The sequence below is a fragment of the Phalacrocorax carbo genome, chromosome 3, assembly GCF_963921805.1.
Source record: "Phalacrocorax carbo chromosome 3, bPhaCar2.1, whole genome shotgun sequence".
NCBI lineage: Eukaryota > Metazoa > Chordata > Aves > Suliformes > Phalacrocoracidae > Phalacrocorax > Phalacrocorax carbo.
Genome location: NC_087515.1, coordinates 22,540,509 through 22,612,597, shown reverse-complemented (window position 1 = coordinate 22,612,597; position 72,089 = coordinate 22,540,509). Strand labels below are relative to the sequence as shown.

The window sequence follows — 72,089 nt, the reverse complement described above, 5'->3', positions numbered from 1 at the left end:
TTAAGGAGTTCACCCCTTCCAGACATGGATACCTGGCTTTGTTAATATTGAAATCATTCTTTTTTCTCACCTCTTTCATTTTTTCTGAAACATTATATAGGTTGTGTCTCTGCAAACACTTGGCAGTGAAACGGGGAGCAGAGAGAGGGATGATGTTCCAGTCTTCATAGTTAATAAAGTATCTGCCTGACCTGTCCTAAATTGTACCTCCATTATTATGCACTTGGAGTCCCCAGATTCTCTCACAGGAGGTAACTGTCACCTTCTGACATGGCAAAATTTGAGGCAGATAGGTCGACTAAGATATAAGGTAGGGACTATACACACACATTTTTATATAGGCATATTCTAACAAGTGCTGCAAATACATAGTGTGTTCAGGAAGAAGCTTTTTCAGAAATGATGTGGCCAGATATCCCAAACATTAATTTAATTTCTTTTCAGACATCAGCAGAAAGAAGAAGGCTGGAAGGAAAGGAACCCAGAGAGCAGACAGGGATTCTTTCAGGAGCATGCTTTTTTTCAAGCAGACATTTGAACACTACAGAAGTCCTGGCATACCCACTATTCCCTGGACATTAGCAATAATTAATGTCTTGCTATGAAAGCAGTGCCAGGTAGGACAATAGTACAAAATGTGAGTCTATCTGTCTGTGTGATTAATAGAATGAGTCCCTTCCAGAAAAATGGTGTTAAAGAGACCTTTGCAGAGCTTTGGAGTGTGCCCAGTTTAGCATTACACAGAGGAGCACAAAGACTAACAATTCATGTAGCTGTTGATGTTACCTGGGAAATATCAATAGAAGGTGCTGGGTGATAGAACGGGAGATCTGATCCATGCAGTTTTAAGCCACAGAATCCACAAAGTCTAGCCTTGTCAAATTCTTTGTAGAGAAATGAGAGGGAAAAAAATCAGTGGTGAGCTATGAGATACAGTTTTCTGTAAAAACTGTGAATCACTCACTTTCCAGTTAACTGATTTAATTACACAGAGTAAAAAGAAATAACTTGCGTGGTCATCTGTGAGGAGGCAGATGAGTATTTTTGTACTCATCATTGTCTCAAATTATATTTATAAATTAATTGCACTCTGAAGCTAGAGACCCTGCCCCACAAACCCCTTGCCTGCCATGAGCATTCAACAACAGCTTACCCTAAAAACTGTTCCCACTTACAAATATGGGAAAATTATTTATCTGTTTTAATCCAACGTTTGTTCAATGAGACTGAAATTCTTTCCCCAAAGACCTCTATGGGAATAAAGTACTTAGGTTTTTTTGGCCCCTTTCTAAAACTGTTTTGTTTTGATGATAGAGACCACCACCAAGACGAAATCAGTGAGTCACGTCCAATGACTATATTGATAGACCTCATATCTGAAGCTCTCTTTCAGAGTGTAGCCCACATACTCTGGGGGCAAAGCACACCCACCTCATTTTCCTCCAGGCTGAACCACCAGTTCTCTTGCTTTACCATTCCTTGCAGAACACAAAACATGCTATCCAAAACAGTGTCTTTCATCACCCAAATATGTGATCCTGAGCCACAGGTGAAATGCTGGATTTATTAGCATGTTTCTCTGGCACATGATGTTGAACTGCTGTTTCTATGGCTTTAAGGAGACTCTCTTAGACTATTTTAATATAGCAGATATATTTGGCTGCATTTTGGTATCATGTTGTCATCTCAGTTTCTGAATCTTCCCTAGAATGCTGTAGAGGAAGTGTGTTCTCTATGACGCTGTTAATTTGGGTACATGGTGAATGTGGCTTCCAAAATAGCGCTGCCACTTACCTGCTAGGATGCCACTAGGGCATCCCACGCTAGTGTCTAGGGCTTGGAAACTTACATCTCTCTTAAACATTTAGCTGCACTTTTCAAGTTACCGGAAAGGGAACATCTATTCATAGTTATGGCAGTATGATATTCTTCCATATTTACTACTCATAATTGCTCTCTTCAGCGTTATGCCTTTCAGTCCTGTAGGAACCAGTGAAAAGCCTCTTCTGAGAGCTACAGTTATGGGCATTTCATTATTTTCAGTGCAGGTTTTTTTGTACCTCTATCACTGTTGCTTTTGTTCTCTTTTCCACACATTATCTTCAGTTTGTGCTTGTTCTTTTTCTTCGGTTCAACCTTGAGTATCATGAACTATTCCCACAGAAAATGTTGCTGGTTACCTTTCACAAATGAGCAACAAGCATGAACACAGGACTGTTGAGTGTACTTCAGTGTCTTCTGTAGTCCTGTGAAAGGCAAGACCTGTCTCACACCGACCTCAGTGTTCTTTTCTACTCTTCTGCCTGAGACTGAAGAACATTTGCGTGACTTGAAGAAGCAGGTCTGTTGTGAGAAGGCAGAATTATTTTATTTAATTGGGGGAGGGGAAGAGTTTTGCCTTTATCATAAACTTAGAGTTGTTTTCAATTTCTTGCCTGGCTACAGATTTCCTGTTTTCTTCCTTCCAGAGACTGCAGTGTTTTCCTGCCTGAAAAGAAAAGATAATTTGTGAAAGACAGGAGTAAATTTGGAAAGCCTAACTCATCAGTGACAGCAAAAATGCTTTAAGATCAGGACAGAAGTGCTGGATACCTGTTGTTTCTGTGATAGTTCATCATGACAGTATAGGAATTTTGGTCCAGTCTTGAAGGATGCCTAGTCACTATTATGCTGTCTTTTATCAACAGAGACTGTGGTAACAAAAATATTGTATAGTCACAAAGTTTTTTTGAATGAGAGAGGAAAAAAATTGTTTCTCTAGAAATCCTGCAGAAGGCCTATGTCATTTTGATGTCTTTTAAGCTTTGGTCTGAAATCTTCTGGCCCTCTACACAGTAATTACTTCCATTGAGGAAGTGCACATATTCTGCTACTCATGTTAATTACTGATAAGGGAAAGGCAGGAGAGCTTAGTGATGAAACATGTTTCATGCACTTGTTTTTCTTTTACTTAGCCAAGCTCTGCAAAGCTTGCAGCAGTTACAAAGAATGCCTTCTATAATCATCCCCCTCACTGCAATTTGAAAATTCCATCAAAACTAACAAGGTAACGGCTCATGTCTTGTCAAAATGGGCTTCACAGACTATATGTACTGGTTGGCAGGTAGGTAGGTAGGCAAGAGGCCACACAGATGAGTGAAGAAGGGAATATTGCCTCATTTCTTCAACTTTGCTTCTCACTATGAAGACTGTGGGAGCAGATGCTGTTATAAATATGAGGAAAGGGAAGGAGCAACAGCTTGGCTGGATTACGGTCTTGGACCCTAGACACCCGGTTTGTCATCTTAATTCTGATAACTAGGATTGCCAGCTCTTCTTCAGTCATATAATACTTGGCAGTGAGACAGGGAGGGAGGGAGGGAGGGAGGGAGGGAAGGAGGGATAAATCCCAGCATATTTTCTGCTTCCTAGATGTCTCCAGCTCTTGAGATAATGTTGTAAAGTTTGTAAATGAGATCGGTTAAACCTTAAATTAGATAGGTAAAAATGGAAATCTTAAATACTTTTTGTATTTTTACAAAATACAATTTTTAAATCAGTTTTGTGATTAGGATTATTTTAAGTAGCAATATTGACTATTAAGGGTTAAACTTAAGTTTTTGCAGAAGGCAACTGGTTCCATCTGATATAACAGACATTGTACTAAACACAACAAAATATTTGTAAATGTGTCCTTTGTTTAGGAAATGTATTCTGATCCAACTTGAAATCAGTACCAATTCCCCTAACTTTACTTGGTATTAATTTAGATTTACTTTAACAAAAATTTTGACCGAGCAATGAGGCCAAAATTATATAACTTACATCTTGCTGTATGTCAAAACAACAGACCTGAAAATCTTTTAAAATCTAGGCACCTAGGCATATTTGTAGACCAGTGCCCAAATGTGAAGGGTCTTGCCTGGACTTTACAAGGTTTTAGAATTCCTTTAAAAATAAGGCTAAATAGCCTTCTGAGGAATGAAACAGTAACTTATGTCCTCTTGAGCTGCAATGCCAGAAGCAGAAAACTTTTACTGAGATTTCATTATAATTCAGCATTAACACTGGTTGTCCTTTGGCCACTTTGAGGTGATTTTAATTTAAGATTCTTGACTTTTGCTTGATAATGTTGGGTAGAAACAGCTCTCTTCTCATCTCTTATGACTTCCTTGGTATATGTATCAGGGGATGAATGGGTCAAGTTTTTCTAATTTGAAGTCTCCACTTGAAGAATGACAAAAAGAATAAGCACCTCATACAGAGACACGGCTTTACTAATCTCAGCCTTTCAGATTTTATCAGCCATACTTAAAATGAACATTAATTTGCCTGTGTCTAATTAATTATTTTTTCACCTCCAAAACTGTTACAGACAAGTTTTTAAAATCTGAAAATACAATTTGGGGTTTTAAAAAAAGCATAAGATATTGTAGGGATCTTTGCAAGATGCTTTGCTTTGAGAAGTCTAACACATGAACTTTATACAAAGAGTCATGAACAAGTATCTCTTCCATCTTAGTGAAGTATTCAAATGTTGCATATTAATAAAAAAACCTAGAGTTTTACTTTTTTGCAGGGGGGTTGTTGGGGAGGGAGGGTGCAACTATGTATTGCCTACTTCCCTTCTGAGATGTTGTACTCATAACTGGAAGCAAGACTTTATCTGCAGCCTTGTGAGTCCCCCGCAGACTGGTAGGACTTCCTTCAGGATTTTGTTTGTGCATCTCAGTACAGTCTGTTCTTTCATTTCTAATGCCCTGCTAAGGATTCATTTTCATCTTGTGATCTGCAATAACCTCCAAATGTTTTCCAGGAGAACATTCGCATAGCAAGTTGTTGCCCATGTTTTTGTGCAGTTGATTTGTTTGTGTTTATATGCATTACAGTTGTCCCCACTGAATTTTACCCTATTGTTTTTAGAACTTTCTACAAATGTATCAAGAAAGTTTTGAATTCTAAGCCTGCCCTCTAGGATACTGCAATTCTACCTAGTTTGGGATTGTATGTGTTTTAAATTCATATGCTGTCTATTGCATCATCCAGATTACTGTGGCTATACAGCATTGAATGCAGGACCATTTTGCCAGTCAATGGCTAAAAATTCTCTGCAGTATTTATTCAACTAGGTTTAAGTATTGCTTGAAGCTTAACTGAGAGTATCTTCACCTAGACAATATTTTCTTGATTTGCTTTTCTTCTATGTGAGCCAGCGTCTAGGGCCTTAGTGGGGTCAAAATATGACAGGTACTATTTCTCCTTTATTTGCCTTGTTTCTAGAATGAAATTAGATTGGCTTGACCCAATGTTGGTTGTTGTTAAGCCATTTGAGCAATTGTAGACTTATACTCTATATGTGGTTTTGTAGAAAAATTACTGGTTTGGTACACTGTTTTATGCTGGGTAGTGAGAAGACTAACAAGATATAAAAAGATTCTTTAGGAAAAACAGAGATTTCCATATACCATACATAGCATCAGTAAGACCCAAAGATCACACAAAGTGGACTCTTCCTGGTCAAACTAGAGGAAAGTCAAAGATACTTATTAAAAATAAAAAAAACCACCTGGATCATTTTCTTTTCTTCTGTTGAAATATTCTTTAGAATAGTTAATGAGATCTAACATGAATTGGAAAGAAGATACTTTCAGGAAGCTCAATGGAGGTTTTTAAAAATCATATAATATCTGGAAGTTGCAAATTTAAATTGTGGTGAAACAATCCTATATTTATTTAAGTGGACTATAGAAGTGTTTTGATACAGTACAATGTGAGAGGGGGAGAGGTCTAGACACATATGTTCTGATTCTTACACTTATATGGTTTATTAATTCTAGGAAAAAATATAGAAAGTATAGCTGAACAAATGCACAGAAAAAAGTGGGACAGCCAGTCATCCCTGGAGAAGAGAGTAATGTAATATGATGTCATAGTGCAACTGCAGTACTTTACCATGGAAGAGCTTAAGTATCAACAGGTTTTCAAAAAGACTTTGTAGTACAGCCATTTCTGTCAGATCTCAAAACAGGTGGTGTTTTTCTGAATTCCAGCAGAATTGAACTGCTTAAAGAAATCAAAGCTTTTATTAAAAGCGGAGGGTGGGAAAGTGGAAGTGGGATGTATTCTAGTCCTTGTCATTGTTGAGAAAAATTAAATGCAACCTTACTTCAGCGTAAGGCCTGAGAACTCAGGATAAAATGAAACTCTAAGAAATTGGCATGAAAACCAGGATGGTGCTTGACCTACTAGTCTTTGAGTGTATAGAGAGTTATAATGCTGATATGTACTGCTTAACCTAAACATAGCATGTTTAGGTTAGCAGCTCAAAGGACCAGACCACAGACAGCCATATAGCAAACAGATCATATGTATAGAAAGATTAAAGAGAAGGTAATGTGATATTGATCACTAAAAAGGCTGTCCAATAAATCTAACTCAATTTCTCTTAAAGACATAAATATTAAGGGGAATAAAAATCTAGTGTATAAGGGTAACAGACCAAGAAGCAATAAACAGCATGAGCTGATGATGGAGGAAAAATCATGTCAGATAAACTTGATTAGTATTTTGGAGATTGAATTACAGATGGCTGCAATAGAACAGATGTGATTTGTATGGCTGTCAGATCCTGCTCCTATTTATACAGATGAAAATCCCAACTGACTGTGTTGACATCCATTGAGTTTTTGCTGATGGAACGCAGCTAACAGGGAACACATCCCTAGCGTTCACTGAAACAACATTTTCATTGTAAATATTAATTCAAACACGGCTATGTGTATTAGTATAGTCAGGTAAATTTATACTTTATAATTTATTATAATTTTATAATTTCTATTTCTATGACAAAAGATCTGTTGTTCTGGAGGAAGTAGGGAATGAGCTGTGGATAATAATGCGGCTTGTTTTGACTTGACAACAAGATGGTTTAAAACAGAAATTCCTAGAAGATAGTATGTTTACTGAGAGGACATGGTGCACTTGAAGAGCTTGTGCCACATGTTTTATGGTCTGGGATGTGGTATGACAGTATGCCAGGAGTGATGGAGAATGCAAACTATGGTGGGGTAATGCCAGAGGATTGCAAAGGCTGGAGGGAAACAAGCCTGTAAACACATTCATCCTGCAGGAAGTGGTCCTTAGGAGTGCTCTTCCCTCGAAGCATTCCCTAATTTTGAAGGGCAGTAGCTGGAACACCCCAGAAGAGAGCTGCAGGATGAGATGGGAACAGTTCTCAGTCTCACTTCCAGCACTTGCCTGTTCAGCAACAGGGATGCATCCTGAATCACAGGGAAATCCAAGACAATTTACTGAATGAACTTGTGCCATGCTTACAGTTCCAAAATGTGAGTAGTTTCCTTTTTGCAATGGGAATTAAGATCCCCTAGACAATGTCTAAACTGCTGATAAAGTACATACTCAGATTACCAAGGATATTAAGGTGTGTGGTAGTGGTAGGATAACAATGTTGCAGAAACTGATCTGATTAAAGTAGAAATATGAGTACAAGAAGAAAATTACTTTACATAAAATTTATTTTTTAATGCTAAGAAATATTTGGATTACTTTGAAACTGGTTTAGATAATGCTGGATTTGAATTCCCTGTAGCAGGTTCCAGTGGAATGTGTGACAGAGCCATTAGTGTATAAACGCAGGTCTTGAAGTAATATTTTGGCTCACTGACTCCCATGTTACAGCCGCCAGCCATGGCATACAGTTCTCTCTATAAAATGGAAACACAAGTGCTGATAAGCTTCAAAGTTATGAAGTTAGTACAAAGGACAGAATAATTGGAATTTAATAGTGTCTACAGCATAGGGGTATTTTTAAGTATACTCATTGTGCAGTGTGCCAAATACTGAGGAAAAGACAGTAGGACAGGAGAGCACAGAGTTGTTGCTACATAGCTGGAAGAACTTATTTGATTGCTATGCTCACCCTGAGAATATGGCTAATTTGATGTTTACACTACAAGAAGTAATATCTTGGTACAAAAGCAATTAAAGTGGCAGGAATCTTTTTCTTAGTAATCTCTGTTCTGCTCTAGATGCCTTTTTCCCAGTTGGGCACCTGAATTTGCACAACATAGAGTGATTAGAGGAGTAAAGTTTTAATACAATAACTCTTTAACTCAGAGGACTATGCAGTCTTTGTTTCTCACTGCTGGATACTTGGGATAAGTATTGAGCATACAGACCTTTGGAAATGCTTCTCTGAGAAGAAACAAACATATGCTGTGGGTGAAGGAAATGGAGGGCTAATGAGGCTCTTGTCAGATGCCTTTCTCTGCTTGTTGTGTAGCTCCCTTTCTCTAGCTCACTATTTAGCCTACAAGCCTCAGGGAAACAGATTGTCTCAATCCAAGTTTTTACAGTGCCTTGCTGAGCATGGGAGCCTTACATCATAGAGTATTTGCTTTATCGATTGTCAAATATAGTGGGATTTGCCTTCTGTGCAGCTTTTCTTTTCCTTCCTGGCCTCCAGCAATAGCACAAGCCTAAGGAGAAAGAGGGTTAGCTTTCTCCCAGAGTACAGGGAATCCTAAAGAAAAACTCCTCTGAACATGCAGCAATAGCAATGTCTATCCAAGCCACATAGGACCACACTATGTCTTACCCACACACTTTGTACCTGTATGTATAGTGCAGTAGTGCTATTCTGCAATGTGAAGCTAGTAGATACTGCATTTTACATTGTACGTTGTCTATCACAATCACATATATTACAGATTACTAGCAGTAATAGGCACTGCAACAGTGCAGTTCACTGTAGTGAATGCAGTAGAAACCCTACACATAGCATGTTCAGGAACTCAGTATATTCATCCCTGGTGAAGAAAGCACTTAATGAACTCAGAGGGAACAAATAAAGACAAGGAGGATATGCCGTTCTCCAGTGTCCAGGTTGAGAAGCAGTGACATTAGCTGCAGGGCGAAGTGAGAATAAATATCCCCTCCCCACACAGCTCTGTCAGTGGCGTTGTTTCAGTGCCCAGTCCCTGGTTTCAGGACACTAGCTGATGAGCAGGTATAGGAATCTGTGCATTAACTCTGTTCTTCTCTAGCTCAGCTTATCCTTTCCTTTGTCCCATTTGAAGGGCACCCATAGCAAAGGCTCTGCTCCCTATCACTGCAGTCCTAGGGCAAGTCCCTTTAAACATTGCAATCTTTCTTTTTCCCAAGAGAATAAAAGTTAAAGTATTTTTCAGTGCTAAAAATAGGCACAGTAGAATTGTTCAGAAAGTTCATGTGCAGCCCGGATGTATGTGGCTTCCTCCGGCTGACATGGCTGCCGACAGTCTGACTCATTGCTCTTCCTTGATGTGTTTCTCCATCACCATTACATCTTTCAAGAATAAGTCCTTAAACATCCTTTAAAATGAATGATATGGTTTTGTCATTGTTTGAGCAGTCAAAAAATAAGAAGATGGGATGGTGTATCACAGAGAACATTTATTTCCAGACATTTTTACTGTAAGAAACTGCCTCTGTGAGCATAGCTGTGAATAATAACCCTTATAGGAGAAAGAAGAACATCTGTTCAGGCCTTCCATGAAGTAACAGAATTATCAACTTAATGGAGAAAAACTTCCAACAGGAGACTATTAAGCTTTCCTGAATAAATTAATGTTATGCAGTTTTAACGGAGGTCTGAAATAGATGTGAGAATTAAAGAGACTATAAACCCTAGGTGTTCTGTGGAGCTTTACTTGAGTTGATATAAAATTCTCTCTTTCAGATGATTATATAAAAATAAACTGTATTTTTCAAGCTGGCTTTAATGATCTGTATCAACTGCACTATATTGCAGAAGGAGAGCTTTTAAAGTATGACTTTAGCTAATGAGTAAAGATATTAGCCATCGGCTCTGTGAGATGAATACATTCAGCTGGATCAAGCAATCACCACAAAGACCAGGGTTGAGAAAAGTTAGTTGGGGCCAAGTGGTTTTAGGACTTGTTCCCTATCAGTCCAATCCTATTATAAATTAACCTTGGATTGTATCTTTTCTGGCTGGTTGTGATCTCTAAAGAGTCTGCAGGTTGAGATTGGCAGAGTGTGCTTAATTCCTGTGCCTAAATCATGCCTGGTAAAATCAAGACTGCACCTGGAGGGAAGGGAAACAGGTATAAAGGATCTGGTTGCTCCAGTGTTAAGTTTGCTAAGGCAGGTATTGGATTGTGTCTTCTTCTTCTCCACTCTGAAGCAATCCTTATCTGTTTAGGTTTACCTTTTTACTGTATTATCATGCTAGAACTTCAATCTGTTGTAGTAGCTTCAATATATTGGTGAGTACTTACTTTTAAAATATTTTAATGACCCTTGAGCACCTGTTAGCTCTTTGATATTGCTTTGCAGGTGAATTTCAACATACTTGGAAATGTCCCACAAAATCTGTTTTTGTGTCTCTCTGAGGTGACCCTGGTATAATTATCTTTATGCAGATTTTCTATAGGCTACCTAATGTATTGTATACTAGGTAATTTAAGGAACTAATTATTTTAGCTATACATGTATATCTAAGTGTCTTATTGTTTCTTGTAAAAAAAATTGACAGAAAACAAGGGTTTTTTTTAACTTAATGAATGATTCTGAAGTTTGTTCCATAGAGGATAAAGAACATGAGTTTACTTGGCCCTGAACAAAGTTCCCTGTTTAGGTGGTTTATGTGGTATTATTACTGTAGCTTATCATGTCCCTGGGATCTCAAGTTCAAAAGTGAATGCTTATGTCTCTTTAAGTAGCTGCTATGGAAATCCTCACAGCATGAACCTCTTCAGTGAAGACCTTATGGGCAGATAACTTAAATTATGTCTATTATTACCCTAAACGCATCGGGCGCTAGCGTGAAAGGAGTTTTGCATGCCTTTAAAACGCATGCACAGGAACTACTACTTGCTGTCCTAGCATACGTTTCCTAATGTTACTTCTTCAAATCAGATAAATGAATGTCAGATTCTAATGGCATGTATTTATTTGAGAAAGCAATACAATGAATTGAAGAAATCTCCTTTAGCTCCTAGTCCGCTAAAATAATTTCAGATGAACCTCTTTCTTTTTTAGAAATATGGGAGACATTACTGGCATTTGAATGCTTTCCATTGCTCTGCTGTAGAGTCTGCTCTGAGGAGGTGTAATATTTGTTAGGGCAGGGTCAAATCTGAAAAATGGAAAATATGAATGGTCTTTCAGTTTCAATTTATAACTTTTGTTTAGATGATTAACAAGCTAATCCTAGAGGTTGCTTTGGACTACATTTAATTTTTAGTTGAATTCCAAAATAATGAGAAAGAAGTTAATTAACTACTATTTTTTTTTTGAGATGTTCTTATTTCTCTCCAGTGCTGCCTTCTCCATGTATCTAGATGTTAACATCGACACCTGGAAATTGTACCTTTTCAACAGAATGTGGCTAACAATGTTTTCCTAGCATTTCTGTAAAGGCTAACAGCTATAATAAGGGTGTTAGAGCACCAAGTGTTTTATTCTTTTATCTTGAATGTGGCATAGTATTAGAGTGAGCTATTGTAACCTGCAGATTAGAAAAGTCACACTGGAGTGTATCTTGGGTTAAGCAGCCTTCATGTGCTGATGCAGTTCCATCGTGTCAGGCTCTAGTGATAATGCTTATGTAGATAGAGAGCCAAATTTTCCTCTGTTGCAGTGCTGTGAGATTAGCATACTTCCATTAGCTACATATTTACATGTATTCAGCTGAGAATAGCATTTGTCCCAATATAGACACGTGAGGAAATTAATAAAATGGGTTCAATGCAAAATATTAAGAAATAATTATGGAAGAATAACAGTTTAATGACAAAATACACAGGCTGTGTAAAATAATCAGTAACACAGGTTTTAAAAATATTTTCTAGTATGTGTCTTGTTTTTAAGCAAGATAAATATTGGTACCTTTCACAAAGAGGATTTTTATTAGTCCTGCAGGGCAAGGAACTTGAAGATGACTTCTTATGTGATCATACAAACCGTATTTATCTTTGTCTAGCTCCCACTGCACTGATGTTGATGTCATGGAAATAACATCTGTGACTAACTTGGTGCCAGATGGAGCAAAGGCCACTCTCAAATATGAGTGGAGATGGTACTAATGGTGGGTTAAAGCACACAGATGAGCAAGAATAGAACTAAGTTTGCTTTGCCACTTAACAGCTCCCCCCATAGCAGATAAAAGGAGTATTTCGTTCTCCTGAGCTTTCAGTCTGTCTCTCTATTCACTATACTCCCTTTTAAATTTGAGTCTGTTTAGCTTCCCCTGCCAGACACTCTGGCACAGTTCCTCAGACACTTAAATATCATTGTGGATTTGGGCTTCCGAGCCTACATCTTATTTCCCTATGAGGGGGAGGAAGCTTTGCAAGTAGAGTTAATTTTGCTATAGAGGGAATAAATGCCATGAACCCTTTAAATTAGATTAAAACTGATATTAAAAAACAAATTTTGGCTCTTCATGAGGAATGTCTGTGAGCTGCACAGCCCCACTGCCTGGGATGCTGTAGAAAGGCTGGGTTGGGTGGAGCATTTAGTGCAGGCTTCCAATGAAGCCCAGGATAGTTCTTCCCTCATGTACGATTTGCTTTTTCTGTCCTCCACCAGTATGTATGGAGTGGATCCAACCTACAGAGAGCACAGATGTAGCTGCTCCATAAAAGCTTCTGAAACATCCTGTGTCTGACATAAATAAAAATGACCTTTAGTATCAATCTCTCTCTCTCTTTCTGACTGCCAATAATGGGCTAGTCGTGTTATAAAATGCCGAGCACACACAGGATGCTTGGCACAAATTTCACCAGTATGGGCAAGATACAATTAATTACTGCATAAAAATACTCAGAAGTCATACATAGGTGTGTTTGTGTGTGTGTATATATATGTGTGTGTATATATATAATATAAATAAACTCTGTGCAGCTATGCAATGGTATTTTGGAGGATGCAGAACACAGCAAAGCAACATTTGTGTTATTGTGGTGTAGCAGCCTGATTCTGTTAACATACTGGCACAAATAAGGGCAGCTGCATCTAAAATGGCAAAGACGTTAAGTAGTGGCAAATTGCTTTCAGTGAAGAATTGGGTGTAAATTGCCTAGCTTATATCCAAAAGATGGAAGAAATAGCTTTAGACAACTGAATGTTATCATCCATATTGGAAATAGAAGCCAGAATTGGTTAATTTTAATTTTAAACTCTAAATCTGGGATAAGGTAGTCTGATTCCTGGTTCCAGTGCTGGCATAGTTTCCTACCTTGGTTTAGAAGTAAAGTTAATCTAGTATGTTTTGGTGGATTAAAAAAAAGGAAATAATTCTTGTCGTTCTGTGAAGGTTTCACTCTGTTTACCATTCTCCTCCTGAAGAGAATAACAAGATACGATGAGGGGACCTTCACATTGAATGTTTATTTGCCACTCAGTAATAAAGCGTATAGGGTTTGAACCATGTGGGTTGTTAGTCACCAATATCAGGAAGCAATCAGTAACTGTTAACATTTTTCTCAGGTTGTCATAAACAAAGCTGATCTATTTGTGTCTTCACAATCTGTTGATAATCTTTTCCCAAATCAAAATGTGTTTTTCACCTTCATTTTGTAATGTATGCCAAGATGCTATAGACAGCTCGGGTCACAAATGTATTCAGGCAAATAACTGCCGCTGGAACAATGGCTTTGTAATGATATGTGCTTTCTGTCAGCACTTGTTTTCATTTTATAGAGTAATGTTTTCTGCAGCTCCAGCTGGGGAGTAGGAATTATCTTCTAGCTCACTAGCAACACTGTGGACCTTCCTGCAGGGCTCAGGTGATCGTGCCATGATACTGTGGAGCTGTAGTAAGAGGGGGTGGGAATGCCCCTAACAGCAGAGCCTGTGACTGGGATGTTCCTGCAGGACAGCAAAGATTGAGTTTGACTTCCTTCTTCTGTGCAGAGATGGGAGCTGTTCTGGGGGCTTCCACTTCTCATGAGACTGCTCCTTTCCTGGGACTATTGGGCAAAAAGCAGTTATAGGTCATTGGCTGTGATTTGCAAGAAGAAAATGAGCTTCGCTCAGCTCTTGGAAAAAGTGAAATACAGGGCCCTGTGGCTCCTCAGTGGAGGTGGCTCTCCGCAGCACCCTGAGAGTAGAACGTGGCATTTAAATGACCCTCCAGGCATTTCTCTGTGGTTCAGCTGTGGACAGCTGTGTTGTGTGTGCAGTCTTCTGCTCAGCAGAGTGGTTATTGTGGAGCCTATTTGGCAGTGCCCAAATCTGCCTCCTGCAAGGAGTCCAGACTCTGCCCTTGGGTTTTTAGAGGAAGGGAGAGATACCAAAAAGCTAGGTATTGTGCAATGACTGGGTTTCAGGATCAAACCTCAGTAGTGTTTGGAAACTGTATGCTGAAGCTTTCAAGCTTCAGTTCCACACATTGGCACATGCTTAGTTGCTTTACTCAATTGGATTGTCAAATTTATTTTCAAACCATAAAGCATACGGTTTGAACTTACGGGCAACTTATTGCATAAAAGAGCTTGTCTGCTATAAGTGAAGTATAAGCTTCATCACCTACATGCTTTAGTATTGCCTTCTCAGCAAACTAGTTTCCTTTAAGGGGGAAAACATTAAAACATCTTTAATATTTTTTTGCTATAGTTGTACAGTACTGCAGAGGCCCTGGTTTTCTCTGACATAATGAAGATGTTCCCAGATTCCTCACTGAAGCTCCAAATGCGCTTATGCTTAGTTTACTTTGTCATAGCCATGACATCTTTCTTGGTAGCTTATAAGATTATATAATATAGTGGTTTTGGAACCCAAATAATTTTGCCCCAACATCAGCATAATTTATCTCCCAACCCAGGGACATAACTTTTTGATTAGCTATGTAATGGCCATGTACATGCACCTATTTAGCAACTTGAAAAATATGAAACAGTGTTCAAACCTTCCAGCATGTGGTACAAATGCAACATAATGAATTACCAGGCCAAACATCTTGGAGATGTAGTTACTCTAGAGCAACAGCAATTTAGAAATCATTGTTCTACAATTTGCAGACCCCAAACTGGAGAGCCGTCTGCAGAAGGGAATCTGATGTGTGCATTGGGATTGATTTACATAATGACTTCGCCATTTAACAGGGCTTGTTTCTGGAAAGGTGCTGAATACAAACTGGCTGACTTCATATATATGTGTGTGTGTGTCTGTGTATATTACCCTAGCTTTCAAGCTTCAATCAAAATTCCAGTAACATAAAAGGGAGAGTTCTGATGCACTTGACTTTTTAGACAATCACTAAAAATATTGCTGCCTGGACCTAGCATAAGATCTTTCTGTACCAGGTAGTGCAGGACCGGTAGGTCAGGTATTTACCCTGAGCTGCAGGGCAGATATTAGCTTTGTCTTCTTCATTATTACTTTAAAATCAACAGTTTTACTTTGGGTCCAACCAGCTATTATACTTTGATGTTGAGGAGTAGCTCTACAAGTACTTGTGTATTCAATTAGAAACAGACCAGGAGGTGATGACCTTCATTAGTCTGAAGCATTCATTCAAGCGCACTCTGGATTATTAACTGAAAATAAAATAAATAAAAAGAAACCCCAAAGCCCTGAAATGTCTGCCTTATGAACACAAGCTGGTTTTGTAGGAATTTGTTAAATAGCTTAAGTAATTTTTCTTCCTTTACTTACATGAAATGATGGTGGGAGGGTTGCTTTCTGTGCATCTGTTCTATAAAATACATGTGGCTGGAGAGCTGCAATCAGAGTACAATGAATGTTTTTAACAACAGAATGAAAACATTTATTAGCTTCATGCAACATAAGATTGGTTTACAGGTGTGAGTAAATACTGTGAGCGTTTGAGGACAGAGTTTATGACACACCTGATTTTACCAGTTTACTGATCCACCTACTGTAGTTTTCTGCCACTGCTGGGCTTGTTACTTCAAAGGAACAAGCAAGATCTAAAAATAAAGCAAGCATGGAGGAAGAAGAGTTCCTCTCTTAACTTTACAAGCTGTCAATTTATGCATTGCAAGATGAAATGTAGCTAGCATTAGATCATTATGTTGCCTTAACTGTTCTGTGTTATTCAAAGACAATCTTGAACTCTGCTGTTATCTGTGATATGTTTACTACATGATCTGTGAGGGTCATTGTTTTCCTCTTGTTTTCTCAGAACCATAAACATCATGTTTTGCATAAAGTTGCTTTTTATACATCTTATTTCAATATTATAGAAACTGCTGGTGAAGACTTATGCTTTATTTATTGTTCCAGGATTATTTCTTTTTTTAAGTATTATGATTACTTCAAGCAATACTAGTTGTTTTGAACTGGTGCTGATGTATAATGTAACCTTGCTAATCAACATATTTTTGTTATTGTCTCCTATTTCAACACTTGAGGAATATTTCAATTTATTTCCATATCAATTTATTTCCATAATTCATGTAAGTCAGCATAGCTCAAAATAAGAATGTAAGTACCCTATCAGGTCAGACCTGTCTAGTCTAGTGGCGATAGGAGACACTAATTACTAATTACTTGAAGTATTTTTTATTTTAATTGCTAATTTACATGAACTGAAGGACTGACTCTAAGTTACTTGCTCAACTTCAAGTACTATAATAATGCTTATATCACTCATACCATTTAAAAGCTAATAGAAATAAAAATATATCAATAGTTAAAAGGACTGTGTTACCTTTCTCTTCAAAAACTTACCAGTTTTCTCTTTGGGATTAAACATTTTAAAGGCACCGAATAACCACAGCCTCCCTCTATACTTTACTCAACTGCTGGCATGATTGGGCCGCATCACCTTTTCCTGCTTGAAGTGAAGGGGAAAGTTCCTGCTGACTTCCAGGTGGGATTCAGGCTTGGAATAACTCTCTGTGGATGGTTGTAGGTAGACTCAAACTCCATTGTGTGTTTCTAAGCTTTCAGGTCAACTCCATCTTGTGATTCAGGACAACCCTGCACGTGTTTAAGTTAATAATGCATTTATGAAGGATGGTGCAGGTGTGGCTTCTGGTCTGTGTAGGCTTTATTGTAATACTGTTTAGAATATATGTTTGTATAAAGGCTTTGCTTTCAAGTCTTGGAGACACAGTGAGCAACAGATGGACTGACTATGCAAGAGTGTAATAATAAGGTTAGCACAATCCTGCCAAAATATAGTAAGTTTATTAAGTATGAGATGACACAATATCTGTATGATTCAGATGGAAAATGGGTGCCCAAATCAGGGTGCAGGTGCACCTTGTACAGAAAGAGGTGTAAAGAAAGTCTTGTATATGCATAAAGCATGTTTTTATGCTAGTGTATTGTCATGGACATGCATGCCAACAGGAGTGCATCAGGGCACTTTTCAGACAACATGCTTAACTAAGGCTTCACCACTGACCTGAGCCTGAAATCTTTCTTTATGAGATAAGATTAGCATTGGAGTCCCCAGGCTGTGATCCCAACAACTCTGGTGCCAACAATCTACTGAGCTGAGCTCACCACATGTACACAGAAACAGCGCCTAACAGCTAAAAGGACTCCATGAACCAAACTTGCATCTGGCCAACTTCCTCATAGGCAGAGGAGCATGGGTGCATCTAATTACAAAAGTACCATTGTTGGGGCAGTTTATAATATATAGTATGGAGGAAGAATAAAGCAGCTGAAAAAGATTTGCTGACTGATGAGGAGCCCCTTGGAACTACCTGAAGGCTTGGAAAAAGAAAAATTGCAGGTTTCTAAATCACACTGGTTAAGCACCTTGGAAGGAGTAAATGACAAGTTATCTCTGTGCTCTCATCTGTGCTCTGGCTACTAAATAACTATTGAACTGGGGCGGGGGAAGGAACAGAACAACTGAAACAAGTCTCAAAAGAGACGCTAAAACATTAAATTCTCTTCTCCCAGTACTTGGTATCTAGGCCTTTCTGTAAATCTTCCCATACTGGTATACCGGTTTGATCCTGATTTTTAGTCATACTTATGGGACCGGACACCTCTCACCTAATTTTTTTAGATGACAGCAGCTTCTCAAAAGAAGTTAGCTGACAACATGCTCAGTCCTGGTTTCTGAGCGTGGGCAGCAGCAGAACCGCAGGTGACTGAGCTCTGGCATAATGCTTGTGATTTGGTTCTTGCTCTGATTTGAGGGACCTAGCTCAGGACTTTGTAGAATTCAGGTGTTCAAGCACAAGTTGTCATAATAAGACATCATTACAAATATAGTTTGAGTGGAGCCTTTATTTTAAGTCCTTAAGTCTCTAAAGCTGGAGGTAGCTAATCCAGAGGTGCCTTAATTTTTATTCTGAAATTTCCATGGCTCACAGTACCTCTGGATGGATGAAGAGCTATTGATTATTCTGGACATTGTTCTATGTGTTGCTATGCTTTATCCACTTATTCAGTGTGTAATATAGAAACATTTCTGTGATATGAAGTAAACGCATAGGCAGCACTGCAGTGGTTACTCCTGAACCGGTGGACTGAAAATATAACCCTAGACCCCGCAGTCGTAGATGTTCACTCAGGGAGTTGGCAATTCTGCAGACACACCAATACCAGTGATAATCAGACAAATTACTCCCTTGTTCAAATGGATTGTTATAGCTCCTTTTCCTGTGTGATAATTCATGCCCATAATAGTCTTAAGGGCTAGGCTGAATTTCTCAAATTACGTCCCCTGTTATTAGGAGGATGTAGCAAAGTTTTCCTGTATGCTTTACTAGAAAAGCACGTGAGCTTACACTTAGGTTATAGATTAAAGACAAACCATCTGAGTCTTTCTCATCAGAAGAATGAACACTTGAATAAAATGCATATGACATTTCAGTTTAGTGAGCTTTGTAGTTGATAGATATATTAAAGAAATATTTTCTGAATGTAAATAGAATTAAACAAAATCAAGAAATGGTAACTTTTTGTTTTCTCCAACACATAACTGATAAAACCTGCAAACATTTAAGCAATCTGTTTTGTGAGGTTAATGATGTGAAGGACAATGTGCTTAAACAAACCAACAAAAAGAACCAAAACCACCCAAACAAAAAAAAAAAAAACCACACCACAACACCCCTCAAGAAACCCCCCACCCCAAACAAAAAGCAAACCCAACCAACAAAAAAATCAGAACAAACAAAACAAAAACCCCTCTGGAGAGTTCCTGGAATAAAAGCAGGAAAAGATAATTTGGCTTTTGTTATTTCCACAAGAAATGTCATTATAATAATTTTTCTGCTCCCTTATCCTCCAACATACTTCTTAGACTACTCTGACCTGAGATTTCTGCTGCACAGGAATATCCATGATTGGGATGCTCCTGTGTTAGTCATATTGCTGTGCTATGTTCGTGATAGTGTAGTGCACAGACAGCATCCAGCATGGTGTGCGTGGCATGTTACTGGTAACTGATTGATACTGCATTGTTGGATTTGGTAAACTGATACTAAGTTACCCGAAGCAAGCACAGTGGTGATCTAAGTAATGCTTGATGTTTTTGCAGGTAGTGCTTCCCTCTTTACTAATGGTCCTTCCTCTCCTTCACAAAGCACTGAGATCCTTGAGCAGTGCAGCAGAGTTTGTTTTGTTTTTTAAAGGGTGTTTTAGCCAAAGATCTTGAAGATCTGTGAGATACTGCCAATTAAAACTCCCCTACTGCAGGCTGGGTAACTAATGTTATACCTAACTTATTACAAATGTCAAAACTGAGACAAAGAAACGAAAACTACCATGTAAGTAGGCATAACAGATCTGCCCTACCTCCTTTTCTACATCTTGCAGAGAAGACTTGTATTTGAAAAGCTTTTACCTTAGTATCATATGTATTATTATATAAATAATCATGCTACTTGGATCTGTGTTCATTTCCTTTCAGATAAGGACTATTTTTCTGTTTTGTTTTGTGGGTTTTTTTTAAATAACTGATTATAGATTTTCTGAAACTTTAACTACTTGAGGAAAAAAGTTTTAACTGGGCACAGCACGTTACTCCACTTAATTCAGTGTAATTGTTGTGATAGACTATTCATATTTCCAGACATTCTGACTAAAAGATCATTAAGATAAGACAAGCAGGTTAAAACTTAATTATCATTACAGTCAAATGGCACAGGTATAAGGCTGCTTGCGTTTTGGATCCTGAGCAATGCAGAGCGCAACACATTCTTCTGTTCTCTTCCAGCAGTACCTGGGAAAATAGAAATAGAGATGATCCAAAGTGTATGAGGGGGAACCACAGACTCAAACCAAAAATTGAAACATTGATGCTACTGAAAAGTAGGGGAAAACAAACAGATTCTGTCCTGATTACACCTTTTCTCTTTCCACATTGGTATATCTTGTGATATTTTAAGAATTACTCTTCACCATCAATAACACGAGCAAAACATCATGGCATGGTGGGGAAGAATGTATGTCCACTTGTGGATGAACCATGGGGGAATGAATCTAGTCTGATCTTGGTGACATGTAGATTGGAACAGAATCACCTCAGTAAAGATATTTTACCAAAATAAGTAGCTACGAATTCAATAGTATTTTTCTTGTGGTCATCACTTTTGTATTAGCTGTTTCTGTGCCAGTTCCAGAGATCGTAGAATGGTTTGGGTTGTAAGGGACCTTAAAGATCATCTAATTCCAACCCCCCTGCTGTGGACAGGGACACCTTCCACTAGACCAGGTTGCTCAAAGCCTTGTCCAACCTGGCCTTGAACACTTTCAGGGATGGGGCATTTACAGCATCTCTGGGCAACCGGTTCCAGTGCCTCACCACCCTCACAGTGAAGAATTTCTTCCTTATAGCTAATCTAAGTCTACCCTCTCTCAGTTTAAAGCCAGTACCCCTTGCCCTATCAATACATGCCCTTGTAAGATGTCCCTCCTCAGCTTTCTTGTAGGCCCCCTTCAGGTACTGGAAGGATGCTACAAGGTCTGCCCGGAGCCTTCTCTTCCCCAGGCTGAACACCCCCAACTCCCTCAGCCTGTCCTCGTAGGAGAGGTTCTCCAGCCCTCTGATCATCTTTGTGGCCCTCCTCTGGACTCACTCCAACAGGTTAATGTCCTCCTTATGTTGGGGGCACCAGAGCTGAATGCAGGACTCCAGGTGAGGCCTCACGAGAGCGGAGTAGAGGGGCAGAATCACCTCCCTTGACCTGCTGGTCACAATTCTTTTGATGCCACCCAGGATATAGTTGGCTTTCTGAGCTGTGAGTGCCCATTGCTGGGTCATGTTGAGCTTCTAACCAACCAACACCCCCTAGTCCTTCTCCTCAGGGCTGCTCTCAATCCATTTCCTGCCCAGCCTGTGTTTGTGCTTGGGATTGCCGTCACCCATGTGCAGCACCTTGCACTTGGCCTTGTTGAACTTCATAGGGTTTGCAAGGGCCCACCTCTCAAGCCTGCCAAGGTCCCTCTGGATGGCATCCCTTCGCTCCAGTGTGTCAACCGCACCACACAGCTTTGTGTCATCAGCAGACTTGCTGAGGGCGCACTCAATCCCACCGTCCATGTTGCCAACAAAGATGTTAAACAGTGCTGGTCCCAATACTGAGGAACACCACTCATCACTGGTCTCCACTTGGACATTGAGCTGTTGACTGCAACTCTTTGAGACTGACCATCCAGCCAATTCATTATCCACACAGTGGTCCATCCATCAAATCCATGTCTCTCCAATTTAAAGACAAAGTGTCAAAGTGTTTAGGGACAGTGTCAAATGCTTTGCAAAAGTCCAGGTAGATGACATTAGTTGCTTTTCCCTTATCCACCAAATGGATGGCCAGAGGTCAGTCAGTGTGCAACAGTGATGCATACAATAAAAGGTGCCTGCTGTACAGATCTGATAAACATCTTAATCCAGTAAGAACTGTGCTGGCAGATCTCTGCATGTACATCATGCCATGATTTTGAAAAAACATTGATTGGACTGCAGGACTGGGAATTAAACACAAGTGATTTCACAGAAGTAGCAGCAATGGTGAAGGGAGGAGGTGGCAGCTATGTGTTGGAATCACAGGTGCAGAGAACAGTTCTGTGCACAGGTGGATGGTTTCAGCGTTTTCAGTGCTGTAGAAAAGGTGCAAATGTCAGCACTATCATTTATTAGATTCTTCTTGTAGGAAAGAAGGCCGTTTTTATCATCTACCAATAATTGCTGCATTGCATTACCAGTGAGTATACGTCATCCTTCATCATCTTCTTGGTGGGCACTTTATCAGCTTGTGGCACTCTTCACAAGAGTTGGCAAGTACTTTCCCTTTCTATTCTCTCTGGAAAGCATTTTCACTGTTTTTTTTTCCTTTGTATATATCATGTGTGTCATGATTATGAATTGGCCATATGCATCCTACTCTAGGAAGAGAGCTGTGTTCTCAGTCTGAACCCCAAATCTTGCTGCATTGATATTAAGCCTGGTCTGAAGCTTAGAGGATCTGCTGTGATTGCCAGTTGGTGTATTCATGCCATCTACCTTTATGCATGGTCTTGTGCATGCTGCTTTTTCTTGGTAATGTTTTTCTTTTTTATTTTCCCCACCTTTAATCATAAAAGGTGAACTAGAATGAATGTCTGGCTTTGTTTCCTCCTGAAGATACTTTGCCCTGAGGAATAACAGAGGCTATTGCAAATCCTGCATTCACAGATGCTGTGTTTCTGCACCAGCTGATGCCCAGCCTGGTGCGGAACACATACTCAATTTGTTGCTAGAAGCTGAGAAATCATGCATTGAACCACTGACAATCTCTACTCACATAGACTGGGCACGGACAAGCAGGCTGTCACCAGCAGATAGAGTCAGGGTTTTACCATCCACAGTAACAGTAGATGTGCCCTCCTGAAGGGAAAGAACAAGTAACCAGCTTTTAATTTTCCATGCCCTGTCACTAGCAGAAAGAAAATGCTGCAGGTAAGCATGGAAATCTTTCCCACTGGAAAAGTGGTTCCAAACTGCTCTGTTTCATGAGGCATAGCTAAATATTCAGCTGATCTTCTCTGTCTGACCCTATTAGCATCAATAAAAACATGCTTCATGGTTCATTGTTCCCCATCATAAAGCAGCAACTCATTGCCTGACTTTTGGGGGTACAGTGCTACCAATCTAACCTAGCAGCCTGCAAGTTGGTACAGCTCTGGAAATTACAGAGGTAACCTCCTGGAGTACTTCAAGCTCCTCTTCTACTTTTTGATTCCTAACATCTTTTTAAGTCTTGAAAAGCAGTTCACAAGGCAGCAGAGAGCTGACAGAAGTGGCTAATAGAAGTCCATCCACACTGGAACGGACTCATCATCATCTTGTCAAGCAGAGGAGCCAGGTTCTTGCCAACAAGCAAGGGCTTGGTTGCATAGGCTGTTTTAAGCTGCACTGTAAACAAATGTATTTCAAGATTATTATGTCTTTAATTATTATTTTATAATCCCCGTGAATTTCAACAGAACAGGAATGGATAGAAATATCTGCCTCCCAAGCTTGGTGACTTGTGTAAATGAAAACTAGCTTTTCTCTGTTTTTTCCCTTGGGCTGCAACTGTTTCCTACAGCCAGTTGAATTAAGAGCATCTGGATCACCTACTGCTGTGCTTTACTATACACAAGTTCTCAGTTAGATTTTTATTAGCTTAGTCTACCTGATTCCAGTTTGATTTCAGTACGAGGACAAATGCTTCAAGGCAGAAGTAATAGGTGATGCTTTTTTTATCACTCAGGGGTATTCTGATGTTTTTACAGCCTATACTCTTGGTAGGGTATATTAAAATACCCACCAAGTATGATGAAGGATGCCAGTATCTCTGTCCTCAACATACAAGATAAGACTATTTTTAGGGTGGCAGTAGTTCACAGTTGTTTTTCATTCTAGTTTAAAGCTGAAGGTTGGTGCTTGTTGATAATCTTGTCTATGAGAAGGAAGGTAATAATTTTAATTTCTGTTGCTGGTGCTTAGAAGGCTTTACTACTGTTCAGTCTGCTCTGAACTGAAACATGAACTCATCTGTTAACAAGTGTGAATTGTCACATACCAGCTGCCATATCCAGATATCTGAATCCTTTTTACTTTTCTCAGTAGTTCCTGGTCCATAAGCTATAACCTTTAAAAAAACAAAACAAAGAAAAAAAAAAAAAAACAACAAAAAAACCAAACCAAAACAAACAGGGAAGGAAAGTAACGGATTCATCACAGTGACCAAAGCGTACATATTCTCTTCTTACAGCATTTAAAACATTCTATTTTTACAGAAAAATGTTCATGGAAGATGACGTTATTTTTACAGACATTAAAATTCACATTACGTTTGGTATTCTCATATTGATTCCTACTGATAAAAAGGGAACTGATCACACCTGCCACTCCTTATGCTCCTCTGCATCCTCACTTATCTATTCCTTCTGCCTCCTCCCACTCTCAGCTTTGCATCTATATCCTTCCTGCCTCTGTTCTTGGAACAGGCACTTCCTCCTCATGAACTCTGGGCCCTGTCAAGAGCTTGTTGAAGTAGAAAAGATTCTTCCATTAACATGAAAAAAAGCTGCAGACCAGACCTTATCTTTCTCATTATCTGCCCTTTCTGCATTCTTCCTGACAGTCCCACGCTCTCTGCCACTTTGCTGTCAAATGTATTGCATCCCTCAGAATGTGACTCCAAGTAACCCAGGGAAAGAATACGTTTTGTAAACTATTATGCATACAGCAGAGATATCAAATAGTGACATTCTCATTTACACCCAAACTAGACTGTGTTCTGAGAAATGCAATGCTTTAGCACAGCCCAGGCTCTCTGGTCCTGTTTTCCTTGTTTCTGCTTTATGTAGATTGAGGGAGAAGAAAAAAAAGTGTATTTACACACCCATGCTAGACTTGGCACCATGAAAGCTGTTCAAACATACAGTGAGGCTGAACACAGTTATTAAGTAGCATTTGCATCATGCTAATGTTTCTGATTTGGGAAATATGGGAGAGTAGGGGAGGTGGAGAGAGCAAGCTGTTTTAATCCCAAAGGAAATGAATGGAAATAAGGTTGATTCCATGAACGGAAATATCTGAGCTAGGAAGCCCCTGCCCTGAACTACTCAAATCAACGGACAAAGACAGGCACTTGCAAAGGGCGGGGGGCAGGCTAAGACTGAGTTGTTCTGTAGGGGTGCATAACTTTTTCTGCTGACTACATATTGTTCGCAGGCCTGGATTCACTTGGTCTGGACAGTAGGCACCTATTATCTGTACCTTTAAAATACCCCTCTCTTTCAGAGAAATTAGATGTCCCTACCTCTGTTTCAAAGTTATCTCCAAACATACTCAAGGATTTCTTCTGTTTTATTTTGCCACGATGATCATTTAACCAGCCTTGGAAGGAAAATGGCTCCATTACAGAGGTGGAATTTAGTGGGAAAGGAGTTTCTTTCAGGAGTTCATCTGTAAGCAAGGCAGAGGGCTATCAGTGATGCTTGCTTCCCCATCTTTGCAAATATTTTACTGTTGTTTACAGCTTGAAGGGTTCAATTTACAGATGTTATCTAGTCAAAAGTCAGATGTAACAGCAAACAGTGCTATGGTCATCACCAGGACTTCTTACCTGAGGTTTCAAGATGCATGTATTATTTGTATATCTTTATGGAGTTGCTTCTTTGGAGATGTTGAGAGCTGTCATGCATCTGCACTTGTTAAAAATGCATTCAAACAGTATACAATAGACTACCTAGTTCTTGCTGGCATATTCTTCATTCTCTTTCAGATCAGCTTTTGCACTGGTAAAATCTGATGTATCATCTCTGAGCTTATATGCGTATCCCCATATAAGTGGAATAAGACCCATAGAACCATCTTACTCTACACCTTTCACATAGTTAGTACTGGCTTTTGTGTTTCTTCTCCTCTATGTGTTTTTAAATATGATGACCGCAGTGGAGCGAATCAGTTATCACAATCCTAATTTAATAAAATGCCTTTTTTTTGTGATGTTCCTTTAGTTGTAGCTGGATTCAATTTCCAGTGATTCTCCTTCATAACTTATTTGATTTAAAATAGCTGGAGGACTGAATGCAGTTTCAGTGTAGCTGGTGAAATTCAAGATTCGTGCCATGTGTTGCTGGTATATGAAACTAGCTTTAGTTATTTACCAGCTCACAGTGAAGTGCGGAGGTAGCATAAGTGCCTTGGTGATCCTAACTAGTTTGTTCTGAGATGCCATGGGGGGACACCCATACAGTAATTTCAAGTAATAATGCCAACTAGATACAAGAAAATCTCACTAGGTGGCTGTGTCCCAAATGCATTGAGGTAATAAACTTGCAGCCAAATCTCAGTCTCTGTACTAGTAATAGAGCAGGTCTTTTTAAGGTATTAGTGTATTCACTACGCAGTGTTCTTCTTTTCTAAAGCTGTATTTCACTGCTCTGCAATGTTTTGAATGTGTCATTTCAGTTTTTCACGGAAGGCCATTTTGTACGCAGTCTTTGAACAATACATGAGAAGGCCAGTGCATCCAAGGGATAGCAGTGTGCTGAATAAGCTACTGCTGTTTAACAATCATAATAAGCACCGAGTATTTACATCCATCTCCAGACAATCTGGATGGGATGCTAACCCTTTTATTGTAGAAACAGGCTTTGCCATTCAAATTTCTTCTCCATCTTAAATTAAATGAAAGAATTCAATATGTTTCTGCAAATTATTTGTCTCAGCAATTCCTCTTTCAGGGAATACTGAAAGCAATCTGAGGAAATCTGCAGCAAAAGAGGAAATTTTTTGTTTAAAAGCTTTTTGCCTTCAAGCTTTTTTAAAAAAAGCATCGTACTTTTACATTATTTAACTCAAATACTTAACACATTTTTATTGAAAAGCGAACTCCTCCAGAGAAATTAAGAACCACCAGAAGGAAAAAGAAAATCTTTATGTTAGATTTATTCTAATCTGGGCCTGGAAATGTTAACAAGATCTAGTCTGAATGTTCTATATTTTATTGTTTTATAACTCTAAAAAGTAGCGTTAAGGTCATTGGTGATTTATTTTCACACTGCAATATGTCTGATTCCCCCCCCCCCCCTTAATTTTCACAAGTTCATCAAACTTGTTTTGGAGGCAATTAGGAATACTTATACACTTTGTCCTTAAATTATGGATATGCTCAACTATAGCTTTATTGGAAAGTTGCTTTTTGGCTAGGGCAAGAGACAAAATAAATGTCTAAAATATTATGATATATATTTACACAGAGCAGAGGAGAAAGACATTTTATCAGAAGGTACTCAGTGCAATTAGCATTCCAACAGATTCCAATAGTAACCTTTATCTTCTAAATATGAAGATGATAGAGTTTTTTCTGTTGCCAGAATAAAACAGGTCACTCTTGAATTTAGAAGAGCCTTTTGGAATACAAGAAAGGGCTTTCTACTAAAATGTGTGACCTAGCTGAGATAGTTTAAAAACAAAACAAACACACACCCCCCAAGCCGTATATAGCACCCATTGGTAGGGCTTTCTACTAAAATGCATGACCTGGCTGAGATAGTTTAAACAAACGAGCCCCAAAACCCAACCAAACCCCAAAAAACAACAACAACCCACCCCCCCCCACCCCCCCCCCAAACTAAAAAACCCAAACCAAAATAAACCTCCAAAACCGCAAACACAAACAGCCAAACTAACAAACAAATCCCTCCAAAATCTGTATATAGCACCTGGTAGGGTAAGAGACAGATACTGAGAAGCCATGGGTATCCTGCTCAGCTCAAGGGGATACATATTCTCCACAGGTTAAGAATTCCAGCATCAAGCCAACAAGCTGGAGAACAGATAGCAAAAAATTGACTCTCTAGGGTAGGCACTGTGATGTTTTAGGCAAGCAGAACTATGAATGCTCCCCATGAGTTGCAAAGAATTTGGGGTTCAGAAAAGCCAAAATACTTGTTTGTTTTCTGACCATGAAAGCTAACTATAAAATTCTAAGTTTGTAGCTTAACTTCTATTGCTTATTCCCCATAAACATAATTTTGCTAGTTTTCCTCTTTCTAGATATCTCTGACTCCAGCTGTACTGATCAGCAGGACAACACGCACAGGACAGCAGTAAACAGTGACCTATGCATACTTAGGGCCAACATAAAGTGTAATATATCCTCCACTTACTGAGGAGCACTGTCCTTTCTTGCTTGTGGTGTACGGGCACTTTCTAACAGTTTCATTTATTACCAAGTCAAGGTAGAGGGTTTGGTTTTTTTTAGAATTTAAGCTCTTCAGGATAAGAGCTATCTTTTGATACTTGTCTTGTCAGTGGGCCCTGATCTGTGATGGGGTTTTGGCTTATTACTAATTTTGATGTTAATTACACTTGCCCAGTGACAACGTAACGGCCTTTGAAAACTGAGTCTGCATGAAATGAACTTTTAGTGTGATCCAGTACGACGATTTGATTACCTGTGACTGCAGAACAAATAAGAGAGCACTGCAATGATGAAGTACATGAGATATGTCTGACATTATTAACAGCCTACTTGACTGAGTCCTCATTTAACCTTGATACTTATCCCTTGCATGATGCTGAAAGCTGCAGGTGCCCTAGCACTTGTGAACTTGAGCTAACGAGCTATGATGAGGAGGATCCAATATTTTGGGACCCCACACATATCAGAGTTGAAGCCTGGTGCTTCCAAAGGAATTGAGTGTTTCTTATCTGGCTAATGGCTCATATTTAGATATTTAGATTTCTGCTTAGCCTGTATAATAACTTTCAGCAATATCTCAGGAAGTGTGAGTTGGTGTGTCTCCAGAGTTTTTATGTTCTAGTAATACTGTGAGACAAGGAGGCAACATGTTTAATGATTGTAAAGGTAAAAATACACCAGCAAAATGCAAGAAGATGGCAATTCTAAGCTAGTCAGCTAAGTCTTGTGTATGTATCTCCAAGTAAAAGATCACTAAGTGGAACATCAAATCTAATATTTGCTTACATGTTCAGGAGATCCATTTAAATAGTTCAGTAGTAAAGTCCATTTTTGTAAATCATTACAATTAAATATTCACATCATAGCAATGTGTTCTTTATGGGTTTTATAGCTCTTTTCAGCTTTACATTAGAATGTGATGATATGTTAAGCTGAAAAATATATAATGTTTACTGAATGGATTTGTAAATATTTTAAAAAGAAAATGACAGGTTTTAGAGGAAGCTGAGTTCAGTTAAACAATAGAGACTGTACTGAGACTGAGAATATGAAGCTGTGCAAAAATGGAGAGAAGAGCTTGCAAGAAAACAGCCAGAATGTACAGGTAGCTACAGCCTCAACAGAGACCATCTAGGGAAGACTTTGAACTTGCTGGGAGTACTATACTTCTGATAGCAATAAAGAGGACAGGTAGAAGAGGACTGCCACTGGCCTACCAGGTATATGTGTGCGTATTGGCTTACCCCAAACTCGCATGTTACACAGAAGCTCCCCCTTCCTTACCCCAGTGATGTGCTTAACTTCCTTGTCAAGAAATCACACCATCTCATTCTCCCAGTGTTTATTGAGCCCTACTACCCCCAAGCTCTTCTCATAGCTCTCTTGCAAACCTTGTTTCTTCAAGATTTGTTGCAAAGGAAAAGAGCAATAAAGCACATGAAATTCAATATATTGAAATAGTGTTGAGTGTTAAAGTGATTACATGTTGGCTTTATGAACAGCTATATTTTTCAGAAACATGCCATCCTTCTTCTAGGCAGCACATTCTAGATGGAACAATCTTCAGATCTTTAAGTCACCTTATACGTTCTTACCAATTATGAAAGCCCCTCCACCCTAAGTCACTGTGCTGCCTCAGAAAAAGCCTGGCAGTTCATGCTGTGGCCCCATCTCAATGCAAGGACGTGAGAAAGTCCCTTACAAACAGTGTCTCCCTCTGTAAAAGCAGAAGACATCCTTACCCAAAGTGGAGCAGTTAGATCCTCCTTGGTTTTTTATCATTTAACTGAGAGTAAAATGGTCCAGACTAGGGACAAGAAGCTCACAAGTTATTTTAGAATTATGTATTCATTTATTTCTGTCCACTTTCTAATCACCCCTTCCATCTCTGAAATACTATATCATAATGAATAGTTCTAATGTGACAGTTTTGCAGCATTTCAAGTTTAACTGTCAATGCCAGCATTAATATGGGATGTTTTCCCATATGTGCCTACCTAATTCCTATGAAAAATCTGCTTTATTCTCAATGTTAACAGAAATGTCAATGAGACTAGTAGGAGTTTAATACCTCTGCAAATAAAACCTGTGGATTTAGGGACGTAATTTCAGGTATCTGTGTTTGAAAAAATGAGTAGTTAGCTCATTCCGTATGACAATCCAGAGTGGAGGCACTGACAGTGGCTGATTGCTATTGGAGTTAGGTGGTTCATTTCAATGTTATTGAGTACAGATGCAGAAACATTTATCTGAAAATACAGTACTCACTCGGTGTAATCATACATTTCCCTGTGTAGCTATTTGTTTTTGTAGCATGCCCTGTGAATTGGCATGACTGCTAAATTATGACTTGTCCCTGTAATTATTTCTAGGCACATTTTTCTTAGTGTCATTAAATCTATTCTGTAAACTAAACAACATTTTTTTTCCTAATTGAAATGAAGAATTTTTATGAGGAAAGCTTTGAAGAATATTTTTGTAATAAAGAAATATAGTATTTTCAAAAGGAGATATCACTAGCCAGAAGGAAAGGTATAAATTAGAACAACAAAATTGCAAGACTGAGGCCATAATTCTGTTTAAAGGCTCTTCATGATAAAGGTATGTCATTTTACTTAAGAGTGATAAATTGTATTGAGAAATTACAGACCACTGTTCCAATCCTAAAAATGGGAATCTTAATTTTTATTTCTGAATCTGCCTTTTATATGACTGTGGGTATTTCATTAATCATCTTTGTGTGTAACTTCTGCTTCCATAGAAGAGGAGTAGGTATTTCATTATAATAAGCGTTGAGACCTCACTATATTTGTGAGACAAGGATTTCTACAGTGTGTGAGCTATTACTAATAAATAGCCTTAGAAACACTAGTGAAAATGTCAGACTGACTCCATTAGTGAGTTTTCTGTTTCAGATGTTGCTGTCTGGGGAGCATTTGAGAGCGTAAGGAAGAAAGAAGCTACCTTATTAGAGAAGACATACCTGCTGTGAAACTGCTCTGAGCTTTAAGCTCTTAAAAATATTATATTTTTTTTCACTAAAGTCTTAACAGAAAGGAAAACAACTTTATAGGGCATTTATTCCAATTTCCCTGATAGTTTTATTATATACATTATGTACTAAAGGTCAGCAGTGGCTTGGTTCCCATGGTGAAGCATTAGGAGAGCTCCTGGAGATTACAGTTTATGTTCTGCCTCTCTTTGAGGAGGCTCAGTTGAGAATATTTTGTGAGAAGCAGACTTCTTCCTGGAGAATTTTTTGGTTTTGTTTTTGTTTGGTGACTGTTGTCATTAGCAGTTCTGGGCTCTGGGAGCATTCCTGGCTCCAGAGAATGTGCAGCCTGCAGTCCGGGGTTTTGGATGATGCACTGTAATTTGGTATTAAAAAGTTTAGAGGAAGTTTTCACGTGGCAAATTATAGCAGCCATACTCAGACATTGCAGTTCTACTTTATTTATGTATTAATTGTTGCTGACTTAGGTTGGTTCATCTGAGCTCTTAATCTCCAGTGCTGGCTATATACTCACTGGAGACCGGTGTGGTGTGGAAAGCTGTTAAATATGAAGGGTGGGGGGAAATGGATGAAGCCAGTGAGAGGCTTGCATGGTTATACAGGATTAGAGGTACATGTAGGCAATTCTGTTTTCTTCTTCCACCTACATACCCTTTGCAGTTCAGGTGGGCTTCAGGAGAGATATGAACGTGACTTGTCAGTTACTTAAAGGATTTAGGTATGACAGGATAAAGATGAACAGTGTATTTATGTGGGCATCTTTGCCAGAATACAGACAATAAGGATGATGTGAGAAAGGAATAGATTCAAGTTGTTGATAAAAATTAGAGAGACAGTATCTCAGAGAACTGTACAATTATGGTGGGTCTAGGCATTTTAAAATGATTGGCTCTCTGAATCGGTTTGAATACCGTTCTGTCCTGGAGACCTCCTGGTGGCTGTTTGCAAAATAAATTCCCTAGAGGAACACTCCTTAATATCTAAATGCTCATAAGCTGTTTCTTTTAACACAAGTTCTCAAAGCAGAAAGAAGTAACATATTATAGAAGGAGCAATCTAGATATGTTGGAAGTCCTTAAAAGATGAGAGAAAAGAGAATCAAATATTCCTTTTTCTAAACAGCTTCATAGCAAATAAAACGTATTTCCAAAATAATGATTCTTATTTAAAAAAAAACCAAACTCAGTGGTAGTATATTTAGAATTATTTCAATGTCCCTACAACAGAAAGGCACAAATATTTATACGGTTATTTTAAGTTCAAAATAATGGTCCTATATTTACTCTAGTGAAGACAGAATTTCTTCCTCTCCTTGTTTTTATTTTTCTGAGGTACTTTTAACTGAATTTTATGGGAATTAAAATTTCATTGGTAATTAGAAGTAGATTAATTTGGATAAACAGAAACCTGACATTCTACCTGTGCCATTGATGTTTTTAAAAATAATTTTTGAACAAGCTTAACTTAGGAAAAGTCTTTTCTTGCAATTTTTCCTATCAAATTTCACGTAAAAGAAGCCTGGATTATTTCAGTGAGCCTGGCAGGACAAACTTTTGAACCTCTGGATAGTTCTGTGAACAATATTCAGCCATCACTGTTTATTAGAACTGGGGTTTGTCTGTCTGGACTATCTCTTGTCCTCTTGTCTATAAAATTGGGATGAAATAGAAACCTTGAGAGAATCTTGCTTCCAGTCTGATTCAACTGGAAGTAGCAAGAGTTGTTTTGATAACTGCGATTCTTCATGTCAAAAATTGTGTAAAGTAAACCAAACCAACATATCTTGGGTGTTCCATGTTTAGACTATATCCTAAATATATTCACACTTATTGATAAAAGGATGGAAGAGTTTTCTCAGGCTTTATTTCAACATGTGGTAACAAAAGAGGCTAGTAATTCAGGAACAAAATAGTTCCAGGGAAGATGCCTTAAGTAAGGATTCCATGCAATATAAGTTTCTGATTGTATTTCACCTGATGGTACTTGAGTGCCTCTTCTAAAAATGTCTTTTTAGTAGCTACTGCTGTCTTTTCATATATTCTGAGCTCCCTGCTTTCAGAGGGACTTGCCCTACTGTTGGCTGAGCCAGAAACCATTAAAAAAATAAGGAAAAGTCTGGGTATTTTTTTGGTGCAGTGTTTTTTTTAAAGCAATTGGAGGTTGATTGATTCCATTTATAGCTTTCTTTTATGAGGGAGCTGCAATCAAGGGTTTCCTTCAAGATGTTTTTCTTAAATTTTATTCCATTTCTTGCTAAAAAGGGGAGGCATTAGTTCAGGCTTATGTAGAGATGAACCTCTGAGAGCACTTCATCTGGCACTTTTAAACTGAGGGTTCTGGATTTTCAGAAGAGAAACTGAAATAGGAGGCTTAAACCCAGCCCTCTGCACAGGCCAGCTTAAATCTTGTTAAAACATGTCTTTAGTGAAACATCATGGGAAAATGGTAAACTGGTGGTAGCTTGTTATAAGTGCCATGCTGGCTGTTAAATTCTACTTCTTAAGAAAAAAAAAAAAAAAAAGGAGCTGCTGAGGGAATAAATCCAAAGCATTATTTCTTTATCATTTGGGTATGCCTCCAGAAGGAACATATTACCAGCTTATTCATATGTCAGTCAAACTTTAATTTTTTTTTTTTAACATGTGTCACTGGCAGCTACAGGAGCTGCTAGCTAAAACTTGTGTAACTAAAAACTCTGGTGTATTTTCATCATGTGTAAGACACCACTGAGACTTTTAGCTTCTTATTGTCCATGAGAACTGAAAATTGGAAAAATTGAGCCATTCTGCAGGCTGAAAGCCTGCCTTGTAACTTTGTTGACTTCTTTTTGTTTATAGCAAGAGTTAAGCCAAGAGCATTTCAAATATTGGTTGTCTTGACTTAGCGGCTAATCCAAGAGGAGAATCCATTCAGGGGGAGAAGATGCGTTGAGCTCTGAGCAGAATAACTACGTTTACTTGCCTTTTTTTTTTTTTTTGTCTTGAAAAAAAAAGACTTTCTGCAGCTTTAATTGAAGTCTCATGCCTTTTGGCCTTTTTACAGCTTTTGAATAAATTACAAGGAAAGAGTTTCTGTACTGGATTTGTCAATAACAATTTCTCAGAGTTCTGTGTTTAAAAAAAGTGTCAAGATATATCATAGCTTCTGATTTATTGTCAGGTTTGTTCTTTAGCTCTAATCTGCAAAAATATTAACAATATAAATCTTTAATGCTCTTTTTTTCTGCACTAATATAATTAATTTGTTACTGACACATAAGCTCTTAGCTGAGACTGGCAAGGGATGCTTATTGGAAATCACTGTATTGAACAAGGGTAGTATGTATGAGATGATATTTATTTTATTACAGCAGCATCTAGAGGCTTCATCTGAAATTATATTTCCTCTGCTAGACAGTGTATGAACACAGTGGGAGATAGTACCTGCTCTACCTACGCTCCTGCCTCATAAAAAAACCCCAAAATAACAAATAACAAACCACCAACACCCAAATATGTTGCACAGGTGACATGCTCAAATTGAAATAAGTTCAAATTAATATAAGTTCAAATTAAAATAAACACATTTTGATGGTGCATATAAATAAAAGTAAGATCTCGGAGACAACAACATTTTGTTTGTAAGCAACACAGAGCGTTTTTCTGAGAAGCACATTTCCTAGTCAGTCAAAGAGCCAATGCCAAAAGCTGGTTCAGCTGGAAAGTCTTTCAGGCAGGGTTTCTGACTGGCTTACTGTTTCCTAATTGCAAGGGCTTGTAAGGTTGCTGACTTTTCATTTTGGTGATGATGATCTAGTCAACTATTTTTAAGGAAGGTGGTGTTCATGCAAAAAACAACTTTCCCCGATTTTAGGATTTGAGTAAAGACTTTGTTCCGTTATTGACTGAGACAGCAGGCAGTGACATTTTATGATGACTATCAAGCTGAGAAATGGGATAGATGTGGAAATAATGTTTCACTAGAACTTTTGTCTCTATTAGAGTAATTCATAAAAATCATCTTACTTAAGACATTTGGGAATTAAAATGGAGATTAAGGACAACTGGTTCCAAAAACTTCATACAGAGAAGAACTAAAATTTATCTTTAACTTGTGGCAAGGGCAATGGAATTTAAGTTACGGGTGTGACTGAAGGATGACATTCCAGTTTGTCATGTAGTTGTAAGAGTAGCATAGCTGGGTATTACGGCTCTGTGCGTGTGCATGTGCAGTGCACCCGAGCCCTAAACTTCCTGGTTAGTGCAGGACGTCCCCCAGTCAGTCACCTGCATAGATGAGACAACAGACTGATTTTGCAACAACAGAATTGAACTGGTGGCCTTCACAACAGCATTTGGCTAAGTGGTGCAGCAACTCTCTGGGTGGGAATCTCAGGCTGTCCTGGAGATCCCACAGGCAGCTCCTGCTGCACTTATGCTGATCTGTACTTTTCCATGTGTTGATTAAGAACCTGACAATGTCATGGAGACTCTCCAGGTAGTTCCTGCAGCAGAACTGACCGGGTTGCACCTATTAAAACACTTGCAAATAGTCCATAGAAACTGTTTCTGCAGGTGCATGGTCACATAGTGTAGTCTTTTGAACACAGTTAAGACTGGTGGGTGGTATTTTGCACATAGTTTATGTTATTCAATAACAGTGGATCACGCACATGCTGGATGTTCATGTAGAGCTGTGGGCCAACAGGTTTGTAAGAGTTCAGCAACAATGAACATGCTGTTGCAAGTATCCTTGCAGTAGACACTTCAGTTGCCATACAGAAAGCAACCATCACGTTTGAGAGGTCTGATTCCTAAAGATACTAATAAATTAGTTTTCTTTAACAGTCACTCTTTTTATGTCCTATGCCTCTGTTCAACAGACTCAAGAGTGGAGTTGCAACTGGAGTACCTGCTCCAGTGTGGAAGTTGCAATCACCTTCCATAAACAGAGGCAAAATAAAAAACAGGGTGAGACAACATGGAAATAAAATGTTAAATGGATGAGACCCTACACAAACTAAAAGTACCTGTCTTTCTCTAGGTAGCCTTATTTCCAAAGAGTAAATCACAGTGTATAGCTATAGGTAAAGGAGTACAAGTAGGTATAGAGTGTGTAGATTCAACTCAAAAAAACTCATTCTGTGCAGTAAGAAATGAAATTTTGTTAGTGTAAGACTTGAATGGCACGCAAGGATAGAGATACTGAGATTTTGCACTGTACAATTACCTGATAGGTCATTATGATGGCATCACACGAGCAACCAAAATGCTGTTGGTAATCAAGTATATGGATTTCATTTGTGGTTGGGGTAATGAAAGGAATTACTTTCCAAAGTAACTTTAATTTACATAATCAGAAAGAAAAACAGAAACTTAGTCATTTTATGTGGAGAGAATTACCGCTGATCAATCAGATACAATAATTGTTCTAATTCCGAAATTAATTTGCATTACCTGGATTTGGTTTTCCAGTTTGATATTGTCTTGAATTGAAAAACCTGGAATAATGAACATTTAAATACCATTAAAAAGTCATGTTCATGTTCTGTATGTTAACAAAGACTAGGCAGTAATACTGGCCATTAAGCTTTGTGCTGAGAATGGATGTGCCAATCCTCAGCTACTATCACATGTATTCAATAGGGCTATACCTGTTTTATTGACAGGTTTGTCTGAAAGTCCTCCAAAATTCATGCAATAAACAATTTCCTTTTTTACCTTTAGCAACTGTTTAACAAATTGATTAGTTAATTGATGACATTCACACATTTTCTAGAAAGCAGCTCTCTACCAAATTTGCCAGTCCTGATTATTCATGGATAGTATCAATTAAAAGTACTTAGATTAAAGCAAGAGCGAAGGAAGCCCTAAGGAAATTGTATTTTACCTAGTTAACCTAGCATCAGTTCAGTGTTAATTTTTCATTCAAATCTTTTGTACTTAGCAGCAGTGTGGTTTTACTTCTTCAAAAAGTATGTTCCAGACAGATGTGAGGAACACTTGATTTTCATATTTTTTTAAAACCTGATTTAATGAGTTTGGGGTATACAAGATATGAATAAGAATTTGTAGAGCAGCAATTAAGTTTTAACAAGTCTATGCAAACTGCAGCATAAATAGAAAATTATCTATGTAAGTCACAGACTGGTAAAGATCTATTAGATCATTTTAACTGTTCTTTTAAAATTTACACAGAAAAATGCTTACTCTTGAATTATTGGGATAAGTTGAGTGCCGAGATCTTCACAGTGAAACCATTTTTCAAAGAGGACATTAGTTGATTCTCCAACATAGTATCTGACAAAGTAAAAATGTTAGTCAACCCTTTTATTAACTAACAGATCAGGCAGTTTCAGTCTTTTCAAGAAAATAGCTACCTGATGTTGTGCAAGAGTGTGTTATTCTCAAGCCTGGTGTACTTTATTCTGAAGAATGGTTATTTGGGGAAGTTCTCTGTTTCCCTGGTTAGCTGACTCAGTGGATGGGGTGCTCAAACTTCTATGGAGGGCCTGTAGTTCTGCTGATCAACCACAGCTAAGTCACCAAATTTCTTTAGCAAACTTTCCAGATTCAATCCTGGAAATTACTGGTGCCATACTCCCTTGGGATCAATAACTCCCACTTTGGATGTAGTTACTGCAAAACTAACTGTTGCCAAATACCATTTCCAGTAACTACTCCAGTAACTACTTCCATGCAGCTATGAGATAAATGCTCATATTTGAGTCAGCTTATTTACTGCCCATGCATGGACTAATAAGAAAACAAGGTGGCTTATGGACTTTTTTTCAAAAACTAGGTGATTGTCACCTGCGTAAATTTGGGGAGTGTTTTTTAGCTTGCCCCTCTGAAGAGGAATTTAGTGCTTCACTTGCATTACTTTATGTCTTAAATAAATAAATTGTTCTGAGATCATCAGGTCAAGGGCGCTATAATCTGCGGAATGGCAAATACAGAATTTACCTACAGATCTACAAAAGACTGCATGGACTGGCAAGGGAGTGGTGTTCCAGTACAGTCACTCATATTGCAACTGATTGTAAATAGGTCCTATGTGTCCTTTGGGTTAAAGTCACTGGAATGTGTGTTTGTAGAGGAAAACAAGGCTTACATAATTATACTATGCATGTTTGTGTATTCATGTCTGTCTTCTCTATCTAGATAAGTACTGTCCAGAAACTTTCTAAGAGCTTCTCAGCTCCTCAAGTTTTGCAAAAATGGGTTACTCAGAAGAGAGTAATGTTACTAATACCTCCAATATGGAAAAAGCTGTGCTACAAGCACAAATTCTGAACACAGAATCTACAGAGAAAGAGATGTTACAAACATCTCAACTGGGAAGAGGCCTTGCACCTGGGAAGGACTTTGCACTTCACTAGGTGTTGAAGAATCCAACCATGTAACTAACATCAAACTTAGTTGTTTCTGTACTTGTTTGCCATAGGATTAAGATTAGCTAGTTCATTTTTCTTACAGTACAAAGCATGTAACCATTACTTAGGCTGAAACACTGGGGCAGGCTACTTATTCTTCACTTGTACAATAATCAGCATGCTGGGGGCTCTGATTTACGACTGAGGCTTGTAGGCACAATAAATAATGGAACAGTAACATAGTATTAGACCTTGAGTCAGCATACTTCAATGTTTTTATGACTTCCTCTTGTACAGTCTTTGCTGCAGGTGGCTGGGAGTGAAAAAAGTTTGAGAAGATTAGAAGTTCTAGTTGTAAATCCTCATCTTTCCCAGGAGCACATAGAGAGACAACGTAGGTTCAAAAGTATGACATCATTGTTTGCTTCCAAAACTTCAGGTGCCTTTGTTCATCATGTCAGTGTGAAAACAAGGGCACTAATAACCTATAAGTGATTTATTTTCAGGCACCTGATTAGATATTTTCAATTAAGAGTGTTTTGTTAATTGAATTATTTTTCCACCTGCAAAACATATGGTAGCTTTTAGTTTAATTTCTCCACAAGAGCATGACTATATTGGAGTGCAGATCTCTAGATCTGGGATCTCTAGAAGGCATTCAGCATCTCTCCAACTCATACCATTCACAGACTTCAAGTACAAGGTAGGTTATTTACTTAAAGTTATCTAAAGCTACTTATGTTCCTTTGTTATAAATTGAACATTCTCTGAATCACTGGACAATTGTTTCTAGCTCAAAATATCTTTTTAATAATATAAGTGCTCATGATCTACAGACCTGCAATGAAGGAGAAAAAAGAAGTGACAAGTGTGTAGATGAACAACATTTTAAATGTACTGGATTTGTCTTTAGCTTGGAAACCAATAGGGTGTGGGGTGTTTTTTTTAATAGTTCCTTTCTTAGTTTCTTATTTCTTTCTTTAGCCTTTTTTGTTTGAATGAAAAAGTATATCTTTCTAGCTCTGCGTATTCGCAATCTTCCTGCTGTGACACTGCCCATGCAACAATCAAAACTGTAGGCAAAAGGACAGAAACAATATGTTACAGTTATTAATGCAGTTTTAAATCTTTATAAATTACATCAATAGGTGTAAACTCTCTTTGGTCAGTCGTATCTTGTTAATATCAAAACAGCTTTGCTAACTCAGCTAATATTACTGCTATAATTTGCCTTTTTAGACCTATGAATTCCGGATGACCACAGGACAAGGTCTAGTCCTGCTCCCACTAGAATACAAAGTAAACATCTAATTTCTTTGAAGATGTTCTCATAAGGCAGTAAAAATTAGGTAGAGACATGTAGCATGTAGAGGGGTTAGTGTTAAGAAAATTGTCTTTTGTTTCCAGCTTCCCACACACTTGCCAAGAAAGTTGTTCTTCATCTTTTTGCTTTCAGTGCCTACAAAGAAATTAATGTTCTGCCTGTCAGAATTACTAAAAAAATCTTTTTTGATTTGTATTGTTACAGAGCTCTGAGATTTTAAAACTTAGGGCAATAGTAGTAAACAATACATAAGTAAAAAGCTATAACCACAACATGCATTTAAGACATCTCAACATGTGCCTTCTTTAACTAAATCAAATGCTAAATGAGATGTCTGTCTATGTGTATATAGATAAAGGGCTGTGTGGAGAAAATTAGTACAAAATTACCACAGTGTATCTGATAATTTATCAGGAAAGTAAAATACAGTATTGTACTGACATGAGAAATTAGTTACAAATCCTAACAGATTAGCCAACAGTTTATACTTCACCTGAGCCCATCAATTTCTGTCTTTAATCTTTCCCTCTCAATCACAAGACCCACAGTGTTTGCATATCTCTGAGGAGAATGAGGTATCCTAGCAGGTAGGAGGAACATCTGTTCAAAGAAATGGAAAGCATCAGTGTCAGGAAGTTTTTGTTCTCTGTGTTGCCCTTCCCCTGCCCCCCAATCTGCAAAATCTGCTGCTCCTTGCCCCACTTTTCGCCTACTCTTTGTTGACACTGTGTGGCTCCTTTGCAGCTGCACCCACTTTGGTACCAACAGCCCAGCAGATACTGTTTCTTGCTTCCTCAGTGACTGATGACCGTTGACTCTGCAATCAGCACTGCCTTTACAGCAGTCAGGTGCTCTCCTTCTGGTTTGATCATCATTGCTAGACACAACTGAAATGAAAAGCTAACCAATTACTTATCTGGAATTTATAAATTTACTGCAATTTCTGAGTAGTAGAAATGGCAATTGAAAGCAAGTTTGTTGTCAGCTCAAGAAAATGTCTAATCTAATCAACCACATGTATCTCTCCAACGCAGAGAGCACCTGTGATTGCATGATAAGGAGTGTTGTCCTCTGCAGAAATAATGAACAATTATGAGGGGCTACTTAGTCACGCAAGTGACAAAGTGAATAGGCAACGTTTGGTTGGGAAAAGTCTATTACTGAGGTTTGAGAATAAACCTTTTAGTAGCAGCTATCTGAATATGTAGGAAGGTGGTAAGCCTGTACTGTTCTTCAGTGCTACAGATTTCTTATCCACGTTTGGACAAGTCATCACAATTTCTCTGTCTGCAAAGCAGAGCTAATGATAGTGCTTCACCAGGACTAGTGTCAGTCTTCCCACTAAGGATATTAAGTGCTCCTTTTCATTAATGCTTCTGGTACAGACTAAGATCTCAGCTGGATGTACTTCTCCAGTGTGAAGTGTATTACCAGAATCTCACCATCTATAGGTTTGAAAACATAAATCTGTTTCTTCATTGAAAATGTCATAATACTTTTAACGACATCAAGCTATCAGGTCTAATATATGTCTTCTATTTTAAAGGCTGGCCCTACTAGATCTAATAATCCTTTCAAAGACTGCGTGCAGTTCAACCTTGTGACAATAATAATGAACGGCAGTTGCAGTGCACGTAATAACTTGTAGTAACACCAAGTAAAATATCTAGTCATGCTCTCATTAAGAGCACTGCAGCCTATACTTTAGCAAGCCCACTATTATAAGGAAAAACACTGAGTGCAGCTGGACACATTTTATCCATAAATTGCTCTTTTGAAACTCTTCTTATATTGTGATGGTTGTGAAGGCTAGTTGTGAGCACCAGAGAAGGCTGAAAACAGCTAAATCTCTCAGCTTTCTAAGTTCTAGGCAGTTTGGTAATGGTGTGTTTGGGTGAGTGGGCAGTATGTACCTGGCAACGTGTAAATCAAAGACTGACCCACTTGAATTCACGTGCCAGATTCCATGCCATGCAGGGGAATAGCAACTCCTCTCAGTATATTCCTGACTATCTAAATGGGTATCCCAGATTCCCAGAGAGACTTTTATCTGTTATTGAAGTCACAAAATGTTGAACACAGTGCATTGTGGTTTGCTGTTAATCACATGGGATTTGCTATATTGCATTGAAGGTTGTTTGTTTGTTTGTTTGTTTGTTTGTTTGTTTTATCCTGATGCCGTGTCTTGCACAGCAGGAATAAATGGATTTTTAAATACTTCACAGAATATTCATTTAACATACCTATGCACAACAGTAACAGAAAAACAACCCTGTTTTACCTCCCCTTCTTGGATGACGATGTCTTTTTGTTTCCCATTTTCAATTATCTTCAAACACATATCTCCTTTAACCTGGTAAAAAAGCTGAAGGAACAGGAAAATAACATTAAGGCAACTACTCCAAAACATTCTGTACTTCATATTCTGTATATAAAGGATACATGGAAAAATACATTCAATCTGTAATTACAAATAATTACAGATTTTTTTTCCTAACAATGAATAACAGACTTTCAACCTTTGTTGCTTTTGAAAATTATACTAAATATGTAATATTTCCATTATCTTACATATGTCTGACAATCTAAGAGGTCTGTAACTGCTTATAGAGCTATTCTGTGAACCCAGTGGAATTCCACTGCGCTATGTTTACTCCTGGGAGTTACTCTTTCCAGGGCTGGGATGTTATGGTTCAGACATCTGTTAATTACACTTCAGATGTAGCAGGGTCTTAACTGTTACATTCAGTCAAATTAAATGTCACTTTTCCAAATAAGCTCCAGATATGCATGCACAGGTTTTTTGGGTGTGTGTTTTCATTTTCAATGGAGATTTCTCATATGGGAATAATTGCCCATTTGGAAGCTGTTCTGCTTTATTTCTGTGGATACCCTTGAAGCCCGGCAACAGCTGCTCCTCTTCCTACTGTGTATAGAAAAGGATTATATTCAAAGCATGTATAAGGACAGAACCACTGAACCCATAATTCTGTCTTCAGTGACCTTTACACAGCTCTGTTTTCAGAGTAGCTTTGTGGGGGCTCTGAGGTGCTCAGACCTAGCCTCATGTTTCATGCCAGAACTGTGCTATGATCTGTAAGCAGGTCTCTCTGACACGGATTAATGGGAACATTTTTCCTTGTTTTATATAATAGAGAGTAATAATATGCCAAAAAGTCAACTTTCATTTTCTGCCGCACTCTGCCAAGCTTCTAAATGCTTTCCATGTTCTGTTTGCTATATCTACAAACCAAATAGATTAATTCATATACTTGCTAGTGCAGCTGAAATTGTCTGTCTAAATCAGGTCTGAAACCTGATTAAAACTTAGAATTATAATGAAAATAATTTTATTTATAGTAATTCACTACAATTTTAGCAAAATGGAAAATAAATAAGGGAAAGAAGAAACCACGGAAGTATATAAAATCCCCAAACTAAACCTTTTCAACATTGGAAAAGTTTAATAAATGTTTGGAATCAAGATTACATCCAAAACAATTTCAAAATATTAATACATACCCCTGAGAATTCAAGCAACACATTTATGAACATAGGAAGAATAAATACTCTGCCAAGGGAATGAAACAGTTGAGAGACCTGAAGATGTACTGGAAAAGAGCTCACACTGAGAGCTCTTACGTGAGTTAAAAGTTCACCATGTGCCGGAGACATCACCATGGATAAATTATGACTCTTTTCCAGGTGGCCACAGTGCCAGGCTACTTATCCTTCCTACACTCCATTTCCCCATGTTCTTTTCCTGTCATTTTCTTTGGTGTTATTGAATGACCATATAAAATGCTATAGTAGCCCTCATTACAGAGCACATTGGGCAAGGCTAACTGCTCATTGTACAACATAAAGTGATTTGAGTGGGGAAATGATCTCTCCTTCACGTCAAAAAAGACTCATCTAAGACCTTAAGATCCTGATGGATTATCACACAGGTCATTGGTAATATGGCCCTGGTAATGCTGAAATTGAAAGATCCTTTTTGGATTGCTGAGCTTTGGAGCATTATCTTCCCTACAACTACTGAGGGAGCTATTATTGAACACATGTACTGGACATGTATGAGAGGGAAAGAACAACAGAGGCAGAGGCTTATTCTACTTGTGACCATGAATCACATAGCTAAGCAACTTTCTGGTAATGAGAGACTGGGGTGGGGAAGGGAGCCATCCAGAGCATCACAGTCATAAGGAAAGATTCTGAATGCTGAATTTTGAATTAAAATAATTGTTTTGCAATGGGAAAGGAGGAATGAGGTGGGTTACACTTTGCCAATGCAACTGTTTTTTCTGACTGAATTTAAATAGTACCTTTCACTACAAATTATGGTCTATTCTTCAAAACTTTTTAAAAAAATGTCTGAGCGCTTGTTATCCATAAACCATCTGATGTAATGGTGACTAATACAAGTGGCAGTAATTATTGATACTACTGCTTTGCTTATATTACACCCTGAACTTTTACCAAGAAAACTGTCAACTGTTTTCTCAGTGAGTTACAGTCCATGCCCATTTCACAGGACAGCTTGGCAATACAGTATTGTACTGTCTTTTTGCTGGAATGTTATTTTTTTCTAAATGCTGACTGAGCTTTGCATTCTGGGCAAATCTAACCTTTTCCTAAGTATCTCCTGGAAGAATCAAGGCCTGACTAAGGAAGTACTGGTGTGTTGGGGGGTACACAAACACACACATATATATGTATGTATATACACAAAAATGTATATAGTTAGACAGTAAGTCAGTGCAGTCTCTTTACCTTACTGTAGGAGAATTACATCCTCCTTCCTTAGCCTGCTTCACTCTTCTTGATCGAGCTTCAAACCTGATAGTGTTGTGTTAAGCTGCAGTGAAAGGCAGCATGACCAGTGCTGAATCATTGTCAAGTCTGTAAATGGGTATTTCACTCAATTATGCAGACTCATAAAATAAATTACACAGGCATTTCTGGAGAAAACAGGTGGAGATGCGGAGAGGTGGGAGTTCGCTGTTCCCTTTAGCAGAAGCATCACTGAAGCTACTTGTCTTGACAGGAATTAATTTCAACAGGGTAGTAGAAGTGTAGATACCACCTTGAAAAGAGCACTATCATCCCCACCATATAAACGAGGTGAGAATTGTATTGCTCCTTCATCCAGGTACGTGTATTCTAGCAGAGTAACAAAGGGAGTATGTAGCAGGGGAAGAACACAGTGTTTCTAATCGGTTTGCATCGGCCAATTAAAAAACAAGTCGATTTTATGTACAGCAATGTATGTAACTTAATTTACATCCACCTTTGATATCAAGCTCTGCCTAGGTGTAGGAGCCCAGAGCTCTGTGAGGGCTTTTGTAGCTGAGAGCTTATTCACAGACCTCTACATACCTGCAATTTGCAGTGTACTTTGAGTATTGACTGCTTCTGAAAGCGGAATTTGGGATAGCTTAGCCACTTCTGGGATTAGGCTCTGACTTGGCATATCCCGGTTTCTATTGCTTGTGAGATTGCTAAGTACTAAATTAATTTGTGGAGCAAATCAAATTCTGATGTGGGAGTAGAGCCTGGATGTTCTCCAGACTTTGGTGGTGATTGATCTATTTGAACACAGAAAAACAATTTTCTCCTTCTGTCATCACAAGGTTTTTCAGCCACTGGAAGTCTAGGAGGCAAAGAGATGAGGAAGGTAGAAAAAACTATGTTGTGGGTTTGGGGTTTTTTTTGTTGTTGGTGTTTTTTTTTTCCCCCCTCTGCTCATTTACATTTAATCTGTGAAACCCGAGTACTAGCTAAGACTCATCCCAAGGGTTTTTATACAGCAAACTTATTTCTGAAGACACAATCTCCTTCTGATGCAAAAGGATCATGACTCTCATTACTTTGTAAAAGGAGCTTTGTTTCATATTAAAATATTCAAAGAGTTTTCACCAGATAAATGTGTGTGGGGGGTTAAATGTAAAGAAGCGAAAAAGTTTCTCTTGCTTTGCCACAAGTTTCCTAGTTTTCCTAGCTTTATTTGGGAGATAAGCACCACAATACCTTCTGCTGGAATGCTCACCTAGCCCTTGTTTCCCCTCCTCAGGCATCCAGTATCCCCATACAATAATGCAAAGGGCTGCTAGGGAAGAGTTTCTCAAAAGCATGTTGCCTAGAGAGCAGCACACACTAGAAGGAAGGGTTCAGGCTTCATTTAAGCAGGTAATTTTCCAGAAACTGGAGCCAAGTCTTACTTCTGGTGTGTGTGTGAGGGGGAGAAAAAGAAAAACCCAAACTCAGGTTAGAAAACTCAGATGAGCTGTGGCAGATGTGACCTCAAATCTGTATCGTGTTTCAGAGCAAAATGTTACTACATCTCAGTCAGACTGTGTAAATATGCTAGAAGAAGCTGAAGAGATTGGCCAACATGATCAAAGGAGAGGGAATTTCTGTTCTGAGAGCCCTCTTTAGGGCTGCAGTGTAAGGGCTCTGACCTGTGAGGTTGCATCAGTACTTCGGTGGCTGTAACCACGTTAAACAACCTAGATGTTGAGTGCAGAAACTTAGGGTAAAACACACACAGTGCAATGAGAAGCTGGGCTTTTAAAACTGAGCAGAATATTGTGCCAATGCAAATGTGTTGCAGGTGGTAGATGAAAGGCTGTTTTGAATTTCTCTGCATGGAACTGCACTGTTTTATGTAGACTCAACATCAGAATATAAATTGTTAAGAAATCCGTGTCATCTAGTTGAGAATCACTGTGTTTAAGTGGTGGACTGAAGTGGGTAAAGAGGTAGGAGCCTAACTACTTCTGTGATTCTAGACTTAGCTGTTAGCATATCTCACTTTGCGTTGAAGCAGCACAAGCAATGCAGCAAATAAAATCTGAACTTGGTTTTACTATAGCTAACCTTTGTTATGATCATGGTTTTTATCTGCCATTAACTTCTTCCAAAACATACCCCCTTTCAGTTTTTAAGTTACATGGTGAATCTATAAAATGACTAGGGGTTCCCTGCCCCACCCCCACCTCAGGCTTTACAATGCCGAAACTCACAAATGCTACTGAATGTTGAAAAGTTCAAGAGGCAAAGGTACATCCAGGACTATTCCCTGGTACTTGGAATGCACCTGCTACCCCGTAGCCATGAGGGGTTGAGCATCATGTCAGGGCCACCACAGAAGCTTTCAGTGGTCTCATCAAGTTGACTACACAAGAATTTAGTCACTAGTCCATGTAATCCAAAACTGTCTTGACAAGTGAGGTAGACTGGAATAATTCCTGTGAAAACTCATAAAACTAGCTATATAGTACAAACACTGTCTTTTTAGTGCATATTAAGAACGTTTGGTCTATATAGCTCTATAGGTGCGTTCTCACAGCAGGTTTTTTCTCATGTTTCAACAGAAGGTGCATTTCCCAAAGCAATTCAGTTTCATTTTGAGAATGTGGCTAATTTAGAGGCAGAGAATGTCTGAGTAGATGTTCATTGACTCTATTCTGATGGAGAAGGGAGCAGGGAGGAAATTAACAATTACAAATAGGGAAAAGAATGAATATGATATAGTGGTAAAGTCAAGCCAAAGACTGTGAATGGTTTATCTCTTGTAAGGTGCAGCTTGATTTGGTTCCTTATAAAACCTGTCCAATGGAAACAATGTCTCAGGCATGAGGCAGTACTACTGTGCAGAAGGATGCCAAATAAGTAGTGTGCAGAAAATTAAGAAGGAAGCGATATAGCACAGAGAAAACTTACATACATACAACTCCTGCTTGCTGAGAGGAGCAAAAAAGTTGTGTGAAACTAGCTGCCTTTTTAGCCTAAGCAAATGCTCAGGAGACAATCCTAAAAGGCTTTGAAAAAAGTCCAAACCAAGCCTCCAGTTTTTCTCATAATTAGCCAGTCACAGTTGGTCTTCCCGATACACCTGCACATCAACAGCACCAGCAGAGAAGAGCTTGGCAGCAGAGGGATGCTCCTAAGCCCTCATCTCTGCATGTGAACCCCTTGTTGCTGTCAACTGTAGGCTGACAAGCGCAAGTTGTGCCACAGGACATACTATAAGCTGTGTGATAACAGGCATAAAATAATGAGTGAACAGAGATAAACACTCCTAAATTTAACTTTCTTTTCTAAACCAACACTTCTTTGCTATCAGAATTATCTAGTAGAATAGCATCAGCTAAACTTGCATAAAGGATTTGTGGGTTTTCACATTCATGATTTGGCCCGTTAACAGTATACCTATATAGTTTGTCTTTCGAATTGTCACTTAGAAATCTAAATGACCTTTTACCTGCCAAAATAATGAGCTGAATGTATTTTTGAATTATTATTTTTTTAATCCCAAGTCTAATTTAGCTATGTGTCCTTTTACTAGGACACTCTCTGCCTCACAATTCTTCTCTAATGAAAAACATGGATCTAAAGGCTTAATTGATCACAGGAAAATGCAAATGTGTCTGGTGAAAAGCTGTGGTAAAATGTAACATATGACTGTATTGTACGTCCATAAAACTGGACAAAATTGGCCTATATGTTAAACTGATATGTAAATGATAATACTTCTCGTGTGTATATTGCCAACTTTCCTATCTGATAGGAATTTTACGTTTCTATTTTGTTGCCAAATAATTGTGGAAAATTTGGTATGTAAACGAGTATGTATTGATACCTAAAAAAATCTTGTATCCAGTTGAATTAGCAATAATTTACTATTCTGTTGCACACTGATAATAATTATGCCTTTATAGATACAGCTAACTTTTTATACTGTTGGAAAGTCATACAATGGGTTTAGGCTTATTAAAGGTAGGCCAAATTCTTTTCAAACACAGGAACATCCTGTAAAACAAACAAACAAAAATGAAGTAAATTATATCAATCTAACTTTCATTTTAAGGGAGGGTGAGGAGGAGATAAATTTTTTAAAAATGAAACAGCACAGGAGTGGGCCAGGGACCAAAGATAATCCAGTATGAACTGGGAGATGGAGGGAGAGACAAGATCATAAAGAAATGGAAAAAATTACAATCTGTTTAATATTGTAGTGCAGGTTATTGTACCAGTTAAACTTCAGCTTGTTTTTGTATGTTCCTCTCTTAGTGTATGGCTCTAATGTATTCTTCAGAGAAAGAAAATAAATTAGTTGTATAAAACCAGAAAGATTAAGTTACAGAAAAAAAATTATTTGGAATCATTAACTTCCATATGTACCTTCACATACTTTCATTTTATGCTTTGCCAAGCCTTGATGTCATGACATTGATAACAAAATTCACTCACTCTTTTTAAATCTAATATATAATACTCAGCAATATGCCATATCAGCAGTGTACAGGTCAGATATTCTTAGTGCTTTCTGAGCAGTCGTAGTACAGATGTGATTGTCCCTTTCCCAGGGACATAAAAATGTTAACGAAACTACGTTTTGTTTTCTCCAGCTAAGCATCTCTGGAATTTCCGTGTAAATATCTGATGGATGCTAAATTCTTCTGGTTAGCAGCAATCACTTCAAAGGCACTGCCCTGAGACCTGGCTTGCCTCCTTCCCAGCTGAAGCAACCTGCCAGCGTGGTCGTGGGTGTTGCCAGAGCTCCCCCTGCGCCGCCGATTAGAAGGGATGTAATTGAGCGTGATGGGTAACCTGGTACGTGACTGGAGGTGCCTGTGCCCACAGCCGTGGGTGGGATGTGAGACTGTGGTGGCAATACAAAGCAGGCAGGAGTCTGACAGTGATAAGGTAGCAACTGCTTTTCTGTTATAATGACTATAAACACCTGCATGGCGCAATTATAACAGAAAATAAAGGCTGTTGTGAAATGGTTGCGTTCGTTTTGTGAGAAACGAATCAGTAATAAGTAAACACAGATTTTTGTTTCTTTTTAAAACATTTTATTGAACTTGACTCAATTCTGCCTTAAAGTTTAGGCTTAGGTTTCCAAAGCTACTTAAAATTGGGTGGCCAAATTTTATTGGAATTATGTGAAATTAGATTACTCTTCTGGGAAGCAAGGCAAATTTTCTCCTGTCCTGAAATCCTTACTGCCAGGCCTGTAGTGTCCCCTTTCCCCTAGGGTTCCTTCAGAGCCAGGCGTGACTCAGAGGAGTCCTCAGGCCAAGCAGAATTTTGATAGGTTTCTACTCTTTCTTCCTATATTCAGTATTTGGCACAATGGCTACTCAGAATCAAAGCAGTGGGACGGCTTTCTTTTGATACAGATGAAGTGCAGTGAAGGGGACTGATATGAAAAATACTTAGGGACTCTACTCTTCAACCTTCCAAACCTGAATGAAAGCTGAAAATGCTGATATATTTCACAAAGTCCAGAAAAATATAATTTCAAGGTGGTCAAAATATTTAATTTTGATTTTTGAATTTTGTTTAGTTTTGAAATATAAGACCAATCTTCTGCAACAAAACATCACTTTAAAAATATCGTTACCTTTCCAAAGTTTTGTTCCAAAATGTTGAAATAAGACATTTTCATGTGTCAGAACGCTTTCTCTAGTTTCCTCTTGGAAATGAATTACAGCAAAATAGATCTGATCTCATGTGCTTGTTTCAAAGGAAATGCACAGATGGTGTATGGTTCTGTTTAAGTCTTTGAATAGATCTAATAAATACAACATCACTGAACCTGGCATTGCTAATCTGTAGCTGTAGCTTCAAAAGTATCTGGATTTTAATCATTATCGATCAATTAAGACACCAAAGCATAAACAACCTATAGGTTACCTCTTCTCCTTCTTCAATGTGATAATCCTTCCTTTCATTTGGCCCTCCAACAAACATCACATTCAGTTGATGACGATGCCTAGAAAAGGAAATGACTTTTTAAAGCTACCTCCACTCACAGTGTTCTTTATTTCATATAAGTTTTTTTAATTATTTGAGGACAGTGAGTCAACAAAACAATACTGAGTGACAAGCAGCATCCAGGAGAACTCAAAAGACCTCGGATGCACCACTCTGCTCTGCCGCTGTCCTGGCGGGTGACCACCTACCGCCTCCTGCTGTTTCAGTGCCTCCAGCTATGAAAAAGGGACAATGACATTTACCAACTGTGGAAAGAGCTTTGAACTGTAAAGATTGCTACATCAGAGACAGGAACGACAGGAAAATACCTTTTCAATGTGAGCTGGTTAGATCAGGATTCTGTAAAGGTAAAACACTTTTTAAGGTTAATAAAGGTAAAACCACACTTTTTTCTCCCTTTGGTAGAATTTAATAGAGATAGTGATGGTAGGAATTATCAGCTAATTTCTCTTCTATTTATACTGCTTTTGCTAAGGTAGAACAACTTTACAATGGTTTCATTGTGGTTGTGGTAGATTCAGAAAAGGAGATTCAGGCTCTTTATCTTAACTCTGCCCTTTTAAGAGCCCCAATGAGCTCTTCTCTCAGCTAGCGCAAAGCATAGATATCCCAATAATCTATCAGTCCACTTATGCTAACAAAGAGGTAAGGTCGCAGGTTTTCATTTGCTTAAAAAAACCTGTAAATAGGGCCTGTTAGCTGTGATCCAAAATTTGTCCTTAAGTTCTTTTTGATATGAGAACGGGGCGGGGGGCTGCGGAAGGGTGGGGGTGGGGGTGTCGACCTCTACTTTTCAGTGATGAGATTCTGGGCACTAGCTGGGCTAACAGGAGGTCCCAGTAACACCGAAGCAGCAGAGCCATGCTCTTCTGCAACATGGGGCAGAACGATGTGCCTCTGTGTCAACACCTCGTAAGCTTTAATTGAGAGAAGCTATTCTGAACTGCTGAGCACATACATTTGATCTGCTACTATTATCATGTTCACTTTGAAAAGTATGTAAATGATAATGAACAACATAGTAGGGATTAATAAAGCAAAAATAACAAGTAACTGCAATAAAGTCTTTGGTCAAATAAAAGTCTAAAGAATTAAATTAGATTACAATCCTTAAATTGACTGTTTTCACCATAGGAAGCTGTATACATTATAGCACTTGACTTGGTGCCCGTCTCCTAAAATAAGGAATGGAAACCAGAACTATTTGTACTACGCAGATTTAATATTTGTTTTCAAGAATGCACTGTAATACTCCTGGATCAACGAACCCTTCTACTGAAGAAGGGCAGGAAGACCAAGACAGTAAAAACACAGCTAATTATGAATGAAATAAATTAAAATCAACCCTGGAGAATAAAACAAGAGACAGACAATCTATGGGTATCTTGTGGCCTACTTTTAAGATGAGTTAATTTGTTACAGAAATCCACAGAGTTTCATTATTAGTTCAATAACTAAAAGTGAAAATATTGCTCTAAAAATCATTGTTGCTTAACTTTTTGTTTGGCAGATCTTAATTCTGTTACCTGATGGATTTAGCTGTGCTTTACATAATAAACAGGCAACCATGGGATAATCATTCCTACCATTAACAATTATACAATGACACCATCAAAAAATCCCAGCTATCAAATACGAACAGGAACTCCAATAGGATTTTTTGCCCATACTGCTAAATAGAGCTGTCTCATTAATCTAGTTCCATTAAGAAGAAAAATCTTAAGGAAGGAAAGCAGTTTCAGTTAAGACTGCCATTTTGGCAGAGTCAGAGTATCAAAAGGGGTTTTAAGGGTGTGAAAATTACTTGATTGCACTATTTTTAGAATGAGGTGCCTGTTAAGTTTTATGTGTTCTAACATTTCTCTTCTTAATCACATAAAGTGAGTGGTACCAGCAGGCAACCTTTTAAAAAGTCTCAAGACCATGAAGAATCGGGTAGTCCATGACCACAGTTAGGTCTCCTTATGGTAAGTATCACGTTCTGAACTCAGAGAAGAGCTTTAAAAGTGCCACAGCTACCCTGTAAAAACCAGCCATGTCAAGGGTTCTGATTTTGCAAAAATTGCTTATTGTTGAGGTTAAAAAGCATTCAAACTTGCAAGATAGTGTCATTAAAATACCTCTACTTAAACTGCAGCTTTTACATTGTAGCCTTTTGTTGACTCTGGTAAAACTCTAAACAGGTAGTGATTCAGGAATTGAGGCTCTGTTTTGAAATCCCAAATAGGTATTTAAAACTTTTGATCCTCCCAAGTGTACGGAACACAATTTAATAGAAGCTTGAAAGTCATAATAAATTTAGACTCAAAAAGTCCTACAGATTTTCTGTAAGACCTAGATTTTAACTGTTAATTCTCTCTTGAAACACAGGATCATAAATTACTGAAGTGTTTTGATTTGTTACTTAAACGTTGGTTACTTAAATGTGGTTGCCTTCCAGTGATGTGGAAGGCAGAGAGAAAATTGCCCTATACATCTCTATTCAGCACGTAAAGGATTAAAGCCTTTTGAAAAAAAATATTGGAGATCTACTAGTCACTTCTTGGAAAATCCTGAAAACATTTAGATAGCACCAGAAGCAGGTGGTGAGAGACTCAGAATCCATATAATAGGCAGCTTTCTTCTCCTCCTTCATAGGCTGAGGCTACATTGGAAAATGGATTTTTTTTTTTTCAATCTATACAATTTTTATTACAAAAATTGTTCCTTGTTTCACTGTGGCTTCTTGCAGTGTTTATCGGGAAGACTTGTCAATGCCAAGTATTTACGGATCTATGTGACTCACCTCGGACATGTGTCACATGCCAGGGTTACTTCAGGACTACACAGAACTGCTGGTAGGGTGTGCAGAACAGTACAGTAATGACAAAAAGGTTCATTTTACTGATGAAGAAAGAAACCCATGAATATTCCCCATAATGTAAAATTCTAAAATTTTACCACCATCATTGGTAAGCTTTAGAAATGGCTATGCTTTACAAAATGCTTCCTTAACCCATTTTGAAAATGAAAAGACTCATTAGGAAAAGACACCTTCCTCATTTTCTCCCACTGTGAAACTGTTGTAGTGATTCAAGTTTCGTAATTTCTCAGTTAAGCATACAACTATAGTTTCAACACAGTCATCTCGGTAAGGATGTGCCCTTTACCTTATTTTTGTCTTGCAATCATTACTTTGAAAAGTAACCCTTGAACCTGTGAATGGAAATTAGTATCACTACTACAGTACTGCCCATCCAGCTTTTGGTTAGAGGCAGCACTTCAGGGTAGAGCAAGAGGCATATTCTCTGGTGCTTTTTTAATGATTAAAATTGCAAAAAAAAGGTTTAAAAAAAGAAAAGCAAGAAAAATGCTTTTTTATTTTCTTCATAAAACCTGGGTTTACATCACTCTTTACAAAAAATCCTTTCTTATGAAAGCCTTCTGTATATAGGGTTTTGGACAAAATATATTGCCCTCAACTTCACTGGCAAAAGAAATCCCTGTTAACATCATAACTAGAACGTAACAACATGTTGGACCATTTACAATGGCATTTGCATGAGCAAATGAGACTTTTGACACTGAGAATATGCATGCTATATAACTGCATAATGTCCACACTTCTTTCTTATATTAGCTGTCTCATTCAGAATATGGTTTGTAGCTCTAAGGTGCCAGTCAGCGCTCTGAAACACTGCCTCTTCAGCCTCCTGCTGAACAGAGGGTCTCACCCTGACTTGAGAGTTCTGGAAATGCACTGGAAACCTGCTCCTCCAGTGCCCCTGCCCTTCCTTTAACTTTCAGTGGTATGTCCCACTGGTTTTGATTGCTCCTGCAGCTTTGGCTCCTCTGCAATGGTGGGATGACTCTCAGCAGCTCTAGTGGCTGTTTCAGGTTGTAATTTGGTAGCACTAATGTTAGATAAATCTTATCATTTGTGGATGTTATGCCATCTCCTCTGACTTCTATGAGTTTATTGTCACAGGGCCTGACAGAAATTCCCTTAACACAGACTAACTGCCTACAAAAGACTTTCAGTTGAGGCAAATATCTTCTATTCAAGTTGTAGTCAAGCTTCTGCAGGGTTACTGCAAAACAGATTTCAGTTTCTGTTCTTCGAAACAGCACTCTGACTGCATTCTGAGAGGAACTACAGTTCCTTACTAATCTTCAGTGTATGTATTTTAGCAGCTTCCTCTTATAGCTAAGAATATTTATATACCTAAGAATGGAGTAAACAAAAAAACAATAAATCTTCATTTACTTACATAAGTTTATTGCATACAGGTGGCAAAAAGGCAGCTTTGTTTTCTTCTATCCATTTTCTTACGTTTACAAGAAGCTCCATGGTCCACCAGCTATTAAACTTTTGACAGAGATGTTAGAGTTTGCAGAGGGCTCTTTCCGTGAGCAAACCACATGTGACTCCATCCCCAAAGCGCAGGGGATTGGTTGGTAGAAGAGGTATTTTTGGGTTTCAGTGTCAAAGGGGACAGGTCCACCAGCCAAAGGTTACTTCATAAAGAGTACTAACGCTCCAGCAGGTTAGCTAATAATTGACTAGTGCTTTTAAAATATATATTTTCCTCAGAGACTCATTCTGCTTGCAGAATGTTTCTGAATTCTCTTTACTGCATCGATGGGAGTGTGTATGTTACCTCTCCATAGAAATTGCCTTGTTACAGACAAACTGAGGTTTAGGAAAACGGGCAAGATGTGGGTATGTGTACCCTTCGAGTCTAATATAGAAACAGGTTTCAAAGCTACATGCAAGTTGAGAGCAGTTGCTCAAATTTTAATTACATGTAATATATGTAAAAAAGTTTTTTTATACACGCATAACTATGTATAGGTGTATCAGGATTGATAATAGAGCCCTATTTCCTTTTCCCACCTCACCTAACCTTGTTAGGCTGAATGTTTGGGTGTGTGTGTTTGAAAATATTGGGATCTTCTTCTGCTAGATAACAAAAATAAAGATGTCTCTTGCATCTGTAAGACCAAAAGCAGTTGTCCATAAGTGTTCATTTTAATTTGATCCACTCTTTGCCAATGTTATAGCAGGGCTTGTTGGAGAGCTGAACGCGGTTCTGTGATGCCCTTTGGGAAACTGCAGCCTATTGTCATCAAATTATCAGGCAAACAAGAAACTAAGAACCATCAGGCATTCCAGATCTGTATTAGTATTCATTCCCTCACTAGTTTCAGTTCAACATCTACATAGTTCTTATAGGATTGCTCACTCTGTTCCCTGCCATCCCTATTTTTTAATAAGAAATTGTATAAACATTCATATTCAGACTTGAAATACACTAAAGGGGTCATAAACAAAAAACCCTAAGACATTACAAAATTTTAGTGTTTTTCAGTTGGTCTTGATGTAGCTTAGTCTTGATTGTATCTACATGGTGCTTAGTGGGTGAATGTGTATGGGTATAATATGATTTGTTTACAAGTGAGTGGTACATCCTCGTGGCTTGCACATATGAGCAATGCGGCTGCTGGACCGAAGAGTCAGTGTGCTGAGACTGTACAAATTTGGGAGTCCTTTAGCTTATACCATTATAATTTTTGCAATGGAAAAAAGCAATGGAGTGTGGGTTTGAACTAATACCACACTCTTATTCCTGTATATGTAAGGACAACTCTGATTTACCTACATCTCTATCACTTCTTTGCAACTTAGTTTAAACTAATTACATAACTGATCCAAAAAAGAGTCGTCTGGACAGGGTGCTGGGCCATCTTGTTTAGACTCTGCTCTTCCTAGAAAGATTGGACTAGATGATCCCTGAGGTCCCTTCCAACCTGGGATTCTGTGATTCTCTGTGATTTATTTTGGGAAAAAAAGATCCACATGAAGATTACAGTTCAGCTATATTAGTACAATCACAATGGGACTGGCAAAAATTTCCTCTGAAATAAGCCCAAAGTAATTATTTCACTCAAATAATGTGGGGTTTTGTTTGTTTCATTTGTTGGTTTGTTTTTTTTTTTAATTATTTAGCACATGAAACTTCTACCATCAGAGTGGCTGTGGTGAGACACCAGTGCATACCAAAGCCACTAGGCCTGGTTTTGGACCTACAGCCGGGAACATTTCAGCACTTTTTGTACTGTAGGCTGCTGGTGCACTATTTAGCTGCGAAGGAAAGAGGGATTGTGACCCAGCCTGGTGGGACCAGGAGCGCTGAAGACGTTCTATTTTAATGACCGTGGTTTTGTAAAGATCTACCTCATCGTTACTAACATGTATTGCAGAGCAGGGCTCTGTTTGCCGGGTGTGAAAACCAAAAGATTGTACAAAGCCACAGCAGGAAAAACCACAGATCCTGGAACTGATAGAGCCAAGCCTCCTTCACCACAGCATTAATGTGCCAGTTTTAACTGCAGGGCTATTGTCCGCAACCCCTACTCTAACCCCTGCTCTCTGCTTTTTTCTGCTGGCAGAGTACAAGGTACTATTACCTGCAGAGAAAACTGTCTCAGTCACAGCCTGACAAATCCATTTTGTGGCTAGAGCGAGGCATGAAAACGCGATAGCTAGACCTACTCAGGGAGGAAGCAAATGAAGTTCACTTATAAAATTCACCATTAGTATGAAGCTGAGGTTACTATCACAGGGTAGCATTTTCTGGAACCTTCTGAAATCAAGAGGTTTTGAATAATGCAGTTAATGGCCCCTCCACGAGTATAACAGGCATAAGGGAACATTGCCCCTTTTCTTTTTTTTTTTTTTTAGGAGGGCTAAGAAATGGTCTGCATGGCCTGGAAGTGCCTGGGCCATGAACCTTATTTCCGTGAAGTGCATTGGAGAGGCAAAGAAAAGAGCCAGTGTTGCAGTCTGTGAGACTCAAGTAAATATGTATGCCTTGTGACCTGATGGGGGCCTGGATTTTTCTTGCTAGTCTACTTTGTACTGACTCTTCACATCCGTCTAAGCCTGGTCCAGCAGCTGGGGTTTCTGCTTTCACTTTTGGCTCAGTTCCTTCCCTTTATGCAAAGGTAAGGGCTTGTTTTGTCAGCTTTTGCTGCCAGAGAAACGCAAGACTACTGGAGCACAAAACTGCTACGCAAAAATAATCCATCTTTTGCATTGAGGGTGCAGGAAAAAAGTGGTAGTGGAAAAAACTGAGTTTAGGACAGCACCTACTATATTTTTCTACTTTCCTCAACCACCAGACCTATTAGAGACTTAAATTTACTAGGTGGTGTCCAGCAAGCAGCATATGTTAACAAAAAGCACATAAGCTAAATACTGTGTTTCTAGTTAGAAGAGGTATTCAGGTTCATTGGCCAGGATTTGGTCATTTTTCTGTTATTCCCTATATTATTTTTTTTTCACCTACAGAACTGATGATAAAGATCTAGAATGGTTTAGAGTCCCTGGGAAGGGGAGAGGGAAACAGACCATAATTCCAGCAAGCATGGACGCTGCCTGCTCTGCCCTGCCCGTTCTAGTCTTCAAAGCAAACAGTATAGTGAAATTTGTCTCTTAAGCCTTGTTTTTTTTTCCACAGATGGTGCTTAGAAGTGTCCTGAAAAATCTTCACCAGGGGAGGTTTGCATTCAGTAGCAATCTGAGAACAAAATCCTTTTAGTGTAATTTCAACTTTGCCTTTCTGCCCTTGTGCAATACAGAGACTGATTTATCTATATTGGTGTTAAAATAATAGAGCTATGCTAAAGTGATAATCTGGAGATTCTCCAAGCAGCAGTAAGCAAGTGACTTTCTGTGGCATTAGAACAGCTTTAACTTCTGCTTTTTTTTAATATTGTGAAGAAATGGAAAAAGGAAGACAGATATGACTAAATAATCTTTTTTATCTAGTTGAACACACTTCCTATTTTTGGTCAATTCTGTGCTTTTTCTGTTTGTTCTTTGAGAACAAATACAAATGAAGTACCTTTAAAAAAAGAAATTTTTTTAATATTAAAAAACGCTAAATAGTTGCTGAAAACAAAAATTCAAATCAGTAATAAACCTACTACTTGAACCCAAGTGCAGTTAAGTTCCCACAAACTAATTCACATGGGCAAATTTCTCTGCTCTATTCATAAACATACTATCAAGGGCCTCAGTCTCTGTGGGGGCAAACATAAGATGAAGCGTATCACATAGCACAAAAACTGCTAGAATCTTCCCCATTACTGCTGTTACTTTTATGAGAAGGCTGATTAAAATACAACAAGCGGTGAGTATCATCTATATAAACCCCCAAATTAGACTCACTGAGCCCTCCCTCTTGCCTGACTCTACGGTTAAATCTGCAATAAAGAGCTTGTCTGTACGATCTCAGCTTCAGCTTTTATTCTTCTTGACATTCTTGTATTTGCCAAAAAACCACTTGTTTGGATGAAATTATGTTCACAGCAATCTTTGCATGGTATAGAATATTTTATTTTCTCCTGTAATGATGCACTGCTAATGGTAATAAGGCAGCTGCCATTTTCTGGTATGCCAACTAAACCTATGGGGTGATGAAAAGTTTCTCTAAGACACGAACTGCCGGTTTTCCCTTTTTCTCCATGCCAGCCACCTTCATCAACGGTCAGATACAGCAATTGCACCTTGCTTCACCTGTCGATGGTGTATACCACTGAAACAGATTCTAAGTAATGCCCACAGTAACAGCACCAGCAGCAGAACAACTTTCTTGACAAGTGAGAAGCACCTCGCCTCCGTTCAAAACTTTCTGACAAGGTTTCAGCTCATTTATGGATCAGAGGTGGGGGGAGGAGGCAATGAAGTAGCACATAACTGCCGTGCAGTCTGCCAAAAGTAGTTGGGAGATCAGTGCTCTTCACTTAAAACTGGCTGAGTGCCTGTCACCTGCTGCTGGGCCACCTACAGCTCCTTTTTAGAGGCCACGGAAATCCCAGCGCTGGGCATCGCTCGCTCCAACCATCCACCCTGTAATGAAATGCCCAGAGCTTGTTGCGTTGCGCACAGCAAAGCAGCTGTAGAAAGGAAAATGCTTTCTAGTATTTATGTCAGTAACCCAAGAGAGCCCTCTAGGAAAGTCAGTGTGGTGACAATGCCTAACCATGGGTGGAAGAAGACAGAGTGTGTCTTGGTCTTAACTGTGTAAAAGTGTTGGAGCATTGCTTGGGTTTAAATATCTGCTGATGTCAATTATATTTACCATCTTCCTGCCACCTAAAGATAAGACAGATCTGACTGCAGAATAAATCCATGTTAGTGGTATACTTTAACAATAAACAGGTGCATAAAGCTGTGTGCTTGCTTCTAGTAACTGTTTCTAAGCGTGTAGTACATCATATATACACTGTAGGGTTTCTATGTATACGTAATGTCAGCCTTCTAGATCTATTCAGCATTTTCATATCAGAGAACCTTATTCTATCCTTGAATTTTAGGAAACAGCAAGACAAAAACTTCAGGTATTGAAACAAGGGGTTTGGGACCTGTAGATGTGACGGATGCTCTGTACTTTACTAAAGTACCTGTACTACAGTAAAGTAAGATAAAGTCAGCCCAGAGGTAAAGTAAGCCCTCAGTGAATTATCCATAGGTGATAAACCACAATATGTTTTGTTATTTCTATTAAACATCATTCAAAAATAATTATTTATGATGCCTTTTAACCCATACTACTCATTTTGGAAGTGCCAGGGCATCCCTCATGTTGCGCACAACGGCGCTGGGGTAGCAAATGGAGTGCAAAGCCCGAGAGCGCGCCGCTAGCGATGCTACAGGGACAACAGTTTCATTTCCTGGCAGTACCTAGTTGCTTCTCTCTCTGGCTTGGACCCGAGCACGGCACACGGCCGCAACGTTTCCCCGCCGATGTGAATTAGCGCGAGGACGCGCCCCGTTGACCTGGAGGCCACCGCTTGTCACCAAAGGCCGGCCCGAGGTCGCAGCGGCCCCGCCGCCTCCCGCCGCCGGCACCTGCCCCGGCCGCGGGGCCGCCCCGCCGGCGGCTGCGCAAGGGGCGGGGCGGGGCCGGCCGCGCGCCCTGCCCCGCCCCGCCTCAGGCGACGGAGGGGGGCGGCCTCGCCCCACAGCCGCTGCCGCCGCTGGGGGTCGCCGCCCCTACGGGCGTGCTTTGTCCCGGGCACCGCAGCGGCCCGCCTCCCTCCCGAGCGTGGGGGCGCCGCCCTCCCCCCTGAGGGGCGCAGCGGCCGCCGCCTCTCTCCTCCCCTCCTCTCTCCGCGCCGCTGTTAGCTGGTTAACGGCGAGAGCGCGGCCGAGGCGGAGCACCGGGGCAGCTCGGGGCCGCTGCCCAGCGCGGGGCGCGGGCGGTTCTGTCGCTGCCTTCCCGACGCCGGGGCCCGGCCGGCCCTTGATAAAGCGTTCGGGAGGAGCTGGTGTCAGGGCTCCAGTGGCGCAATCGGTTAGCGCGCGGTACTTATACAGCAGTACAAAGCCGAGCAATGCCGAGGTTGTGAGTTCGAGCCTCACCTGGAGCACACAGCTTTTTGGGAGGAAAAACGGGCTTTTTTGGGACTTGGCTGCGTTCCGGAGGAAGAAAGAAAAAAGTTTACGGAAAATTATGCAGCCGTGGTGGCAGCGTGGCACGGCGGGCGTGGAGCCCGCTGCGCCCACGGGGCCTCTGGCTGCCGGGCTGCAACCGCTGTGGGTGTGAGGTGGGCACGCCTGGCCGTGCCGGGCAGCTGGCGGCCTTCGCACCCCGACACGATGGATCGCGGGCGTGGGGCTCTTTGTTATCAAAGTCGGTGTGGACGTGTTTGGTTACAGGGATGTGTGCTCACCTGTCAACCTAAGTTTGGTGTGCTCAGAGCAGCGTGTCAGTATGCAATAACAAACTCTTCCCTGGTAAGAGCTGCTTGGGTGGACTTGCAGGAAATAAACGTTATTTTATACTGTGTCGTTTAATACAGACTGCAAATAAATATCGACCGGTGTGGTCGCTACAACTGAAGGTTAACAAAATCTTCCCCTTTTACTTTGCCTCCTTTGGCGGTGATAGTCTTTGTAACTACTCGTTACCTTGGTAATGCTTTACAAACGTGTGGGCCAGAGCAGGAAGAAAAATAATTAAAATAATTTCAGATTTCTTTTCACAACCTGAGAAGTGGCAGGGTCACAGAACAGGGGCAGCTTCCTGAAAAAGAAATCTGGGGGATGCTGCCTGAATGTTTAGGCCCAGGTCTTGTGAAACCACCTCTACGTTAGCGTCTAGTCTGCTACTTTCACAGTGCAATTTATACCAAGAAGTTCAGTGAGACCCTCAAGATCATGCAGCCAGAGGGGCCTTTATTGCTTAAACCAGCCCATTAGTGTGTGTACTGCAGGCGTTAACTCCCTGAAGTGCCACTTTAAGGTTTTTAATTACCACTTCTTCCCTATTCTAGTTACCACTTTGTCCCTCTCCTTTTTACGTTGGCTTTGCCATTGATTTCAGTGACAGGGTAGTCATGCTTGAAGCATGTGCCATATTAGTGTAAGGAAGTCAAAACAAGAGAAATCTGTAATACATCAAAGGGTAAATAAAATTAATCCTTTGCTTGCAGTGAGTTTCATGTTTTCTCCTTCATGCAGGAGTGCCATGTCCAGTGCTAGTACTGACAGTACAGAGGAGTATTTGCAGAGGTACTGGAAATATTAAAAAATGGAAATGCTGCTTTTGTGTCACTGGGAAAAAAACCAAACAAAACAACGTAGCAGAGGGAGCTGGACTCCATTTCCTGGACAGAGACCACTCTCCTCAGAAATTGAGTGGGGATGGTGCTGCTCGCTGTTCCTTCTCCCCCTTCACTGCACCCCTGCGTGTCTGCAGCACAGGCAGTGCCTCCTGAGCTCCCTCACCAAGGAGGACCGGCTGGTTTGCATTTGGGGTCTTGCCTGGGTGAGCTGGGGGAGTGATTGTGCAATTTTTGCCAAATCCGAATGAACGAAGCAGATGCTGTTTGCTGCATTCACAGCTTTTTTGCGAGTTGCCTGTGTGGTGCCAGAGAGCAGCTGGGACAAGCAGCAAGAGCTGTGCAGTGCTGTGGCCTTCTCCAGAAGACCACCTTCATCCCCTTGGTCCTACCTTGGCTTTTACTCTCAGTCCAAGATTATTTTTGTCTTGCCTCTAAAAAAAAAAAAAGAAAAAAAGACTAAAATCACCATACGAGGCAACACTTGTTTGCATTCCTGCAGCAGAGGCCCTACCTCCTGATTGACTCTTATGCCTGACATCTGAAGGAAACGTTCTGAGTTGGGGATTTCACACTGAAATTCATGCTAAATCAGGATGATTTATGGGTGTTTACTAGAAATCCCCTTATGTTGAAAGAATATTATTTATCTAATGGGTATTTACAAAATAACATGAACTGCTACTAAAGTATGAGGGCTTCCTGAAGGAGACTGGTCTGTGAAATAAGATGGGATAAACCTCCATGGAGCGGCATGGCTGGCTGTGGCCTGGCCGTGGGCACCTGGGCAGGGGTGGTGCTGGAGCCTCCTCACCTCCCCATGGAGATGCTGGTGTGGGGCTGGTGCTGGGGCGGACAGGCACCATATCAGAGCTGAGTTTAGCGAGTCTGTGTTTTAGTTACTTCCCCAGGGGGCTGCTGTGGGAAGGAGGTATCCCAGGGAGGGGGATCAGGTCTGGGCCTTGGAGCAGTTTCTCAAGGGCATGTGAAGAGCCTTGTCCTCATGCAGTGCTGAGCTGGGGCAGCCATGGTGCTGCCGTCGTGGCCTCACCAGCTCTGATGGGGTGACATCTGGAGTGCTCTGGGCTGTTGCTTGCATTTGCAAATTTTTCCTGAAAATTAGGTGTCTTACAGATATATGAAAAGGAAGTATATGTTTCTGTTTGCATTGAAGTGTTTTGTTGTTGGGCTTTTTGGTCCTGAGCTGTTGGTTAATGCTTTAATGCTAGTTGGCAGTGGTGCATATATATATGTATTAAAAAAATGTGTATATTAATATATGTATGCATATTGATATACGTATTTGTAAAGATACCTTTACACCATTATGAGAGAACTCCCAATGTCTGTGAGTGAGTGCCATCTTAGTTTCTAAATCTTTAATGTATGCAGATGATGTACTTAGGAAACAGCTGTGTATGAGAGATGCAAAGTACCAGCTGTACTAATGTGATCTAGAGAGAGGCAATCCCTCCTTCCCTCTCCTGCCGCTTCCCCAAATAACAATGTGGTTCACCTGTGCCTCATTTTCCTTTTGAAAAACTGCTATACCTTATCCTCTTTGTTCAGAGATGTTCTGTGTTGCTGTCCTTGCAGGTGGTGGCTGGGGAGCCCTGCCCTTAGCCTGGGGGCTGCTGTCAGGTGGTGAGGGGCTTGGATGGGCCGCGGGTGCTCCTGGAAGTGCTCTGGGAGGAAAGGTTTCCCCATGGTGAGTCTTCTATGCTGCCTGTTTTGTCTAAGGGCCTGCCTGTTCTAGCCTCTGCCATGTTCTTTACATCTCTATTAATTTGCCTGGTGTGGATGGCATGCCTGTGGGCTTGTATATTCCCAGCTCCTGAAATCCTTCCAGGGTCCTTTTTAAATAGGTCTATCTTCTTAAAATTTGTGTCACTTTTAATTTGAGTATGGACTCTGTGTGTTCTATAGGCTTATTCTGGCTGCTTTGAGTTCCCACTGGCTGTGGAAGGAAAGAGGGCTTGCTTACAGATATAGATAAACTTTACATGCCTATTGCTTATTGCTGGAGGGAGAATTTACAAGGATCTAGCTATTGCCTGATTCTGGAGAATTAATAGTAATCAGGTTAGGGACCAGCCTTTGTGTTTATCCCTGTATGATCTTGCTCAAACAGGGAGTTTCACTGGAATGGGAGATGCAGGATCTAGGAGAGGGAAAGACAGGCTCATGCAGGATAGCCCTTTCTGACATTTATTTCTAAAGGTGGCAGCTCTTGTTTCTGGTATGTTAGTACAGTTTTGGTGTTTGTGAGGCACTTAGGTGCTTGCTTAACTGAAGTTTCTTTGAATGTATCAGTCAGGAACTTCTCATGACATTGGGGCTTGCATACCCTAACAAATGCCTTTAAAAGCCTATGATAAAGACTTGGCCTGCCTAATTGTTTTGAAACCGAAGTAATAAATACTCTTAGTCTTAATTTGACAAATAGTAAACAACGAGAGTCTGCTCTTCATAGCTTTTCCAATAGATGGCACTGTGGTCCCACAAAGTGAAAAAGAAAAACCAACGCAAAGCATTCCCAGACATCCTAAAAATAGAAATCACTTGACAAATGCTCCGTTGTACACAGCAGAGAACAATAGGCAAAAATTCCAAGGGTTGCTTAGAAAACAAAGTCCACTGAAGGTATAGATGTGTTTGGTTCTTGTCCTCTCTTCCCCTCCCTCCCCTGCTTTGTATGTAACATCTCGAGGACCTTTCTGAAATTGAAATCTATTGATTAGTTGTGTTTGGAGTAACAACAGAGGTGATTGGCTTGTATCATGATTTTTAAGTCAGTATGACTTCATTACTGTGTCAAAGTTCCAGCATAGCAGGCCCGGCTTCGGTTCTTTTGAGCAATTTTTTTTCCCTTTTTTAAGGAATAGCTGGTGTTAGAGGCTTTCATGGAGAGCTGACTGAAGTCCAGACGGCTGCTTCCCACTGAGTGTGCCCATGCTATGTGCTATGGAGGTATTAGACTTGGAAGCAGCAGCTGGGAGGAAAGGAACAAAATATAGGTCCTTCCAAACCATGGGGAAGGACTCTCTCAAACCAAATAGAAATATGCTGGTTTTGTGAGGGGAAAGATAATGTAAAGAGGGGAGGAAGTCAGATGGTCATATAGGAGCTTTCTTGGTGAAGAGAAGGGCTGAAAGATGAAGGGGATCGTTGGGCTTATACAGGCTGATAGAAGGAGGAGAAGTGAGAATAACTTTTAAGATAGGTAGAAAAGCAAGCTGAGAAAGAGAAGGAATTTGTGCATTGCTCTCTGAAACCAGGAAAGCGGATGTTATAAAGAGAGAACAAAAAGAAAAGAGAAAGGGGAGGAAGACAAAGAAAAGGAGAAGGGAACAGAAGGAGTGGGTAGAAGATCATAGGTAAGGAAGCTTTTTAAAAAAAAAAACAAAATTGTGTTGTCTGGCTGTGGCTATATGAATGTGTTGCCTAGGGCAGTGAAAAACCAGTCAAGCCAACCTAAGATGGAGTTGCAGTAGAAAGCAAATTGGCTTTTGTGTTTTGCTTGAGCAAAGAGTGATCTCACAAGGCAGGTTTTTCTTCTCTGTGTGTTTTGGGTGGTTACTTTAGTGTGGCAATATAAGAGACCCCTTGGTCTCTCTAGGGATTGAAGCTGGTGTTGGGAGGGCTAGAGAACTCAGCTTTCTGGTTTGGAAAAGGAAGGAAATGGACAATCAGTACTGGATTTTGTGCCCATTTAATTTTCTTATGCTGAGTTTGCGGTGTTAGGCTCTGCTTTTAAGGTGGAAAAAGACTCCTGGTTTCTTCAAATAGTTTTGGTGCAGCCTAAATATTTGAAACCTTGGAAAGGTCTCAAAATACAGCAAAACAAACTAAACCAGACGTAGAGAAAAAAAAAAAAAGTTGGGGAAGTGGCTGAAATGGCAGGGGATAGTCAGAGAGTCTGTAATTTAAAATTTTGGAGGAGGGATGTTCCCTTGAAGGAGGCAATTGAGCCTGTACTGACTGCATTAGTTGAGAGATGTTTATACACTGGATAGCCGAATTATGGCAGTGTTAAGAAATATTTCTAGAAATTTTACCATGAACTTACACATATGAAGATTGTGGGGAGGATAAAGCAACAATTTTTAAACATTTTTCTTCTGAAAAGACTGTATAAAATCCTTAAGAGGGAATTGTGCCGCAGGTCATGTGGCTATATGGTGTAACTTAGAGGGTTTTCTGGTTTTGTGAAGAGAGGCTGTCAAACAATCATAAACATGAACATCCAGAATTATTTGCAAGGTCTTGGAGACAGTTGAGTTCACTGATTGCATTTATTTTTCATGTATCCTACCCACTGAAATGGGGATGAGGGTTGGTTAACTACACATCTTAATTGTAAGGACTATTTACATGCTGTTTAAAGGAAGATTTTAAAGAAGGATATATATCTACCTATAAGGAAAGTCACATCAGATTTGTGCCAGTATGTATGAAGGCCATTTAATATTAAGAGGCTGTTAATAATGCAAATTATGTAACTTTGCCAGTGAGCTGCATCCTGGAAAAAGACTCTGTCACTTTTGCAAAAACTCATACATTGTTGCAGCAAGCTGAAAGTGTCTTAGAGGTGAAAATACGCCTGCCTTACGTAGGATTGGGGGGGTGTGTGTAGGAAACTGATGCTGGATTCAAGGGTGCTTTCAGCCATGGTGAGGGGTGTGTCTGTATCAAGTGCCTGGATGCAGGATCGAGGAGTTACTCTTGCATGTTCTGGGCCCCTCTACCTCTCTCTCTATTGACCTTGCTTCTGCCTCACTTTCCCCCTCATGCAGGGGCTCAGCCTCAATAGGCTCAGGGTTGCCTTGAAGCTGGCACCGTTTTAGGGAAGGCTGGAAACACCCATTCAGATGTGTCCCTCCCCACCTATATTTCCCCATACTCCCAGCTGCCTCCTGAGGGGCTCAACTTGTCTCCTACTTCAGTCAAGTGCTCTTAAGAGTTTCACACTGCAACATGAGGTCCATGCCAGTCACCTTGTCTCAGTGCAACTGCAAATGTGTTCCTGTAAATCCTTGTGGAGTGGCAGGAGGTGCTGTGCTTCCCCGGGTGGCTCAGGAGGGGCTGCATGGATGCAGATGGCTGTAGGGTGGTAGCAGCTTGGGCCAGCTCAGTGACCAAGTCCTTTGCTGGAACCAGCCCTCACACCTCAGGAGTACTTGTTCCTTCTTGAGACTTGCAAAGTCCATTAAACTTGGTGGCTGTGTCCCAATGAAACCATTGCCAGCATAAAATGCCTACGTTCAGATCTCTTTACGTGCTTATGTATGTATTTAAGACCCTAACAGCTTTGGAAATTTGACTGCCAATACCAAACTGTTTGCAAAGCCTACAGTAGCCTACGTATCTTTAAAACACTGCTGTGACTGATGGGTGTATCTGATTGTGTCTGTCATTCTTATTTAGCTACTCTGAGCCTGCAGTGTAAATACTTACTGCTGTTTATTATAACAACATAGCCACACCAAACATTTCCTTTATCATTTCTTAAGTTCTTAACATACAGTATCTTTGAAAATCCCTTTTTTTTGTTTTCCTGCAGTTGGAGACTTGTTTTATCGGGGATACTAGGAGTACTACAGTGTGTCTTTGTGTTTAAAGGCATATTGGTTAATAGACAATTAGGGTACTTGCCCCGTCTCTAGGTTCCTAATAACCTTAGTCCTTTGACAAGATTCTTAAAACACTTGGACAAATTTTCAGAGCTGTTTAGGGATTCCTGCCTGATGTTCCTGTTTGTCTGCCTGCTTCTAAGCATATGGGTGTTGCAAAGGACATCTAGCAGACAGCCTTCTTATTGCAAATGTAATGTATTTGCAGTATTCTTGCAGGAGTAGCCTCTGTCATCTAAATACCTCTGCAAGTAAAAGCCAAACTGTCAAGGAATCAAGACTGAGGTGACTGTTTTTGAAATGTAGTATTAATGTATAATACAAATGGGTGCATTTTCACTGATGCCAGTGAATTTGCTTCATGTTCCATAAGAGGATGAAGATTGGCCCAAAGTAATGGGAAGCTTATGTCTGGCTGCAAGGAAACCAGGAAATTCATAGGGCTTTAAAGTATGACCCACTGCAATATTCAGTATGTGTGATTTTTGGCATGATTCAGCAGTAAATACTAGTTGAAAACAGAAGCACAAATTATAGGGTAAATAATTCAGGCCAAAGAGAGGCCTCCTGCTTATGCATACATAGTAAAGGAAATGGAAGTAGAACCACAAAATACAATTACTGGGAAGAACAGCGGCAGTTTGGAACATTCATTACTAAAACTGTGGAAATTATCTTCCTGGATGACACCTGAAATCAGAAGGTCATAATCATCTCCTTTGTATGTGTTTGTGTGCACTGACCAGTAAATCGTGTGAAGACTGCTGTGCTTGGCAGGCGTCATTTTGGAGGGGACTTTCTGTTCTGTGGCTGCTGGGTTGGAGGATATAATCAGCATAATGCTCCTTTGGTAGATGATCTAATAAATGTCTGTGACTTGACTTTTTTTTCTTTTTTTTTTTTTGTGGTCGTTGGGCTAGATGCATCATGCACAGGAATAAAAGAACTTTTTACTAAATTGTTTTTCTCATCTTTCACTTTGCATTTTATTTAGTGTTTAAATAAATAGCTTTAGATGCTGACATGAGGCAGTGCTTGTCTCATACTCTATACATAGAGAGCCACCTAAGCAGTGTTCTTACATGTCATTTGATATAATGTTTTTACCTTCTGGCAAAAAACAGAGCCAAGGTAGTCCCAACAGATGTGTTTGGCTAGCACTGTGGCTGAGTGATCTGGCTTCAGTTTGCTTCATTTGGAATGAGGAGACCCTTCAGAAATCAACCGGTTCCTTGCACAAGTGAGGTGCAAATTAAAGCAAATAGAAGAATGAGCCATTAGCACAGTAAAATCTCTAGCTTGGGCATCTTTTGGTTGCTCTTGGAGCTTAGATTGCCTTGGTTTAATGTGTACCAGGCTTTTCACAACAGGGAGGGGTATTACTGGTGTGTGACCTCTGTAGAGTCAGGAGCTGTGGTGGATGGCTACCAGTGTTGATCATGTGCGACCCATAGAGAGCTGTTGCTTCAAGATTGCTGTCTTGTGCAGTGTGTTAACTGGAAAACTACAATTCCCTGATGTCTCCAGTGAATGCTTGTTTGAAATACAAATTGGACTGTATTTAATTTTTATATGGAATATTTCTACTTATTAAGTTGCTTGTTTTCTCTGGATGCTAATCCATGGGATAATGGGGTGAAAATTCCTCCATTAAATGACTGCTGGACAACATAAGAAACTGGGGTTTAAGGGTCATGGGGTTTGAAAAGTAACTTAGACCAGAAGTTTCCAATAACAGTTGTGGTTTGGATACAGTTGAAATAGCAACGCATCTAAATTCAACTGTACTTGCATTGACTAAGTAATCTTAAGAGTAGATGTGAGGAATACACTTTGGAGACTAGCAAGCCATATTGTGAAAGAGAACTATAGCTCATATAGACAAACTGGTGAAAAAAGACTGGTAGTGATTACAAGCTAGGAAAGTGCTGGTCTTAACTGTCCTACTCAATAAATAATCCTGAAGGGGTATTAGCAGCATTAGTAGTAGTGGTGTTTAGCCATCTGGCTTGGCTTCTGTGGAAGGTTTTTTTAAAAAAACACACACACAACCCACCCACCCCCCCCCCCCAACAACAACAACAACAAAACCCAAAACCAAACCCCCCACCCAACTGTTAGTGGAACTGCATCCATTGAAATCGGAGGAGAATTTGGCCCTGGCTTTTCACGTTTCAGTTCCAAGTGTGCTGTACATCCTGCACTTGGATATCATGTGATCATTTGATTTGATAGGGCAGATGTCTTCTTGATGTTCATGGACCACTGGTGGTTCATGAAGTTCTAGTTAGTGGTCAGTTCAAGTGACCATGCGTCAATCTAACCATGTGGGCTGTCTGAAAGAAACCTTGACATGATGAACCTTTGTCCTATAGCACTGGTGGCTGCAACTTGAAGCTTGTGTTGCCTGTTGCACTGTAAACAAAAAAATAGTTGTTTGTCTCTTGTGTAATCAAATCTACTATCTTTACTGTTTCCTTGGTTTGGAATTGTAAACATGATTGTTCATCTGGCAAAAATCCTTCTTGCTCATTCTTTACTGAATGGGTATTTATGAGCTACTCCAAGTAAATGGGTCTTTGCTGTAGCTTAGTGTCACTGTGGCTGTGTTTTCCATGCATTCTGTCTGTCTTGTTTTACTGATAAACATTGTTTAACACGTATACAAGATGAAAAATGTGACGTTCACAAATTATCAACTTAAGTGTAAAATGTCAGCTTACTACATCTCAGTTTTTTGACTGACTTTTAATTTCTCAAATTTGGCTTTCTTTATCCTATAGGAAAATGAAGGTAAGGATGAATGTTTTAATCTCTGAGCAAAGGCTTTTTTGCTTTTTGTTTGTGCTACTACTAGAACTATAACTGCCTGGAAATACATAGCAGTATTTCTTGGTGTGTGATTCATACTATAAACTGACAGACATCAATAGAGCACTTACAAACTTATGCTTGGAATTAAGTCCAGTAAAATGCTTCTGGAATATCCTGGTAATTTCCTTTTATCAATGTAAATGATGCAGCATGAATCCATCATAATTACTGTGGAGCTGCATGAAGTTAGTCGATATGATCGAGGCTGAATTTTTCCAATGGAATTCTTGAAGGAATGAAAGATGGTAGCAAAGAGGCAGGCTGTGTAACACTCACAAAATGAAGTTTGTTTGTCATCCTATTTCTTCTGTCCAGTGTTCCCCATTAGATCGCTTGCAATCTGTTCGAAGTGATCGACTACTACTCTAATACAGTAGTTGTATATTATCATTCTGTTCTTGTTTACTTCAGTGCAAGGCATAGACAAATCAGGACTGTACTGTTAAGCATCTGTATCTGGTAAAGCCATGCATGACTAAACTTGGTGCAGTGGCTTGCATTCCCTATTTGATTACAATAATAGAAATTGAGGCCCATGTTTGCTCAGCTAAGCTGAGTTATTTCATATTTATAGTGGTGAAATAGGAACAAAAATATCTGGTGGGTGCTTTGTGTTGTACTAGGATAAAGTCTTTAGTCTTGTTTATCTGAGAAGTGTCAGTCAAACAGTAGAGGACAGGGCATGAATGTCTCATTCATGGGTAACATGTGTGCAAGACAGACCATACTATGCAAGAGCTCTGTATGCATGCCTAGACCTAGTTACTAGAGCTAATCTAGGTCACAGTGAAAATGACATTGTGGTACTTTCACGTGAGTTGCCTTTTTTTTTCGTCAGTGCATTTGCGAGGTGAATGACATTGGTTTGGCCTATGGATGAAAAATGTTGTCTCTTGGCAAATTGGATGTGAATTTTGGCAATTACAGCAGGCCATATCCATCACTTAGAGAGAACAATTCATTATTCCATGAGTAGATGTGGGAAATAAAAATCAATTAAAAATATGGACTCTTAAGTTCCAAGAAGTCTTTGACCCTTGGGTGCAGCCCTGGTAATGGGAACACCTGCCCAAGGTGCCGGAGGGGATGTTGTCCAGCCTGATGCACAGCTTTCCTTTGTGCGTAGCCAGAGGAACCTGTAGGCTTGGATGTCCTATTGCAGAGTGGTCATTATGCATGAAACATTACTTTTGTGGCCTGCTGCTGACAGGGAGAACCTCTGCAAGGCTACGGTGCTACATTGTACGCAACACACGGAAATGTGGGGTACTACCAAGTGTTGGGTGGCCATCCCACTAGAGGGAAGTGGAGCTACTGTACTTGACTATAGTTGACCTTGTATCTGTATGCACAAATGCTTGAT

General features: G+C 39.5%; 1 protein-coding gene, 1 long non-coding RNA gene and 1 other non-coding gene across 5 annotated transcripts; 2 read left to right on the top strand and 1 right to left on the bottom strand.

Moving 5' to 3' along the window:
* Positions 1–17,141: 17,141 nt before the first annotated feature.
* HAAO (3-hydroxyanthranilate 3,4-dioxygenase) lies at positions 17,142–55,040 on the bottom strand. 3 transcript variants are annotated; one of them, XM_064446118.1, is made up of 10 exons: positions 54,857–55,038; positions 50,526–50,604; positions 42,100–42,183; positions 40,312–40,418; positions 37,329–37,418; positions 36,576–36,619; positions 25,236–25,381; positions 23,991–24,059; positions 22,728–22,810; positions 17,142–20,167 (listed from the first exon to the last, which is right to left on the bottom strand). In XM_064446118.1, exons 1-10 carry the CDS (start codon positions 54,934–54,936, stop codon positions 20,080–20,082), a joined length of 870 nt encoding a protein of 289 aa, XP_064302188.1. In that variant the 5' UTR covers positions 54,937–55,038; the 3' UTR covers positions 17,142–20,079. The 3 variants fall into 3 exon arrangements, with proteins under 3 accessions (XP_064302188.1, XP_064302189.1, XP_064302190.1); XM_064446119.1 differs by lacking the exon at positions 22,728–22,810 and having other exon boundaries at positions 54,857–55,040; XM_064446120.1 differs by lacking the exon at positions 37,329–37,418 and having other exon boundaries at positions 54,857–55,040.
* On the top strand, positions 50,693–59,810 carry LOC135312472 (uncharacterized). The gene is made up of 3 exons (XR_010372015.1): positions 50,693–50,953; positions 52,488–52,573; positions 58,109–59,810. It is a non-coding gene; the product is annotated as an uncharacterized LOC135312472 (long non-coding RNA).
* Positions 59,811–60,931: 1,121 nt separating this feature from the next.
* On the top strand, positions 60,932–61,025 carry TRNAI-UAU (transfer RNA isoleucine (anticodon UAU)). Its single transcript has 2 exons — positions 60,932–60,969; positions 60,990–61,025. It is a non-coding gene; the product is annotated as a tRNA-Ile (tRNA).
* Positions 61,026–72,089: the final 11,064 nt, after the last annotated feature.

Coding starts and splice junctions, on each gene's coding strand:
- HAAO (XM_064446118.1), bottom strand. CDS start 54,936: ATGGAGCTTCTTGTAAACGTAAGAAAATGGATAGAAGAAAACAAAGCT. Junction 22,811..23,990: donor ATATCTGGATATGGCAGCTG/GTATGTGACAAT, acceptor CTTTCCCTTCAG/GAGGGCACATCTACTGTTAC. Junction 20,168..22,727: donor CTTGTCCGTGCCCAGTCTAT/GTGAGTAGAGAT, acceptor CTATTTTCCCAG/GTACTGCTGGAAGAGAACAG.